At 37.0% G+C, this 72,089-nt stretch overlaps 1 protein-coding gene across 2 annotated transcripts; it reads right to left on the bottom strand.

Moving 5' to 3' along the window:
* Nucleotides 1-44,413: 44,413 nt before the first annotated feature.
* LOC149231561 (L-type lectin-domain containing receptor kinase IX.1-like) lies at nt 44,414-47,812 on the bottom strand. 2 transcript variants are annotated; one of them, XM_089379254.1, is made up of 3 exons: nt 47,679-47,812; nt 47,221-47,390; nt 44,414-46,971 (listed from the first exon to the last, which is right to left on the bottom strand). In XM_089379254.1, exon 3 carries the CDS (start codon nt 46,860-46,862, stop codon nt 44,691-44,693), a length of 2,172 nt encoding a protein of 723 aa, XP_089235380.1. In that variant the 5' UTR covers nt 46,863-46,971; nt 47,221-47,390; nt 47,679-47,812; the 3' UTR covers nt 44,414-44,690. The 2 variants fall into 2 exon arrangements, with proteins under 2 accessions (XP_089235380.1, XP_089235379.1); XM_089379253.1 differs by lacking the exon at nt 47,679-47,812 and having other exon boundaries at nt 44,414-46,979; nt 47,221-47,670.
* Nucleotides 47,813-72,089: the final 24,277 nt, after the last annotated feature.

Raw genomic sequence — 72,089 nt, 5'->3', positions numbered from 1 at the left:
TGAATATTACCAATTATATTATAAAATGCCAGTAAGACAAATAAAAATATATATATAATTAGCCAAATAATAACAACAAAAACATACAACAATAGTATAAATGATGAAATAACACAAGTACATATCACTCTCAATTGTCATCACATATTCCTCACTTGGCATGATAACATTGTTGTTCTCAAAAATATGTTTTGATCTAGGGTCATGTCTTAATACTAACCACCAATCCTTATCCAATGCATCTTGGTAAAAAACACTCAGTTGCAGTGTTTTGATAAACATAAGGCTCCCCATCTTCATGCCACATCTTTCTAGAGTTGATAGATATCAACCCACTATCACAATATTCCTTTACATTATTCCAATCAAAGGTGTCCCACCACTTGCACCTAGAGATAACACATTGGAACGAATAGAAGTCCACTTGAATGATCTCTTATATCTTTCCAATGTAACCAAATGTCCCCTACATCAAGTGGTCGAACTCAACTTCCACTCCACAGTCTTGTGTCATGCATCCACCATTAGTATTCTCCATGCAAAAATAATGTCCATATGCCCACATAGATGGGAACAAGTACACCTATAAAAAAGTAAAAAAATCACAGGGTGATGTGTTTAATAACCCAAACATAATTAAAAATACAATATATATATATTACAATTCAGAGACTCATTATGAAGTTAAAACTCTACAGAAAGAGGATATAATTATCGATTTGTTGCACCCAATCCCTATGTTTAGCGTATCCTCTTCAGCACATGGGTAATGACCAGATGCACTCTGACTTGATCAACAACCCCACTGTTAGAGTCAGTCTTTACACCCCTCCGTCAAAGATCATTTCTCTTACTGCATTCCATTTTTAGGTGTCTCATTCAGCTCGATCATCTGCATTCCATTAGGAGCATCGATCTTCTGACGGAAGGGTCTTATCTCCATACTTCCCTCATGTCATGTACCTAATGGTTCGTTTCTGGTCATCAAAGTTCATCAAAATCAATTTTACAGTCATTATGGTTAGTCTTTGGGTCAGCCAAGAGTCATTTCAGTCATTATATCTAGGGTTTCGCAAATTTTGTCTAAAGTGTCCAATAATGCTAGCAGGCACGTGAGGGAGACTCAAAATAAGTTTTCATTGCAAAATTTCATCGTCATATCGCTTGATCATGAGTTTTCTTCAAAACTCCATTTTGAAGAAAAATCGTCAATTTCGTATTTTGTAATTAATGCCATGTAATTGTCAAAGTTTTTCAGTTGTGAAAATCTCCAGGCGTAGCCCTGGTCACCTTTGCCAAGTTCCGTGCCATTCATCCCTGTAAAGCAGACAAGATAGTTCATCATTCAGCTCAGAAAATCACAAATCAAGCAAAACAGAGCTTCAAATTGAAGTGTCAAAGGTTTCAAAACAACAAGGTCACATCAAAAATCAAGGTCCATGATATATAAGGTGTTTCTGGTGTTTAAATAATCCATTCATAGGCCAAAGACATCAGAGAACCAAAGACAAGTCATGGAGGAGTGAAAGCATTGTTTTAGGCTGAATTGTGTGTTGAAATCAGCGACGAGGCGCATTGGCTAAGTGGCGTGGCGCACATGGCATGCGCAACGCATTGGGAAATTTTTTGCAGTGTAAAAATACACTGGCGTGGTGCACATGGCGTGCACGGCGTGTTGGGCTAGTGCGCGGCACACATGGCGTACACGCGTGTTGGGCTAGTGCATGGCGCACAGGGCTGGAACGTTAAAATTTTTTCTACCTAACACAAACATCAAATGGAACGGTCTCCTCTGCTCCAAGTAAGGTCAAATCATCTTGCAATCGCCTTTGATCAGTGTTTGGTGTGGTTTTATGACTAATTATGAGAATTTGAATATCAAACTTTAAGCCATAATCTCTTATTAAATATTACTATTTGAAGTTTTGTGTTGAAGTTTTAAACATTTTTGGTGCCACTCCCTACCTTGTTTTCACATCTCATGATCCCATTACTAGAGTTTATTTCCTTATATCCCCTTATGTACTTATTCCTAAGTTCCATTTTCCTATCCCTAAGTAAATTTATCCCTTATCATTCCTATTTCCTATTTCATTTGTATAAAAATTCCCAAAATCCCAAGTTACTCCAACATTCAGTGGTTGTTCCCTCCTCCAAAGTTTGTCAAATCCTTAAAGGGAAAACTACCACTTGGCAAGACTTCATTGTTCCCACTGTCCCATTTTTACCACAGTCCCTCATTTCCCTTTGGCACACATTTGGTATTGAAACAAGACACCAAGTTCTCGTTTTTCATTCTCAACAAACCAAACATACACTTGACATACACCTTGCAACACCATGGAGGCAGACATCGATACATTATATGACCAAGACAGTGACTTTACAACTGAAACTGCATGCACCAGGAGGTCACTGAAACGTTGTAAAAGGGAGGATAGACTCCAAATATTGGATGAAGCTTCTTTGGCTGAGCATGACACTTCATGGGGAACCTACATCCCAAATTTCAAGGAATTTGGAGAAAATTTTGTAATTTTTGAATTTTTTGGTCACAAAACAGATTTTCCTACCCAACGCATAGCGCCACTTGGCGCGCGCTTATAATTGGGAGATCCTCTGGAGGAAAACTTTACATTTTTGGATTTTTCATCAAAATATATGCATGCTCATGGATTACCTAAGGATTTCATCAAGTTCTGGGGTGCCTAAAGGGTCAAAAACACCCTAAAAATGACCTCTCTGCCACCTTTTGCACCCACAGGAAGCAATCTTGGGAGATTGAAGTTTTGGAGGGGAAAATGACATCCAAATCCAGAAATTCCACTTGGGTTGGAAAGTAGACAAGCAGGGATTTCTAACAAGCTATCATGAGCTCAATTTGGACTTCGTGAAAGGCCTCAAAATCAGCTCCAAAGTTGTGCTACGCATACAGATTTTGGGCGCGACGCATAGAGAATTTTGGCCTATTTTTCACTCTCCAGCTCAGAATTTTGGCCAATTTTGACTAGTTTTACTTTTTGATGTTACTCTTGATCTAACTTGATGTAATTTCATGACCATGATGTAATTTTGGCACATTTTTACTCATCCATGTAGATTCATTCACTAAAAGGTGAAATGTGAGTGAATGAATCAGTTTCCTAGCATATAGAGGCAAGTTGTTTCATTGCCTTTTTTTCAGTTCCTTGTTTATATCTGGTTGAAACAGCTCCTAGAATGATGATCTCGACCCCTAGAGGCATGGGAAGGAGTAAGGCTTGTCTATATCATGTAATTTCTCAGTCATTTTCAGGGTTGGACACTTAGGATTTCTTGGCACTCCATTGTACATCTGATTTCTACATTTTTGGCAAAGGAAAGACCAAGGTTTTGCAGCACTTGTTGGGATCCTTGTGGCTCTGTGTTTTGATGGTGTTTTTATTCATGTAATTGTAAGTTCATTTATGTTTTATGTATGTCATTTCCCTTCTCTTTGCTTCTGAAATTAAACAAATTGACTGACAAAGGTAGAATTCATTTGGCTTGTTGTGCTCTGCCTTAAAATTTGTTTAGTTTTATATGTTTTCATCTGTTTGGAGAGGATTCTTGCAACCTCTTTTCCTCTTCAACTCCTTAGCGGTCTTTTCCATCCATTCATTTAGTCTAAAGCATCAAAAATACTACCTACCTTGCCCCAACCGTAACTCTACAAAAATTTGGCCTCATCCCTGGACCCAAATTTGCCTTTCCCTTTTTTCCAACAAAACCCTCAAAAACTCAAATTCAATCCTTGCACTTCATATCTAGCCTAAGATTAGTTGTTAAATCAGTCATCTCAAGCCCCATCTGATTATATTTTACTGAGATTGACCCGGAGAGAGCCCTCTCCTGTCCTCGTAGGGCTAGCTATGAGGCTGAACGTTGTTTGATGTGGACCTAGAATCTTACCTTTTCAACCTAAGGTAAATCTAGGCTCTAACATAGTGGCGACCATATTGGGGAAGAAAGTTTATTTTCATTGTTTGGTTTTATAAACTACAGACGGAGTCTAAAGATTAGCCAGATAGCCTTCGAAATGCTTTTGCTTTGCATTAGCACAAGTAGATAAAAGCTACTTCAGTCAATCTCCGGTCTAGTTTATGAACTGAAAATCTAATCTAAATGATCACCCTAGTACATGTATCAAGTTAGATCTGATGGTTTATGGTGGATAATGATCAGACATAAGAAGGCTGAAATCATTCACCTGGTGAATCCACTAGAGGACTAACTTTTTTCTGAGAAAATGGAAGGATCTTACTCAAAGTTCGGGTATCCAAAGTGGAATGGTATTCAGGATCTAGTTTGCTTTCTTGTAAATTACTTCTTTGCTGTTCTTGAAGTTTTCCTAAAAGTTTTTCAGAATTTTTTGTATGATAAAGGTGATCAAAATCTTCACTTGACCTATTCAAATAGTGTAAATATTGAGTTTCCCTTTGATCCTGGCCTCCTTACTTTTCCCACATCTTATGATGACTCTCTTCAGAGTGATGAGCCTAAAGAAAACAAACCTGATCCCGTAGCTCTTGTATATACTCCTACACCTTTTATAGTCCTAGATAGGTATAAACCTCTTGTTTTACCTTCTATTCTCCATGCTTTCGCTACAAATTATTACCTATATTTGCCAAGATTTTACGATGAATGTAAGAATGTCAACTTTGAGCAACATGTGCAGAATATTGAGATTTTTCTAGACCTTTTTGAAGTTGATGAAGAAGATGTCAGTATTAGGCTTTTTGCTCTTTCTTTGCAAGGCAAAGTCAAGAGTTGGTTCAAAACCCTACCTGATGCAAGCATCTCAGATTTCCAGCAGTTTGTCAAAGTTTTCCTCGACAGGTGGGTGATTAGACAAAACCTTTTCCTTATTTTAGAAGAGTATAACCAGCTGAAAGGACAGTCAGGGGAGATAGTACAACAATTTTTTGCCAGATTTAACCAAGTTTATTATTCAATGCCAGTTGATATAAGACCTCCTCCTAGATTTTCTCTCTTGCACTACCTGGGTGCCTTTAATCTGGAAAACAATGCAGTAAATGTAGAGGCTCATTGCTGATCCGAAGGGCAAGGTTGAAAGAAGAAGAGACGAAAAACATAGATCCGGAGAAATTGACATCTCTAGAAGTAAAGCTTGACATTTTGGTAAGTGCAGTAGAAGAGATGATGCAAAGGATCATCAGAAGGAATGAGTATAATGTTCAAGCCCATGGCTTGCTGATTGAAGAAGAACAAGTTGCTGATCCAAAACATCTTCTTTCTTATCCCAGTTTTCATAGATCAGATGATGATTATTTTATAGATCATCTTGGAGAAGAGAGATCTGTTGATATGACATGTATGTTGGGTGATTTCTTTTATACTAATGATTTGCCTCAGTTTAGTCAGCATGATGATGATTATGTTCTCCAAACAGAAGCTACTCTTGCAGACAAATCAGCAGCTAGTTTGTGGGACGAGGAAGTTCATTTTCAGCAGCTCAAGTACAACGATCAAATGATGCATATCAGCTATGACAATGACAAGGAAAGTGCAACAAATTTTGAAGTAAGTGAAGGATCTTTGCCTTTTTGTTTTGCTTCGTTTCAGTTCATCAGAGACAACATTCATGCAATCAAAAATCAACTGTCAACAAGTCTTGATCTGGACCATCTTGAAGGAAATAAAAACCCTGTTCAAGACTTCTCATATTCAGATTTCTAGCCCCCAAATTCCATTTCTTTTCAAGTTGCAGATGAATACATGGAAGCTGGCACATGTGATCAAATGATACAAGATGATTTCATACCATTTTGTTTTGAATCATTTCATTTTTTGAAGGGTAAATTGCATAGTAAATCTTCAAATGAATAGCTTGTAGGAAGTCAACAATTTCTCAGTTTTAATATTGAGGATGAGACAGATGGCGAAATTCTTGAGAAAGTTGTTAATGAGAAATCTTCCCCTGAAATGATTGATGAAATCATTTTGGATACAAAACCCTCCCTAGCACCAGATTTGCAGCCACAAAACGCAATTGAAGGTCAGATTATAGATGAAGGCATGGAATCTGAAATACATGATCTAATGATGCAAGAGGATTTTGTACCCTTTTGTTTCGAAGCATTTCAGTTTATAAGGCATAATCTTTGTAATATCTCTAAAGAAAAAGATGAACATCCAGTAGGATGTCATATAGTTTTAATGGATACACTGCAACAGTCTTCACAAATTTTTGATGATCCTATTGTTCATGTGTTGGATGATGTCTGTTGTAAGAGTTCTTCTCCATTGGCTAACCATGTGTCAGATAAGAATGTTGATAATAATCTTATTCAGAAGTCACCTTCATTATCTTGTTTAACAGATTTTTCATTACAAAGCTCAGATCAAAGTTTGCAGTCATATGAGGAGATTGATAGAGGAGACTTTTGTTCTATTTGGAATTAGCAACAGAGTTTGGTTATTCACGAAATTCAGGACCCTTTTGACAGCCTGTTGCTGTCACCAAAGAAAGATAGCAGAGATGTGAGGAGCATAGATGTGAGGAAAATCTTAATATCGAGCGATGAAGATTACTTGGACCATAGCAGTAATGTGTTAACGGAAATCAATAACAGTGTTTATGAAGATCCTTTTGCAGTATTCTTAAAGTCATCCATTCAAGTCATGCTTTGCAAGTTTATCAGTAGTCAACTTGATTCCAAGTTTCCATGGGAGTTGCCTTTCGATTCTTCCCTTTTCCTACGCATCAGAAAGCAATTGGGAAGAAATCAAATACCAGCCAGGATGCTTACGTGGTTGCATTGGTTGTTCCATTTCACTTGATCAGGTGGTGAAAAGAATAATTAGAGTAGGTTTGATGAATAAGCTCAAATATGAGCATCTTTCCAGTTTGTTAGTTATGATTTAGTCATGTTTGGTTTTATTATGGTTTTCAGCTTTAGTCTTGAGTCAGAGTCAGTCTGCATAATGTTAGTTTTCATGTTTTGACTCCATTTCCCAATGGATAAAGGCATTGTCTGTCTCTCCCAGAGATCTATCGTTCTTGGCACCTCCAAGGAGCTACCATCCCCATTGGAGCCAATGTTAGAGTCGGTCTTTACATCCCTCCATCAGAGATCATTTCTCTTATTGCATTTCATTTTTAGGTATCTCATTTAGCTCGATCATATGCATTTCATTAGGAGCATCGATCTTCTGATGGAAGGGTCTTATTTCCATACTTCCCTCATTTCATGTACCTACTGGTTCGTGTCTGGTCATCAAAGTTCATCAAAATCAATTTTACAGTCATTATGGATAGTCTTTGGGTCAGCCAAGAGTCATTTCAGTCATTAGATCTAGGGTTTCGCAAATTTTGTCTTCAAAATGTCCAATAATGCCAGAAGGCACATGAGGGAGACTCAAAATAAGTTTTCATTGCAAAATTTCATCGTTCTATCCCTTGATCATGAGTTTTCTTCAAAACTCTACTTTGAAGAAAAATCGTCAATTTCGTCTTTTATAATTAATGCCATGTAATTGTCAAAGTTTTTCAGTTGTGAAAATCTCCAGGTGCAGCCCTGGTCACCTTTGCCAAGTTTTGTGCCATTCATCCCTGTAAAGCGGACAAGATAGTTCATCATTCGGCTCAAAAAATCACAAATCAATAAAAATAGAGTTTCAAATTGAAGTGTTAAAGGTTTCAAAACTACAAAAGTGGGTTTTTCACATCAAAAATCAAGGTCCATGATATATAAGGCATTTCTGGTGTTTAAATAATCCATTCACACGTTAAATACATCAGAGAACCAAAGACAAGTTGTGGAGGAGTTAAAGCATTGTTTTAGGCTGAATTGTGTGTTGAAATCAGCTGCGCGGTGCATTGGCTGAGTGGCGCGGCACACATGGCGTGCGCGGTGCATTGGCTGAGTGGTGTGGCACACATGGCGTGCGCGATGCATTGGGAAATTTTCTACAGTGTAAAAAAACACTGGCTTGGCGCACATGGTGTGCGCGGCGCGTTGGGCTGGTGCGTGGCGCACAGGGCTGGAACGCTAAAATTTTTGCTACCTAACTCAAACATCAAACGGAACGGTCTCCTTTGCTCCAAGTAAGGTCAAGTCGTCTTGCAATCGCCTTTGATCAGTGTTTGGTGTGGTTTTATGACTAATTATGAGAATTTGAATATCAAAATTTAAGCCATAATCTCTTATTAAAGATTGCTATTTGAAGTTTTATGTTGAAGTTTTAAACATTTTTGGTGCCACTCCCCGCCTTGTTTTCACATCTCATGATCCCATTACTACAGTTTATTTCCTTATATCCCCTTATACACTTATTCCTAAGTTCCATTTTCCTATCCCTAAGTAACTTTATCCCTTAGCATTCCTATTTCCTATTTCATTTGTATAAAAATTCCCAAAATCCCAAGTTACTCCAACATCCAGTGGTTGTCCCCTCCTCCAAAGTTTGTCAAATCCTTAAAGGGCAAACTACCACTTGGCAAGACTTCATTGTTCTCACTGTCCCATTTTTACCACAATCCCTCATTTCCCTTTGGCACACATTTGGTATTGAAACAAGACACCAAGTTCTCATTTTTCATTCTCAACAAACCAAACATACACTTGACATACACCTTGCAGCACCATGGAGGCGGACACCGATATAGTATATGACCAAGACAGTGACTTTACAATTGAAACTGCATGCACCAAGAGGGCACTGAAATGTTGTAAAAGGAAGGATAGACTCTGAATCTTGGCCGAAGCTTCTTTGGTTGAGCATGCAACTTGATGGGGGACCTACAGCCCAAATTTCAAGGAATTTGGAGAAAATTTTGTCATTTTTGAATTTTTTGGTCACAAAACAGATTTTCTTGTCCAACACGTAGCGCCACTTGGCACGCACTTATAATTGGGAGATCCTCTGGAGGAAAACTTTACATTTTTGGATTTTTCATCAAAATTTATGCATGCTCATGTATTACCTAAGGATTTCATCAAGTTCTGGGGTGCCTAAAGGGTCAAAAACACCCTAAAAATGACCTCTCTGCCACCTTTTGCACCCACAAGAAGCAGCCTTGGGAGATTGAAGTTTTGGAGGGGCAAATGACATCCAAATCTGGAAATTCCACTTGGGTTGGAAATTAGACAGGCAGGGCTTTCTAGCAAGCTATCATGAGTTCAATTTGGACTTCAGGAAGGGCCTCAAAATCAGCTCCAAAGTTGTGCTACACATACCAATTTTGGGCACGGCGCATAGAGAATTTTGGCATATGTTTCACTCTCCAACTCAGAATTTCGGCCAGTTTTGACTAGTTTTTTTTTTGATGTTACTCTTGATCTAACTTGATGTAATTTCATTACCATGATGTAATTTTGGCACATTTTTACTCATCCATGTAGATTCATTCACTAAAAAGTGAAATGTGTGTGAATGAATCAGTTTCCTAGCATATAGAGGCAAGTTGTTTCATTGCCTATTTTTCAGTTCCTTGTTTAGATATGGTTGAAACATCTCCTAGAATGATGAGTTCGACCCCTAGAGGCATGGGAAGGAGTTAGGCTTGTCTATATCATGTAATTTCTCAGTCATTTTCAGGGTTGGACACTTGGGATTTCTTGGCACTCCACTGTACATCTGATTTATGCATTTTTGGCAAAGAAAAGACTAGGGTTTTGCAGCACTTGTTGGGATTCTTGTGGCTCTGTGTTTTGATGGTGTTTTTCTTCTTGTAATTGTAAGTTCATTGATGTTTTATGTATGTCATTTCCCTTCTCTTTGCTTCTTAAATTAAACAAATTGAGTGACAAAGGTAGAATTCATTTGGCTTGTTGTGCTATGCCTTAAAATTTGTTTAGTTTTATATGTTTTCATCTGTTTAGAGAGAATTCTTGTAGCCTCTTGCCCTCTTTAGCTCCTCAGTGGTCTTTTCCATCCATTCATTTAATCTAAAGCATCAAAACTACTGCCTACCTTGCCCCAACCAGAACTCTGCAAAAATTTGGCCTCATCCCCGGACCTAAATTTGTCTTTCCCTTTTTTCCAATAAAACCCTCAAAAGCTCAAATTAAATCCTTGCACTTAATACCTAGCCTAAAATTAGTTGTTAAATCAGTCATCTCAAGCCCCATCTGATTATCTTTTGTTGAGATTGACCCGCAGAGAGCACTCTCCTGTCCTCGTAGGGCTAGCTACGAGGCTGAGCGTGGTTTGATGTGGACCTAGAATCTTACCTTTTCAGCTTGAGGTAAATCTAGGCTCTAACACCCACTATTAGGGCATGTCATTGACATATTTTATTTTAAATTATCAAGATACACGTGGGTAATGACCAGATGCACTCTGACTTGATCAATAACCCAATTGTTAGGGCATGTCATTGACATATTTTCTTTTAAATTATCAGGATAAGGCATGCTTCCACCATTCAACCGTTTGAATTATTTCCTGTCACTGTGCCATTTCCTCCTCTTCAGACAATGTGACCCACGTTTGTGTCACTTCAATATTGTAAAGAATTTAATTATTTATGACTTCAATTTATGAATTCGTTGATGACCAAATCAAATATATATCATGTGAGTGAGTTGAAAAATGACAATTTCACTTTAAAAAAAATCTAATTATAATATATATCATGTGAATGAGTTGAAAAATGAAAATTTCACTTAAAAAAAATCTGATTATAATTCTAAAACTTTATAGATTTTCACACTTCCAAGTCCCCTCTCTACTACTTAACATAAACTTAACATAAACGTGTGGACATAATTCATTTTTATTTGAAAAAAATTCCCACCTCCACATAAACCTCCCCTCCTCTCCTCAATACCATGCCCCCCTCCCATTTTTAATTCCCTTACGGGCTCCTATTTCCTCCGAGCTTCCAAGCCTCCCTTCCTTTTACAACTCCCTCACCTCTCTACCCCGGCTCCTATTCGGAGCCCCACTCTCCACATGCATCCCGCTCACCACTCCTAATAACTCCTCCCCTGTTACAGTATACGCTCATATGAGCTTTGACTTTTCTTTAAATAATTCAAAATGGTTTTTTTTGGGTTTAATTTTAACTAATTCGTTTGGTTTTTTATTTAATTTTATTTAGTTTTTTAATATAATTAATTTATATAAATCAATAAATAAAATAAAATTAATTTATTGATAAATATTAATATCTTTTTTGTATTTTAAATTATTTTATTATTAAAATTTGAATATATAGTTTCAAATTAGAATTTGATTAAGAATTTATATATTAATAAAAATAGCAAAATTTGAGTCTCCAAGTAACTCAATAGGTAATGGAAGTAATGTGAAATCTGTGAAAATGTAACACCTCTGAATATGAGAGTAAAAACTAAAGTTACTGTTGTTTTCTTTTATAATTTTGAAAAAAATAAGTAAGAGATGCTTATAATAATTAGTAATGAATTTCTTTTATGTAATTTAGAAAATGGTTAGAGTCAGAACATAATGATGATATCATGATTTCATGATAAGCTAAAGAAGTTTGGGGAAATAGTTGGAGGCAGTTATTATTCATTTTCCTTCTTTTGATAAAAGGGCTCCAGAGGGACTAAGAGGGGGTTGGATACCAGAAGGGGAACCACCTGAAGAAGAAGAAGGATAGATGAGAACTACAGAATGATTTCTAGAGCTGGTTGGGGGCCAGTGGAAATTATTCCAATTAGATTGATTTCTGAGATTCCAGATTGGACTAGTGTCTTGAGGTTTGGAAAGGTAACCTAGGTTGGTTATATCCAACTGTGCCAAATGATTGCTCTTGGGAGGGGGGGGAATCTAGGCGTAATAGCCAGTTCCGTTGGTAGGGTGGAATGGTCTCATTTTGGGCACACTGACTCAATTAGTTTCAAGAATTACAGATAAGTAGAACTATGTAGTTTGAAGATTTCTTTTACTCCTAACAAATATGTTAAGTTGGAAGTCAAGTTGCTCAAATTTTAAAGATGTAGTCCTAACAGAAATGAATAGTGGGTGTTTAATGAATAAATTACAAGACAAATTGCTTGCTGCTATCTAAGTTATTTATACCCTCGTGATATAATTCTTTATATAAAATTATTGGTTTGATGAATGGATGTGATTGAATATTACCGGAGTACTGGCCAATACCTATGTATGAATGTGTGTAATCAAACCATTTCTATTATTAGCAATGAGAAAATAAAACAAGTATATATATATATACCATAATTTGTAATTACCCAGAACCTAGAGATGGTGAAAAATGAATTAGATTGTGAGTGGCAGGATGCAGTACAGCATTGCCCTTTAGGAATGTCGGGTTGTAGTTTCTTTCCATTACCCAGTACATATATAAATAAAAACAACATTAAATTACCATGAAACCTTTATAAATTGGAAACCCTTGCGAGTAGAAAACCAAACAAGTGCATGTTGGTATTAGTTGGGGCTAAAGACAGGGTTCCCACCCAGATTTACTCCTTCAGCTGGGTCCATGTGGGACAGCTAAGGGAGCGGTTTTGAGTTAAGTACGATATTAGCTGAAGAATAAATTATTAATATTGGTCTGTAATGTTTTTTTTCTAATTTTTCAATATGGTAAATAGGCATTATGGGTTATCACAGAAATATTGATCAAAGTATTTTTACATTGTGAAGGAAATTATTGAAAACAACTAAACCCTAATGGAAAAAAAAACTTAGAATTACGGGTAGCTTTCCTACCTTTAGAGCCATTCCAGTGTTGAACTGTCACCAACAACTGTAGGAACATCTCTTGAGAAGATGCCAAATGAGTTTAGTAGCTCCAACTATTTCACAACACTAATTAGGAGAGTTGAAGAGGTTATATTGCTGACTGAAGACCATTATACTAAAGTCAATAACAAGCTCGAAAGTACAACGAATGCAAGAAATGAATTTATATCTATTCACTGGAAGGAATAAGTAATGTTTGCACATATATATTAATAGGAAAGAAATTAGCAGAACTGAACTATCATTCTAGGTATCAAAGAAAGCCTTATGAAAAATAACCAACTTCATTATGTAATTTAATGAGAAACAAGACGAAAACTTTGTATTTATATGGTTGTTGTCTTTAAAAAAAAATGAAGATTCACGACCCTCAAATAAGGGCCACAAAGAAAAATTTTGCAAACAAAATTACATAACCTTTAATTTAACAAGTATGCATAAATATTCATTTGGGAATGAAATCCTCCATGTCCAAATAGCGTGGCATTAAGCACATCCTGAATTTCTCAGGAATTCGAAACCCTACAGTACTTTATTAATGAAAAAACATAACTAGTTATGTGCTAATACTAATGGCAACTGCCATATAGACGGAATGTCTCTGGAAGGGAAACGGTGGAAATCCGATTTCTACCTGTGAACCTCCTCAGTACCTAGCATGACAAGAATAATCTTGCTCACGGAAAGAGAAGATGGCAGAGAACTCATGCTTCTTAATATAGAGTAAAACTTGGTAAAAAAAAAGAGAGAAATTTTCTACCCGTTAAAAAATGATAGGGTTTGATTCGTGGCCCTCAACGAGTTGCATAGAACCAAATTGGAGGAATCGAAACCTTGGCAAAAATTGGGCTCTTCATTGATAAGTATTACTTGTAATCAAAGAATAAGTGCATTAGTAAATGCTGGGAAAAATCACAGGAAGAGATAACATTTAGGTATCTTAAGTGTTAAAAAAAAAAACTCACCTCTGAAGCATGAGGAAGAAAATCAAACTGGGTAAAATCTAAATGCTACGCCAGAATTCCTTGTGGAAGACACAGTTGTAGCAGATATGCAGAGCCAAGGGTCAAGTTAGAGATAATAGTCAAAGGCGGTAAGGACCCTGCAACAACTCTGTGTTTTCTCATAAGATTTAAGGGAATAGGAATGCGAAATCAAATCCTAACTCTGAGTATAGAGCAATTGCACCAATTGGTAAATGAATTCTCTTGTTGGATGGAGTTACAGAGCCTCTCCATCGGCGCAGTATGAAAAATGATGTAAATGAACCTAGATGCCAAAGGTAGTTACTCCAAAAACCACCTCTCTTCACCTGAGTCATCAAATTTTCAACCCCGAGATCAACGATGAAGGGGCGCACACCTATTCATTGTGCTAGTATGCCTTGGGATGAGTCTCGAAGGTCTGAGGTACAACTTAATTAATCCATGACTCAAACACAGTTAACCCAACCTCCAGAGAATTACATGTGTCTGTTGTGAGTGCAATCAAGCCTAGAAAACTTTAATGCTACGGGTGTTAAACTCATTAGGAAGAGCAGTGAACCGGGAGGGTTAAGGAATTTAGTGCATTATATAAATAACTAACCATAGTACTGCGTAGTTGATGAAATAATTTATGGATTTTATTTTGTCATAGTTAGTTGTTACAAGTGGTATCAGAGCCTTCAGGTTTCCACATTGAGGCCTGAATGGTAAACGTAGTATAACAAAAGTCATTGTGTTGCATAAAGAAAGAATGTTGACACATTATGCGACGAGGAGCAGGACCTTCTGCCTCTGGAGGGACGACCGGGCATAACCCATAGGTGTGGGTATAACTAAGAGAACCACATCAGAACACCAATGTTGCATTACTAGAGACAGTCCAACAATTACGGGATGAGATGATAAATTTACGAGAAGACAATGAAAGATTATGATTGGAGCTGGAGAAGATTATGAAAAGTATGTCTGATAGGCATAATCAAATAAATCATAATCCTAGCCAGGATGAGGAAAACAGAATTGAGTCTTATAGATAGGAGGAGGAACATTCGGAGTTCGAGGGACGACGAATTGGCCACAAAGGAGAGTATGATAATGTATCTGAAAAAAAAAAAAAAAGATTTAAGAGGCACAAAACTGAGCTTCAAGGGGAATTTAAGAAGATAAAACCACCGATAAATAACGGGGAGGCTGAGGAAGTAGAAGAGGCATGGTTAATGAACATGAACAAATACTATAAATTATATGAATATGATGATAATTTGAAGGCAAGATTAGAAATATATCAATTGCAGGGTAAGGCCACCTTGTGGTGGGAAGAAATAAAAACAGCGAGGGAGATTGATGACCAAGAAGTTACATGGGAACACTTCCAGAAGCATTTCAAGGATAAGTATCTAACTGAGCGATTTTATGATGACAAGGAAAAAGAGTTTCATGACCTGAAACTGGGACAACAATCTATGGACGAGTTCATAGATAAGTTTACCTCCCTGTATGTTCTATATATTTTGGAAGAGAAGGTTAAATTCCAATGCTTCATCAGCAGTTTACCAAGCTATATGAAGGAGAAGTTGGAATTTGAAAACCCAAAACGATGGATGACATTGTTAGAAAGGCTCGAATCTTCTATCAGCAAATGAAATATGAAGGCAAGGGTGCTAAAAACTAGAATAGTAAGAAGGGGCAAAGAAATTTCCCAACCATCAAAGGCATGAAAAATGCCAGTACCAAGTACCCAAGTCGGAAAGGACCAGGTGGATCTGTAAACAAAAATTAACAAAGGTATAGACCCCATAGTGAGGTAAAACAAAATAAAGCGTCCAATAAATTGGAAACTAATCAGATTTCTAAACCTCCTCTGTAGTGTTGGGGTTGCAGAGAACCCCATTACTACAAGAACTATCCCCATCGAGGGAGATCAGAACTAGTTACAAATGTTCAAGAAGCTTATACTATTGGTGATTTGGAAGGGAACATATCAAGAATTAATGCAACATTAGAGGATCGGCAGGCAGAATATCAACCATCGATGGTGGAGCTGGAAGGTAAAATATCCAACCACCCTATTTCCATTTTGATAGACCTGGGTGCAAGCCTAAGTTATGTTAGCCCGAGAATCATTAATTTATGTCATTTAACAAGTATAAAGTTCAAAAATACTTGGCTGGCCCAATTAGCGATCGGAGCTAAGAGAAGAGTCAATGCAAAAATAGATGACTATGTAGTTGATTTGGTGGGACAATGAATTAATGCCAGGTTAAATGTGTTTCCCTTAGGATCCTATGATGTGTTGATAGGTATGGACTGGTTAGAACAACATTGGACTTTAGTAGACTGTAAGGGAAAGACCATTAACTTCCTATCTGATAATGGAAACAGAATAGAAATTCAGGGTATTAAAAGAGAAGTTAAATTAAGACCCATTACAACTCATCAGTTAGGGAAAAGTATGCGAAAAGGCTGCCAAATTTACACAGTCCAGGTAGGATACACTAACTCTAAAGGTAAACTATCTATTTTGGATAGCATACCAATTGTTCAAGAATTTAAGGATGTTTTCCCAAAAGACATTCTGGGGCTGCCACCCAAAAGGAACCTAGATTTTACTATTGAATTAATCCCCAAAGCTACTCCCATTTCCAAGGCTCCTTATAGAATGAGTGTTCTAGAGTTAACTGAGTTAAAAATGCAGCTTCAAGAATTATTGGACAAGGGCTACATTAGACCTAGAGTGTCCCCTTGGGGAGCCCCAATTTTATTTGTGAGGAAAAAGGATGGAACTATGTGGTTATGCATAGATTACAGACAAATGACAATTTAACTATCAAGAACAAGTATCCCTTACCTCGGATCAACAATCTATTTGACGAAGTAAAGGGTGCAGTGGTATTTTCAAAAATTGATTTACGGGTTCGCTATCACTAAATCCATATTAAATATGAGTATATATATAAAACATTGTTTCAGACGTGTTATGGTCATTACGAGTTTGTAGTCCTACCCTTCAGACTCACTAATGCTCCAACCACATTTATGAGTATGATGAATGGGATTTTTCACCCCTTTTTAGATAAATTTGTCCTCATTTTCATTGACGATATCTTGGTGTATTCCAGGAGTTTAGAAGAGCATAAATAACATCTATGAATAGTATTGTAGACCTTAAGAGAAAACCAGCTTTACGCCAAGTTTAGCAAATGTGACTTTTTCAAGGATCAGATTCAGTACCTGGGGCATATAATTTCCTCCACTAGTATAGTGGTAGATCCGGAGAAAATCGAGACTATCATGAACTAGCATGTTCCAATGAATGTGGCAGATATACGCTCTTTCATGGGTCTTGCTGGATATTATAGACAATTTATAAAAGGATTCTCCAAGGTAGCATATCCAATCACCTCCTTGTAGAAAAAAGGAACAAATTTTAAATGGACAAAGGACTGCCAAGAGAGTTTTGAAAAGCTGAAACAATTTCTTACCACTACACCTGTGTTAAAAATTGCAGACCCAGAAGAGGATTTTATAGTTTGTATTGATGCTTGTTCTGAAGGTGTGGGCAAAGTTCTAATGCAAAAAGATAAAGTGGTTGCTTACGAATCTCGTAAGTTAAAAGAGCATGGACAAAAGTACTTTGCTTATGACTTAGAACTAACTAATGCCATGCACACCTTAAAGGTGTGGCATAACTACTTGTTGGGAAAGAAATTCTTGCTCAAGATGACTCATAGAAGATTAAAAAATTTCTTTAGTCAACCCACCTTGAATGCACGCCAAGCTATATGGAATGTGTTCTTAAGCGAATTCGACTTTGAAATCAAACACCTGAAGGGAAAGGAGAACCGGGTAACAGATGCATTGAGAAGGAAATTGCACCACGTTTACAAAATTTTATTTAGTCCAGTGGAAATTAACTTTGCTAATCAAATCAAGGAAGCAATTCAAAAGGATCCATTATATGAATACCTCTAGCATCAAGCTAGAGATGTAGAGCATACCAGAAAATCTGGCGAGTACAATGTTAATGTTTAAATCTGTTGATGTTTAGAGGTAGGATATATGTTTCTAGCCAGTTGTTAGTGAAACAACGTATATTGGATGAATTCCATAGGAGTCCATACGCAGCTCACCCTAGTTATCAAAAATTATTTTCTACAATTAAGAATGGCTATTACTAGCCTAGCATGAGGAAGGACATTGTGGAGTACTTGACCAAATGTGTGGAGTGTCAGCAGATTAAAGTGGAGCATTAACATCTTGCTGGACTGTTGAATCCGTTGCTTGTTTCAGAGTGGAAGTGGGACACCATAACTTTGGATTTCATAACCGTTTTACCTTGATCAAAATGACAGAATGATTCAATAATGGTGGTGGTCAATAAATTAAGCAAGGTAGCTCATTTTGTCCCTATCAAATCCACTTACCAAACCACTCAAATAGCCAACATATTCATGAGGGAAATCTTTAGGCTGCATGACATACCGCGAGTCATAATCTCTGACCGTGATGTTAAGTTCACTTCTGCTTTTTGGAAAGCATCGTTCTCTGGTTTAGGCAATCAAATTCACTTCAGTATTGTCTATCATCCTTAGACTGATGGGCAGACTAAACGAGTCAATTAAGTGGTAGAAGACATGTTGTGCATGTACGTCATGAAACAAATTGGGAAGTGGGAGGAATATCTTCACCTAGTAGAGTTTTCCTACAACAATAGATATCACGAATTGTTAAAGATGAGACCCTTTGAAGTACTCTATGGGAGGAGGTGTATCGTTCCTAAAATTGGAATAACCCTGAGAATAAACTAATTCTAGGACCAGATATGTTGGAAGAAATGGAAAGAACCGTGAAGAAGGTTCGGCAAAGCTTGAAGGTTGCACAAGACAGGAAAAAGGTGTTGGAAATAATACTGAGAGGGGGGGTGAATCAGTATTATCAAGCAATTTACCAAATCTTCCTTATTTGATCTTTTGAATTATTCTTGCATATCAGTACCATAAAATAATGAGCATGAATAAAGAAAATAGACAGTCACACCAAAGAACACAAGATGTAAGGTGGAAACCCAATGCGGGAGAAAACCACCTGCTGCAATATGTCTCTATCTTCTTTCAAGAAATTCTTTTTACAATGATTTTGTACTGGTGCAGTCCTTTACCAGCACGCAGGCTGCAACCTGCAGAGAGCTACAACTCTCTCTCGTTTTCCAGTCTCTCCTGGAAGGGAGCTACAACCCCCTACTTCTTTTCATGAAGAATCAAATGATCAACAAGTATACAACAGATACAGTCCACTACAGATATCAGATCAGTAATTACAGAAAATAACCCAGAACACCTTATGAACAGAAATATACAGTCAACAGATCATCTTAAGACAGGGACGCATATTTTCTTTCTGTGACCTGCGACTGGACGCAGTCTACCTTCCACTGTTCTGCGTGCCGACGCACTGTTCCTCTATGCTTTGCTGCGACCGGCGCACCCAGAAACACTATCGCGCCGCGTCTTTTGCTTCAGAGACGCAACCAATAACACAGTCGCGCCGCGTCCTTTGCCTCAGAGACGCACCTGAGCCTTTACTGTACTGCGTCCCGGCGCACTTTCCCTTCACTGAACCTGCGTCCCTTCAGATATAGAAGATATGAGGACTTCAGAACCAACCCAAACACTCAGATCCACAGATCTGATCATGCGCCATAGAGATCACAGTCCATTAGAAGATTCGCCTTCATAGATCTGGACTAGATCTCACCAAAAGATATTCAACCAAGATGATGCATAATCCAAATGAACTCCTTTGCTTTATATAGGCAAGCTTCTCCCCAAAACATGGAACAAAACCACGAGCCGACACCATAGAAACACAAAAACCGTCGGCTAGATACCACACAAGAAACCCCCACGTGCTTTTCTCTGCCTTGAAATGTGTGCACTGGGCGGACGCACCTCCTGAACGGCTGGCCTGCGTCCCTGGACGCGGGTTCTGTATGGTATACCTGCGAGGACGCACTTGCTGAACATATTTCCTGCGTCCTTCTTGATTTATCACCTGAATGGGTTTGCCATCAAGGACAACACCTGAATCATAATGCCAACAATCTCCCCCTTTGGACTTGATGGCAACCACATAATCTTCAGCTTCATTCTCCCCCTTTGACATCAAGGGCAAAGGGTATGCTCCCCCTATGCTCATGCATCTCCAGATCTGTAACCAGAAATCCATCATGAAGGAGATAGAGACATATTGCAGCTATTTCCAAGATCTCCTTCTCCATAATGCCAATAATGCATTATGTGCTCCCCCTGAGCCTATACCACCAATAGGAAGATGATCAACAGTAAGATGATGCATCAACAACCCCCAGCTTTTGCCTGAGGTATTCAAAAGTGTCCCTGGGCAACGGTTTGGTGAAAATATCAGCAACTTGTTCCTTAGAAGGAACATACTCCAACTTGACCTTCTGTTCAAGTACTTGTTCCCGGAGAAAATGGTACTTGATTGGTATGTGCTTGGTTTTTGAATGCATAACCGGATTCTTTGAGATGCTGATTGCACTTGTGTTGTCACATAAGATAGGGATTGGAGGAGTACAAGTGATTTGATAATCCTGCAAATTCTGCATCATCCAAAGGAGTTGGGTGCAACAAGATGCAGCAGCAACATATTCTGCTTCAGCTGTAGACAAGGCAATTGAACTCTGTTTCTTGCTGAACCAAGAGACCAGTCTGGGACCCATAAAGAACACACCACCACTTGTGCTTTTCCTGTCATCCACGCTTCCGGCCCAATCTGCATCTGTATAGGCATGAAGAGTAAGATCTGTATCTCTAGGATACCATAAGCCATAATTTTGAGTCCCTTGAAGATATTTGAAAATTCTCTTCACTGCTTGAAGATGAGTCTCCTTCGGATTTGCCTGAAATCTTCCAACTATTCCAACTGCATGCATGATGTCTGGTCGGGTACCTGTCAAATATAGTAAACTTCCAATCATAGATCTGTAGGTTGGTTGATGTACTGCTGCAGATTCATCATTTGCACTGAGACTACATCCTGTGACCATGGGTGTACATACTGGTTTTGCATCTTCCATGCCATATTTCTTCAAAATCTGCTTGAGATACTTGGTTTGAGATAAAAAGATTCCTCCTTCCTTCTGTTGGATTTGCAAACCAAGGAAATATGTCAGTTCTCCTAGCAAGGACATTTCAAATTCTTTCTGCATGACTGAGGCAAAGCTTTGACTCATAGCTTCTTCATTGCTGCCAAAAATAATGTCATCTACATACACAACAAGTATTAGCAATTTGTCATTTTCAACTTTTATATACAGATTGCTATCTGCTGAACCTTTTAAGAAACCTTGTTGATGAAGATATTTGTCCAACCGGTAGTACCAAGCCCTTGGAGCTTGTTTGAGACCATAGAGAGCCTTTTTCAATCGGCATACAAGATTTGGATCATTTCCAAGAATGAACCCATCTGGCTGTTCAATGTATACTTCTTCTTCCAGGTCTCCATTCAAAAAGGCTGATTTCACATCCATTTGAAATACTTTGAAGTTCTGAAAACTTGAGAGAGCAAGGAACATTCGGATGGCCTCAAGTCTTGCAACAGGAGCAAAAGTTTCTTCAAAGTCTATTCCTTCTTGCTGCGCATACCCTTTACAGACGAGTCTGGCTTTGTTTCTAATTACTTCTCCATTTTCATTCAATTTATTTTTGAAGACCCATTTTGTTCCAATAACATTCTTATCTTTTGGTCTAGGAACCAGCTCCCAAGTGTTGTTCTTTTCGATTTGCTCAAGTTCTTCATCCATTGCTTTCACCCAAAATTCATCTTTGCATGCCTCTTTCACATTTTGTGGTTCGGTGGAGGAAAGTAATGCCAAATAGCTTGAAGCTTCTGCAACTGTTCTTCTAGTTTGTATACCTGCTTCTTTTTGTCCCATGATCTGAGATTCTGGATGGTTCTTCTGAACATATCTGGATGGAGTCTTTTCTTCTATTCTTGTCCGTTCTTCTGCTTCTTCGTGAGGTTCTTCTTGAGATTCTTCTTGAGGTTCTTCTTCTTCATCATTCTGTCTTTGAGGGTAGCTCTCATCTTCTTCGATGTCTTCACGATGTATTTGCCTAGGAATATATCCCTTTTCATCAACCACTACATCAATGCTGTCAACAATTCTGCCAAGTCTTTTATTGTAGCATTTGTATGCTTTGCTATGTGGAGAATAGCCAAGAAGAATGCCTTCATCTGCTCTAGGATCAAGTTTGCCAAGCTGCTCCTCAGTATTCTTGATATAGCATTTGCTCCCAAATATTTTGAAGTGCTTTACGGAAGGAGTTTTACCACTCCAGAGCTCATGAGGGGTTTGAGTGCTGTTCACCCGGACATTTGTCTTGTTGAGAATAATAACCGCAGTATGTGCAGCCTCACCCCAAAAGGTTGCGGGGGTTCCTGATTCATCAAGCATAGCACGAGCCATTTGTTGGATTGTTCTGTTCATTCTTTCAACAACTCCATTTTGCTGAGGCGTTCTAGCTGTAGAGAATTCTCTCCTTATCCCATGTTCATCACAGAAATCGAAAAATTCATTTGAAGTAAATTCCCCACCTCTGTCAGATCTGAGGCACTTAATTTTGTGACCTGATTCATTTTCAGCCAAGGCTTTGAAGGTTTTGAATTTTTCGAATGCTTCATCTTTGTGCTTCATAAGACCTAACCAAACAAACCTGGAGAAATCGTCAATAAATAATATCAAGTATTCCTCTCCTCTAGGTGTTCTTTTTCTGAAAGGTCCACATACATCTGTATGTACTAGCTCAAGAGGCATGCTGGCTGATCCTTCTTTCTCTGGAAAGTTAGTTCTGGTTTGTTTTCCAAACTGACATGATCTGCATATGGTGTTGTCAGGAATTTTGATATCTGGAAGATCGCGAACTGCCTGATATTTGCAAGCTTTCCTTATTTGTGAGAAGCTTAGATGTCCCAACCTTCGATGCCATAACCAGTGCTCTTCATTCTTGCTTAGATAGCATTGTTGTTGTCCTTCATCAAATATGTATAGATTATTTGGAGTTCTCTTTCCTTTGAGAACTGTTTTACCTGTATCAAGATCACGAACAAGGCATCCATTTGATCTGAATATAACCTCGGTTCTTTGATCACACATCTGGCTGACACTTAGAAGATTATGCTTCAATCCATCAACAAACAAAACATTTCCAGCCTTAACATCTTCTTTTAAAGGAGCAATACCTTTTCCTTTTATAGTTGCAGGAGTATCATTTCCAAAAGAGACTTTCTTTCCCTTTTCTAAATTAGAATAAGACTCAAGTTTTTCTTTATCACCTGTCATATGTTTCGAACATCCACTGTCAATGTACCATAGATTTTCTTGTCCTTCTGCATAAAATGCTATCCCACATCTTTCTGTTTGAGGTTCCTTTATTCTCCATGTTTTGGCGCCTGAGGCTTGTTCCTTTTTCTGCTCTTGTACCTTTCTTTCCGGAAACCTGCTTCTGCATTCAAAGTCTTTATGTCCAAAATTATTGCAAATAGAACATTCAACTTCATTTTCAAGAGCTGAAAAATTGTTATAGGTCCTTTTTGTAATCCCTGTCATACTTCTTTGTTTTTGAGCTTCCCTAGTCATGATTGTTTTATACGCAACACATTGAGCTGCTTTGTGACCAAAGTTATGGCAAGAAAAGCATTGTCCATTGAAGAAGCTTCTGCGATTATTGGATCTACCAGCCAACTGATTGTAATTTCTATTTTCATCTATTCTTGAACCAAATTGAGAAGATTTTACCTGTGGCTGGTTGTGGCTTTTGTTCACCCTTAAGCTGGATTGCCCCTGATAGTTTCTGCTTGACATTTGTCCCTGCTTTACCTGATGATCTTCCTTATGCTCTTGCTCATTTCTTCTTGCTGCATCAAGATAACTTTTTGAAGTGGATGCTTGAGAAGTTTCTCCATTATAGCCCAAACCTGTCTTATTTAGTGGAGACCGCTGCACACTGATAATCTCATCCAAAGTTTCAGATCCTTTGACAAACTTGAGATTAATAGTTTTTGTTTTCTCAATTTCTTTTCTAAGACCAACAATTTCACCTTCTAATTTTTCAAGATGTTTTTCCTTTTCATCAATTTGGAATTGTAGAGTATCAATAATCATGTTCTTTTCTTCTATCCATCTCTTGAGTCTAGTAATTTCATCATAAAGGTTATCCACATCTACAACATCCTCATAATCATCATCTTCAAATGCCATTAACAACCTATATTTATTACCTTGTTCATCTTCATCACTGTTTGATAAGCCATCACTATCTTCATGGGTGTAGTAGCTTTTCTTGCTTTGTTTCTTGTTCCATCTAACTGGTTCCTTTCCTTTATCCTTATAAGAACATTTTGCAGCATAATGACCTACTCTTCCACAAGCAAAGCATTTGAAAGGTAGCTTACCTCTGAACCTTCCAGAACCTCTTTGAAGATTTCTGACAAAATTTGATTCTTCTTCCTCTTCTTCTGGATCATGGCTTGCTTCATAGTAATCTTCTTTGCCTGATGCTTTAAAAGCAGCCTCCCTTCTGTCTGATGGTCCTCCCTTTCTCATTTCATAAGCAGTTAGAATTCCATGTAGCTGAGACATAGTAAGAACACGGAGATTTTCTTTTTCTTCTATTGCAGATACTTTGGATTCAAACTTGGGGGATAATGATCTTAGAATCTTTTGAACTACTAGAGACTCCTTTACTTCTTCACCCAAATTTTTCATACAATTTACAATCTCATCTACCCGAAGAAAATAATTAGCCACACTTTCATCATTATACATCTTGAGAGTCTCATATTGAATTCTGAGAGTTTGAAGTTTGGCTTGTTTTACCTGTTCATCTCCTTCATAGCTTGTGATCATTTTGTCCCATATTTCTTTTGCTGATTTGAAGTGCATTACCTTCATGAATTCTGTTTGGGATATACTTCCTAATAGAGTACTGACTGCTTTTGCATTTGTTTCATACTTCTTTTTCTCAGCTCGATCTGTAGGAGTAGCTGAAGGAAAAGCATAGCCTGTTTCTACAATGTCCCAAACTTCAGTACCAAGAGATTGAAGATATGCAGTAACTCTTACCTTCCAATAATTGAAGTTTGTCCCATCAAAAACTGGTGGCCTGATTGATGCTTCTCTCTCGTAGTTGCTCATGATGAACGATCTACCTTCAAGCGATCAAGCTTTTCTGAAGGACCTGCTCTGATACCAATTGTTGGAAATAATACTGAGAGGGGGGGTGAATCAGTATTATCAAGCAATTTACCAAATCTTCCTTATTTGATCTTTTGAATTATTCTTGCATATCAGTACCATAAAATAATGAGCATGAATAAAGAAAATAGACAGTCACACCAAAGAACACAAGATGTAAGGTGGAAACCCAATGCGGGAGAAAACCACCTGCTGCAATATGTCTCTATCTTCTTTCAAGAAATTCTTTTTACAATGATTTTGTACTGGTGCAGTCCTTTACCAGCACGCAGGCTGCAACCTGCAGAGAGCTACAACTCTCTCTCGTTTTCCAGTCTCTCCTGGAAGGGAGCTACAACCCCCTACTTCTTTTCATGAAGAATCAAATGATCAACAAGTATACAACAGATACAGTCCACTACAGATATCAGATCAGTAATTACAAAAAATAACCCAGAACACCTTATGAACAGAAATATACAGTCAACAGATCATCTTAAGACAGGGACGCATATTTTCTTTCTGTGACCTGCGACTGGACGCAGTCTACCTTCCACTGTTCTGCGTGCCGACGCACTGTTCCTCTATGCTTTGCTGCGACCGGCGCACCCAGAAACACTATCGCGCCGCGTCTTTTGCTTCAGAGACGCAACCAATAACACAGTCGCGCCGCGTCCTTTGCCTCAGAGACGCACCTGAGCCTTTACTGTACTGCGTCCCGGCGCACTTTCCCTTCACTGAACCTGCGTCCCTTCAGATATAGAAGATATGAGGACTTCAGAACCAACCCAAACACTCAGATCCACAGATCTGATCATGCGCCATAGAGATCACAGTCCATTAGAAGATTCGCCTTCATAGATCTGGACTAGATCTCACCAAAAGATATTCAACCAAGATGATGCATAATCCAAATGAACTCCTTTGCTTTATATAGGCAAGCTTCTCCCCAAAACATGGAACAAAACCACGAGCCGACACCATAGAAAAACAAAAACCGTCGGCTAGATACCACACAAGAAACCCCCACGTGCTTTTCTCTGCCTTGAAATGTGTGCACTGGGCGGACGCACCTCCTGAACGGCTGGCCTGCGTCCCTAGACGCGGGTTCTGTATGGTATACCTGCGGGGACGCACTTGCTGAACATATTTCCTGCGTCCTTCTTGATTTATCACCTGAATGGGTTTGCCATCAAGGACAACACCTGAATCATAATGCCAACAAAAGGCTCATGCCGATATGAAAAGGACCTACCAGGAATTTCAAGTAGGAGACCATGTCTATGTGAGAATCAAACCCAAGAGGAGTACTCTAAGATGGGGAAAGTGTGCCAAATTGGCCCCTCGGTTCTGTGGTCCCTTCCAAATCTTAGATACGATAGGACCGGTTGTGTATCAACTCGCGTTACCTAGTCATATTCAGGTGCATAATGTATTTCATGTTTCGCTTTTAAATAAATATGTATATGATCCTCGACACATCATAGATTGGCAATATATTCAAGTAAAAGAATATTAAGATATGTATATATGTAAAGTAATTCTTCTATCTTCAGTATATATATTCAGATGTGCCAAATCTGTGACAATTGGTTGATGGCAAGTCGAACCGGAAGGAGAAAAAAATGTAAACTTTGTAACAGGAACTATAAACTCAAAATGGGAACTCTAGCCAAAAAACCCAAAAAATATGAAAAACAGTGTCAAAAATGAAAAGTGTTGATGCTGGAATAACACTTTTTTCTAGGGTAAATTTTCAACATATTTTAAAAATGATCATGAAAACCATATTTTTGTGCAAAAATTGTGCAAAAAACACCTTCAAAACCAAAAGTGTTGACGCTAGAATAACACTTTTTTTAAGGGTAAATTTTGTGAAAAAAACACCCTCAAAACGAAAAGTGTTGATGCTGGAATAACACTTTTTTTTAATGGCAAATTTTCAACATTCGAAATAATGGCGTGAAAGATTTTATCATGACTCCGAAAAACATGAAAATTTCAAAACAATAATGAAAACGTAAATAAATAAATAAATTTTAAACAATGAAAGAACACAAAACAAAAAAAAAAAGGTTAAAAAAAAATAACAAAACGTAAATAAAAATATATATTAAAAAAAAAAAAAAAAATCAATCAAACATATAAAAAGACAAAAAAATCAAACATAATAAAAAAATAACAAAAAAAAATCAATCATAAAAATGTTTAAAAAAAGAAAAATTAACATAAGAATTAAAAAAACTAAAACAAAATTAAAAATATATAAACAAATAAATAATAAGAAAAACATATTTTAAAAAATAAAGTTATATATATATATATATATCTTGTAAACAATAAAAAAAAAAATTGGAAAAAAAAAAAAACAAAACAAAACAAAAATATGGAAAAAAACAATAAATTTTTTTTTTTAAAAACACTCTAAAATTAAGTAAAAATAGAAAAACATTAAAAAAAAAACTAAAAAAATATGAAAATTAAAAACAAACTAGATTTAAAATATATATATATATATATATATATAATTAACCAAAAAATAAATAAATAAATAAAAACTACTAAAATTATGATTAAAAACATTTAAAAAAAATTAAAAAAACAAAAATATAATCAAATTAAAAAACAAAAAATACCCAAAAAACAATTAAAATTCAAAAAAAAATATATATATATATATATATATAATAAAAAAAAAAAAAAACATTTAAATTTAACAAAAAAAAAAAAGGTATTTTTATTAAAAATAAAAAACATTTAGAATTTTTATAAAACCATAAATTTTTTATTTAAAAAAAAAATATTTAAAATTATATATATATATATATATATATATATAAACTTTTCGAAACAATTAAAAAATATTATTTAAAACAATAAAAAACACAAATTATAACCTTTTTTTAAATAAACTTATAATATATTTTTTAAATATGAATTATATATATATATATAATGCGCCCACGCCCTTCGTCCCCTGACCGCTCGTGGGGACGCGGCCTTGGGCGGAGGAGCTGCCTCGCGCCTGACCACCTGCGGTGGCGTGACCTTAGGCAGAGGAGCTACATGGAATCGCCCCGCCACTGCCCGACTATTCATGGTGGCGCGGCCTTGGGCGGTTGAGCAGCAGAGAGCACGGGTGCACTATATATCTATATATATATATATATATGATATTTAAAAAATAAAAGTAAATGATTATTTAAAAAGAAAAAAATTGTTTAAAAAAAAATGTTTTAAAAGTTTGTTTTAAATAAAAAATTTGTTTAAAAATGCAATGTTTAAAATAAAATATATATATATATATATATATATATATATATATATAAATAATGCAATGTTTATATATATATATATATATATATATATATTAACAAAAATTTAAATGTTTATTTTTTTTAAATGAAGCATATATATTTTAATTTTAATTTTTTTGGTTTTTAAATAAAAAATATAGGGTTTAAGAAATTTAAATGTTTTTTTTTAAATCAAAAATAGATATTTGTTTTTAGATTTTAGATTTTTTATTTTTCATTTTTTAAATTATGAAGATTTTTGGAAAAAATCATATTTCCAATATTTGGTCAACGCATTTCGAACCAGCCAATGTGATTCATCTTCAGGACAAGATGAAAAGATAGATCTCCGAATAATATTAAATGGGAAGCTAGGTTAAATATTTATTCGCTATTAATATTTATTTAAAGAAAAAAAAAACTAAACAAAAATTGAAAATTGAATATACATATATATTTCAAATCAGTTATCAAAGAAATATTATTTATATAAGATTAATAAGTACTTAAATAAGGAAATGAATGAATAAATTATTTAAATAAATAAATTTTAATTATTTAAATGAATTAAATAATTCCCTCCCCAGATCAAATATAATTAAATAATTCCCTCCCTGGATCAAATATAATCATTTGGTTAAATAATAATAATATATAAATAAATCAATAAATAATATAATTTTCCCTCCCTCGTCAAATCTAATCGTTTTCCTCTAGCCATTAGGGTGACCTAGCTCCCTATTTAACTTTATTTGAATATATGTCTCTTCATCTTGTCCTGAAGATGAACCACACTGGCGAGTTCGAAACGCGTCGACCAAATATTGGAAATGTGATATTTTTCCAGAAGTCTTTATAAATTAATATGTTATGGATCACAGAAGCTTGAATTCGAGTATATTTTAGTTTTTTTTAGTTTTTTTAAATGTTTTTAATCTTAATTTTAGTAGTTTTTATTTTTATTTTTTGTTAATTTTCTAATTTTTTTTAATCTTGGTTGTTTGTTTTTATTTTGTTAATGTTTTTCTAAATTTTCCTATTTTTACTTACTTAATTTTATAGTTTTTTTAATTTTTTCTTTTCCAATTTCTTTTATGGTTTATGTGATAATTTGTGTTTTTTTTTAATGTTTTTTTTGTCTTTTTTTATATATATTTTTATATTTTTTTAAAGTAATCAACATTTTAAAAAAGAAAAATAAAAAAACTTGAAAATTGGTTAAGTAATCATGATTTCAAAAAAAATTAGACATAATAAATTTTAAAGTGTGAAAAATAAGCCCTCTAAAAAAAGGTTGATGCTACAATCAACACGTTTCAAAATGAGCATGAAATCACTAACATTTAAAAAAAATATTTATATTTGATACATAAGAAAATTTAAAGTGTCAAAAATATGCTCCGAAAAAGAAGAAGTGTATTTCGCATCACCACTTTTCAAAATCGAGTCACTTTTTTGCTACCTCTACGAAATGGGTAATCGTATCAGTTATTTGAAGTGTCAAAAATATGTTCCAAGAAAAAAAGTGTATTCTACATCACCACTTTTCAAAATCGGGCCACTTTTTTGCTACTTCTATGAAACGGGTAATCATATCAGTTCCCGTTTCAAAGTTTACATTGTTAGAATCCCTGGTAGAGCCCTATTGACAGTCTTGGACCTGCCAACATATCAAGGGAATCTCCCCGGTAAGAAGGCCCAATTAGACCTTAGAAGGTTTGGTGCAGGAGTCCCAGCAGTGGGTCATAAGGTAATGCCTTGACCGTGATGTCACACAAAGAAAAGTAAGATAACTCTGTCAGTAGAAAGGGTGTGACTGATGCAGTGAGTCAAGGAAGGTGTATGAGAGGTTCTAGCACTTTGAAAGGAGATAAAAGTGAAGGTGAGTTCCAAGTTGAAATGGATCAGTCCCAACTCGGCTAGGAACACGCAAAATGAAAGGACATGCAAAACTTCCGTCGGAGTAGTCCACTCGGATGCGGTAGTCACATTATACAAGGTAAGATAACACGTACAACACTCACAGATCAGTTCAAGACGAGTGTGATAGTTATTACAGCAAGGTTCATGTGAAAGGTTTGTTTGATGTCCGGCAGAGCAGTTGACACAGACGGTGACAACGTTAAAAACATACACAACACATTAACAACAAGATTCATATAATTTCATACAAATCAGATCATACAGAAGTACGTAAGTTAAACAACATATATCATTAAAGAAACCGGAGCAGTCCAACTACAACAACAACATATGCATGAAAATGTGTTGGATCTTATTATATAAAGAAGTGTAAGTCACAATCATACAATACATCCATGTAAACCTGCTAGCCCCGACAGTGGAACATTACAGCCACATCTATCTGCTCTTCCAAATATATGAACTAGCTCCATGCAGTGGAGAAGCCAAGGTGCATTATAGTATTGTCCAAGCTCTTTCCAAGATAGTATTATTAGAAACTTGGCTCACCAAAAGCCTTTACAATGAGTTATGAGGGACTATTTATAGCAAAGGGTGGGGTGACCCTTGACCTTCCCCTCTGTGTTATTTCAACTACCCTCATGACTCTTCACTTACTCTATGACTATTATATCCAACTATTGACACTTGACTTACACTTGACATGACTCAACATTACAATGCACATGTACTCATGTGAGACAACATAGCTTGAGCAAGTCTTGCAAGACATCACTAACACTCAGTCTGCTATGATGAGACCAACTCTTTGACATGCTTGTGATGGTGAAGGTGGTGAGGTGATGCCAAGCTTGGTCTTCCGTGATGGTGCACATGCACCTCATGGTGACATCTTGTGAAGCAAACTCTTGTCTCCATTGCAACCGGTGTATTGATTAGTCTCCTTCATCAAACTCTTCTGGTAATATGTGCATGGTATTATCGGGTGCAGTTGAAATGGCAACACACTGATGTATAGTGTCTGTGTTGATATTCAAGTGTGTGTTGGTGGTCATGCACATCAACTTGTCGAAGTACATGTTTAGCCCCAGTTGGACTTGCTTCTTGTCTTCGCCTTGGTGAATGTGTTTAATGGGTTGGGTTGCATGTGTGGACTTAACGAAATGCATGTTGTTGAATCCCTTGCATTCGATCAACAACACTGCTCGCCATGTCTGCTTCATGTTAGCTGGTGGGATGGATATTTAACTTATACGAGCGCAGTTTCATCCGTGAGTGCATGTTGCACCCATTATTGTTCCTGATCTTGCTGCAACTCATTTGTTTGTCTATGCAGCGTCATGTTCTTCCTTGAGTTGCTACTTTGGCACATGCAGCTCCTCCTTTCTTCCATTCTATGTATTCGTATGACCTTCATGTTGCGTCGTCACCTAATAGCTTGAGTCTCCAAATTTTCTTTCATTATCAGTGGATCTTCTTGATCTTGCAACTTTGTTCTGCCTCTATGTTGTCAACAACCTTCTTCTTGCATTCACTACATTCAGTATATTGCCTTCAGCTGTTGTTCATGATGTTTCTTGTTATGATGCCGCTGCTTGATGTCCTTGTCTATGAACAACTTGATGTCTTTGTGAGTAGGCAAGATCATAGACACTTGATCGATTGCATCCCCGAGCATTCTCTGAACGGTGTCTTCGTCTGCTCTCCTGGAGACCATTATACCTGTATTTCTGAGAGGCAGATGAACACCTACTATACCTGGAGACATGGAAACAATCATAGCAAGTAGTATGTCAATCGAAAACCAAAAGTAACATGAGAACTGACTTGCAACATACCTCGGTGAATGATCATGAAGGTTGTGCAATTTTAGCTAGGTGGTCGGGAGACCGACTGCCAAGACTGATCAAGGCACATTCTGGGCTGTTGGGAGGTTGGCTAATTGTTGGAACTACGTAATGCACAATCCAGTTTTGCTGCTAACTGTTGGGATTTCACAATGTGCAACTCCAGCTGGGAAGAACTGCTGGCCTAGGGACAAATTTGTGCAATTTCTTGGGCCAAGTTTCCATTTTCCTCTAGAAATGTGAAAAATAGTCTTGGATGCCAGTGTTGGGAAGGAATGCAGAAATTTGGAGAGGAAGGTGAGCCCTTCCTCCCCAAATTTCACAATGCATCCTTGGTGAAGGCAAAGTCCGAGCCAAGGTTGGCCCAACTCACTGATGGGCAACTGAAAGCAACTAAGACAGTAAATGCATGGCGACACTAAGTGATAGCAGAAGTGATTGACAGTGCATGCAAAACATGAATGAAAGATTCGACAAACAGATCAGCATGCATGTGGGTGAGGTAGTTCACTAGTTGGGCAAATGTCTTTGTAAAACAGTTTCATGCATGCGACAATAGTGAGATAGCAATGAAAACTGAAACAAAGCTAAGAAAAGCAAATAGTACTCCCACAAGTGAAAACATGAAAAGCGACAGAAATGCAACACAAGGCATGGGAAGCGGGCTTACCCCAAAAAAACTGCGCTGAATGTGCTAACTGCTCCTAGATGTCTTCTAGGATGTCGGAGCTGCAAGGTTGTTGTGAGGAATGAGCTTTGCAACGTCCAGTTGATGAATTTTGATAACATCGAGGTTGTTACTCACATGCCACAAATCTAGGGGAAGCGACACTTGGTGGGAGGTTTTGGAATTGCTCCTTGCATGTAACCTCCAACTGCTAAACATAGATCCCTAAAATAAGGGATGCCTTTACATGCTGCCTTGGTAGAAGTAGTCCATGAATGAAATTTTGTTTTGCTCAGTCCCAAAGGGAACCGATCAACTCACTTGCACATGCAAGAGACTGCTCACCTTCTAGAGAAAAATGTGCATCTCTAGCTGGGAGCTAGGCTGGCTTCCTAAGAAATTTGTGCAATTTCTGGGCAGTGCAGTTGACTGCTGTCTAGATTTTTGCAAATTATGGGTTGAGCAGCCTTGCTGGGGAAATTTGCACAAATCCTACTAGGAGTGTTGGCAGGCAGGATTGTGCAATCATGGAGCCCAACAGGCTGCCTGAGAGGATTACACAATTTCTGGAGGGAAGGTTGGTTTCCCTCCATAAATGCGCAATATTCAAGGGGAAGTTGTTCAGCGTGCAGTTGGACTAAGTCCGAGTGAATAGCCTGTGAGGGGAATGGATCAAGTTGTTATCAACAAGCTTCCTTTGAGCAAGAAAGACATTAAAGCTTGTGAACTTGACAAAGCAAGGCAAGTTGCTATGAAGGTTGGAAGGGAGGCTCCAAAATGAGGCTAAGGCAAAATTTTGGAGGGTGGTTGTAGCGCTACAACAAGCCCCTGCGCATACTCGATCAAAGAGAAGTAATGTCGCGGGGGCAAGTTATCATCTAGGTTAAAGTGCAATGGAAATACTTTAGCCCAAAGGAAGCCACTTGGGAGGATAAAGATTTTATGCATACCCCGGACTATTCTAGGAGCGGTTGGAAGACCAAACATCGTGGACAGTGTTCCACTTGAGGGGGAAGATGTAACACCCCCGTATATGAGAGTAAAAGCTAAAGTTACTATTGTTAATGTTTTACTTTTGTTTTCCTTTATAATTTTGAAAATAATCAGACAAAGACAATTATAATAATTAGTAATGAATTTATTTTATGTAATTCGGAAAATGGTTAGAGTCAAAACATAATAATGATATCATGATAAAGTAAAGAAGTTTGGGGAAGCAGTTGGAGGTAGTTATTATTAACTTTCCTTCTTCTAATCTCTTGGAGATAAAAGGGCTTCGGAGGGACTAAGAGGGGGTTGGCTACTAGAAGGGAAACCACCTGAAGAAGAAGGATAGATGAAAATTGTAGAATGATTTCCAGAGATGGTTGGGGGCCGGTGGAAATTATTCCAATCAGATTGATTTATGAGATTCCAGACTGGACTAGTGTCTTGAGGCTTGGAAGAGTAACCTAGGCTGGTTATATCCAACTATGCCAAATGATTGCTCAGGGGGGGATCTAGACGTAATAGCCAGTTCCGTTGGTAGGGTGGAATGGTCTCATTTTGAACACACTGACTCAATCAGTTTCAAGAATTACAAATAAGTACAACTATGCATTTTGAAGTTTTTCTTTACTCCTAACAATTCTGTTAAGTTGGATTTCAAGTTGCTAGAATTTTAAATATGTAGTCCTACCAAAAGTCAATAATGGAAACTTAATGAATAAATTACAGGACGAAGTGCTTGTTTTCGTCTAAGTTATTTATACCCGCTTGATATTATTCTTTATCTGAAATAATTTTTTTGATGAATGGATGTGACTGAATATTACCAGAATATTGGCCCATATCTATGTATGCAAGTGTGTAATCAAACCATTTCTATTATTAGCAATGAGAAATTAAAACAAGTATATATATATATATATATATATATATATATATATATATCATAATTTGTAATTACCCAGAACTTAGAGATGGTGGCAAATGAATTAGATTGTGAGTGGCAGGATGCAGTAGCGCATTTCCCTCTAGGAATGCCGAGTTGTAGTTTCTTTCCATTACCTAGTACAGATATAAAGAAAAACAAAGTTAAGCTGTCGTGAAACCTTTATAAATTGGAAACCCTTGCCAGCAGGAAACCAGACAACTGCATGTTGGTGTCAATTGGGGTTAAAGACGGGGTTCCCACCTAGATTTACTCCTTCAGCTGGGTCCATGTGGGACAGCTAAGGGAGTGGTTCTGAGTTAAGTACGGTATTAGCTAGAGAATAAATTATTAATATTGGCCTGTAATGGTTTTTTTTCTAGTTTGTCAATATGGTAAATAGGCATGATGGGTTATCACAAAAATTGATCATAGTATTTTTACATTGTGAAGGAAATGACATATTAGACTATCTGAAAACAACTAAACCCTAACAGTAGAAAAACTTAGAATTCTAAGTAGCATTCCTACTTTTAGAGCCATTCCAGTGTTGAACTGTCACTAGCAGCCATAGGAACAAATCTTCGTGAGGATGCTAAATGAGTTTAGTAGCTCCAACTGTTTCACAACACTGATTAGAAGAGCTGCAGAGGTTATACTGCTGACTGAAGACCATTATACTCAAGTCAATAACAAGCTTGAAAGTACGGTGAATGAAAGAAATGAATTTATATCTATTCATTAGAAGGAATAAACAATGTTTGCACATATATATTAACAAGAAATAAATTAACAGAATTGAACTATCATTCTGGGTATCAAAGAAATCCTTGTGCAAAAAAACCAATTGGATTATGTAATTTAATGAGAAATAGGACAAAAACCTTGTATTATACGGTTGTTGTATTTAAGAAAACAGGAAGATTCACAACCCTCGAATACGGGCCACAAAGAAAAATTGTGCAAATAAAATTACATAACCTTTAACTTAACAAGTATGCATACATCTTTAGTTGGGAATGAAACCCTCCATGTCCAAACAACGTGGCATTAAGCACATCCTGAAGTTCTCAGGAATTCGAAACCCTACAGTGATTTATTAATGATAAAACATAACTGGTTACGTGCTAGTACTAATGGCAACTGCCACAGAGATGGAAGGTCTCTGGAAGGGAAACGGTGGAAATCCACTTTCTGCCTGGAAACCTCCTCAGTACCTAGCATGACAAGCATAATCTTGCTCACGAAAAGAGAAGACGGTGGAGAACTCATGCTTCTTAATACAGAGTACAACTCGATAAAAAAAAAGAGAGAGAAATTGTCTTACTCGTTAAAAAACGATAGGGTTTGAGTCGTGGCCCTCAACGAGATGCATAAAACCACATTGGAGGAACCAGAACCCTAGCAAAACCTGGGTTCTCCGTTGACAAGTATTACCTGGAATCAAAGAATAAGTGTATTAGTAAATGCTGGGAAAAATCAGAGGAAGAGCTAATATTTAGGTAACTTAAGTGTAAAACGCCAACACTGCATCAAAATTCCTTGTGGCAGACATAGATGTAGCATATCTACAGAGCCGAGGGTCAAGTTAGAGATAGCAGTCATAGGCAGTAAGGACCCCACAACAACTTTGTGGTTTCTTGCAAAATTTAAGGGAATATGAATGTGAAATCAAATCCTAACTCTAAGTAAAGAGCAATTGCAACAACTGGTAGATGAATTCTCTTGCTGGACGGAGTTGCAGAGCCTCTCCATCGCAGCAGGAAAAGTGACAGAAATGAGCCTGGATGCCAAAGGCAGTTACCTCAAAAACCACCTCTCTTCACCCAAGTCATCGGATTTTCAACCCCGAGATCAACGGTGAAGGGGCACACACCTGTTCACTGTGCTGGTACACCTTGGGATGAGTCTTGGAGGTCTGAGGTACAACTTAATTAATCCATGACTCAAACACAGTTAACCCAACCTTCAAAGAATTACATGCATCCATCGTGACTGCAATCAAGCTTGGCAAACTTTAATGCTATGGGTGTTAAGCTCATTAGGAAGAGCAGTGAACTGGGAGGGTTAAGGAATTTAGTGCATTATATAAATAAATAACCATAGTACTTCGTAGTTAATGAAATAATTTATGGATTTTTTTTTATTGTCATAGTTAGCTGTTACATAAAACTTAGAGAGCCAAGGTTCAAATCCCCCTCTTTGCGACTGGGAGAGGAGGACAGGTTGTAGACCCCCAAAGGTTTGATAGTAGTTACATGTCAAGCAAGCTGTTGGGTTCCTCTGTGATACCTAAAAAAATATAGCAAAATTTTTCCCAGACATACATTTTTCTAACATATTCGCAGTTTTGATACCCTAACTTTAGAAAGTCCTATCTAAAATCACGAAAAACAATATATAAACATAAGATCATAATTTATATAATTTCTTTTTAATTTTTTTAATCAAGTAAGAGTAGGACCTTCTATTAAGCTAGTCAATAATACATAATTTACATGAATCTGCACCTGTTGTGAGAGAGTTCAACAGTTAGCAGGGCACGCAGTAACCAACCCACGCACCCAAAACCATGAGAAGCCAAAATAAACCTTGAACTCCTTGAAAGACGATTCCACCGAACCGAGGCCCACAAAAAGATACTAATACCTGCCGAGGGTCCACAAGAGAACCCACAACAAACCACACATTAAACTATCTTACGGACTTGACGAAAACTATAGGCTTAGCACTCTAAACTTTTTCGGGTCCGAAACATCCAATCAACTTGCACAAACAAATCACCACTGTTCACTACTTGACTTGGATCCAACAACCTTCTTGGATATTGATTGGTCAAGAAGCGCAAGGGTTAACCACCCGATGAGTGCGGTTTTCTCTCACCTCTCGCCGTAACGTGTCGCACGAAGAGTGGAATCAGGGGCCAACTTCAAAAAACCAGAAACCATTCGAACCCCGCCTAATATACCACTTGTGGTTTTGAATCAGTTGTTTCGTGGAAAAGCAAACATCCTCTGTCGTCAAGTGATGACCATTAGTCCAGTCCCACGGGTAGTTCTTGAGCCTTCCTCCAAGATTCTCTGTCAAACACCATCTAAGCAAAATGAAAATGAACGACCAAACCTGTGGTACTACCCGAGTCAGTTCTTTCACCATCCAACCGAAAGTAATCATAGCTTTGGAAAGCAGCCAAAACCAAAAAGGGTCAGACGGTTTAGGGTTCCCCATCCTCTTGCCTGTCTCCTAAATCCCTTCAATCCATCCTGTTAATCCATAGTTCCATATCTTTGGTCGCCTGACAAAGACAATCCTCCCGCAGTTCGCCTATAGGTAACGAATCCCAAGCATACCGAGAATCCTTGTCCCTATTGGTGACTCCTTCGTTCGCCAACCGATCCGCTAACATGTTAGCTTTCCTTTTCACATGGACAAATCTGACAGTTTTAAGGGTTTGCAGGTGGGAGTAGATACAGTGAAAGACCTGCAAAAGCTTCCAATGCTTCGACACTTTATCTGGAGAGGTTTCATTACATATTTTCTTGGCCACTCTAATAATCAATTCCAAATCTGCTTCAATTATAACATTATGTGAATTTGAATCCACTAGGATTTCCAAGCATTGCTCTAATGCCATGAGCTCAGCCATGTTATTAGTGGCCTTCCCCAAGTGGCCATGGAAGATTTTCTTTATTTTCCCCTGATCATCTCTTATGGCACCTCCAAATCCAATTAATCATGGGTTGCCCTTAGAAGCTCCATCAATGTTAACCTTTAAGAAACTATAAGGAGGGGGCTTCCAAATGTTAACACCTGTATTTACTAGGCTCACTCCCTTTATTATTCCTTGAGGACATATGGACTGGAGACCCAAATGAAGAATAATACTCTCCTCTTGAGGCAGAGGACGATCCTTAGGAAGTGTCCTCAACAAGCTTCTTACTATGTCTTTAAGTTGCCTTAGAATTTGATCAATTATGTGTTGGGGCTCGCTTGTTTTGTTTTTGAATATCCGACTATTGCGCTCTTTCCAAACATTATAAATGACAAAGCGTGGAACCAGAATCCAGGCTTTATTAATAATCTCATTTCCTGAGAAGTTCTTCCTCTAGTTCTTCAAAGTGTTGGATATGCTGAGACTATCCCTATCAGTTTGTTTGAAGATTGAGGCCACCCAGTCCCACACCTTGGATGTGAAAGGATAGAGGTTGAGAAGGTGTTCAATTGTCTCCTCTTGTGAGCCACAGAGGTAACATTTTGAAGGACCAATGAAGCCTATCTTTAGGAGATTCTCCCAAGTTAAGATATTTGTTTGATGCACTAGCCAGATGAATAACTTTATTTTCATCCAGTGGGGGCCTTGCCATAGTTTCTTCCAAAATTGATCAATATTCACAAAGTTAAATCCTGTAACTTTTTGTTTAGCCTCTTTGAGGTTAAAGTTACCTTCGGTATTCTTTCCCCATCTTAATTGGTCAGGTGAGGAGGAAACCAAAATCCTTCTATGCTCTAGATCCCGGGTGAGAGCATCTGCCTTGGCCTCTAGAGGACTCTCATCACTGTATCTTAAAGCCTTCCAATTCTTCCATTTTCCATCATTCCTTCCCTGGTCCCATAAATCTTTTCCCAAGAACAAACCTTTGCTATCTGTGTCACTCTTGAGAGCTGCTAATTCATCCCTATAAAGGTTGGGTTCCTGTTGCCAGCTTTCCTCCCAAAATCGAGCAAGGTCCGCTGCTTAGATTTCCCAGAAACAGTGTTGCTAAACAATACTTTTATTTTCCCAAGCAAGGTTCCAAATATAAGAGCCCCTGATTTGCCCTAATATTCTAATGTCATACTTCTCCTACTAATACTTGGCATACTTTTGTTTCCAAAGCTTAGCCCAGGGGGAATTCGACTCCTTGATCCATCTCCACCAAAGCTTAGCTCTTGAAACTCTGTTGAGGGTCTCAAGATCATGAAGCCCCAAGCCGCCATGGCTTTTGGGCTTGCAGAGCTTGTCCTAGGCTACTAAAGCCCACTTCTTTTTCTCTTCCCCTCTGCCCCATAGAAATTCCCTTTGTATGCTCCTTATCTGTTTCTTAATGCCTTGAGGAGCAGGAAAAGCTGAAAACATGAAAACATGAAAATGGGAATGGCCTACAAGACCGCCTGTGTGAGCACAAGGTGCCCTGCCAAATTTAGTGACATGCATGTCCATTTTCTGACCTGGTCCTGAAGTTTATTTAATATTGGCCCCCACACTTTCTTACTTAGAGGTTTGTCAGTAAAAGGAATCCCAAAGATATTTGGAAGGTAACTGTTGCCTTTGAAATCCAAGAATTCTGGTAATGTTTCTCTGAATAGCAATATTAGTGTTAAAGAAAAATACTTTGGACTTGTTGAGGCTTACCTCTGTGCCTGCTTCCATATAAAAGTCATTTAAGATGTTTTTAATTGCTCTGGCTTCCCTGACTATGGATATGCCCTGCAACATTTTATCATCCACAAATTGTTGATGAGTGTTTGCCGCTCCATCCGAGGTGAGTTTGATACCCTCGATTCGTCCTTCAGTGTTTTCCATTTTGATGGCCCTACCTAGCCCTTCCATCATGAGGACGAAGAGGAAAGGTGAGAGCGGATCTCCTTGTCTAAGTCCTCTGGAGGGTGTGAAGGTTCTTGATGGAGCTCCATTAAGCAGAATGGAAAAACTGGTCGTGGTGACTAGTGCCATAACCCATCTTATCCATTTTTTGTCAAATCCATGGGCTTTTAGAATTTCTCTTGTGTAAGACCAACTTAGTTTGTCATAGGCTTTCGCTATGTCCAACTGAATGATCATACCAGCTTGTTTGTTGCTTTTGAGAGAGTGTACCACCTCATGAGCTTGGATGATATTGTTGAGGATTTGTCTTCCTTCCACATAGCCTGTTTGCTCTTTCGAGATGAGACAAGGTAGAAGGGGCTTGAGTCTATTGGTGATCAATTTGGAAATGATTTTATACACCACATTGCATAAGGCTACGGGTCGAAAACCATCCGGAGTCATGGCATTTTCTTGCTTTGGGATCAGAGCTATGAAGGAAGCATTAAGAGCCTTCAGAACCTTTTTGGATTTTCTCGAGTCTTCCACAACCTCGAGGATATCCTGTTTGACTGTTTCCCAGCACTATTTGAAGAAGTCTACATTGAATCCATCCGGGCCTGGTGCTTTTCCATTTTTCATTTCATTAATCACTTCACTGACCTCCTCTTTCGATACTGCCCTATTAAGATTTTGGTTGTCATCTCCATTAACCAGCTGAGGGGTATACTAAGTGAAATGGTCAATGAACCTGGATCTATCCTCCATTGGCTCCTTTGCAATATTGAAGAAGTGTTGTACAGGGACCGATTCCATATCATTGTTAGAGACAAGCTCAATGCCTTGAGAATCTTTGATCTTTGTGATTTTTTTGTGTGCCCTGTGAGCCATAGTGGATTTATGAAAGAAATTTGTATTTCTTTCTCCCTCTCTAATCCATTGTATCCTTGATTTCTGACTCCAGAAAATTTCCTCTTGTAAGCATCAATCCTCCCATTCTTCTTGCAAAGAGTGAGTTAGTTTTTTTCGCTCTTCGGTGAAGCCATCGGTGATGTTGATCTGATTGATTAACTGGAGCTTTTGTTCAGTTTCTCTTTTGGCCTTGAAGATATCGCCAAATTCCTTTTTGTTCCAAGCTTTAAATCTGGATTTGATATGTTTAAGTTTCTTCTGGAGCATGAACATTTTAGTGCCCTAAATGTTCAACTCCTCTCTCCACCATTTATCAATGTTACTAGTGAATTTAGGGTGTGAGAGCCAGGCATTTTCGAACCCGAAAGGTATGTTTCTCGGTGTGCCCATAAAGGTGGCTTCTAGCTGTATAGACCAGTGATCCAAACCTCCAAAGGGAGAAATGGAAGCTATCATGGCGGGTCCTATGAGAAGGAGGTCCTCTGAAATAATAAATATATCAAGTTTGGAAGCAACTTAAGAAGCCCCTCCCCTTTTGTTGTTCCATGTGAAGGTTCCATTTATTGTTTCAATGTCCACTAGTCCCATGTTCATAATGAAGTTCTGGAAGGCCATGGAGTCTCTGCCTAGCTGTCTAGTGCCTCTTTTGTTCTCCAAAAGAGATCTTATCATATTGAAATCTCTTGCAACAATCCAGAGCATATTGGGATGTCTTGCTCTTAGATCCTCCAGGGAAGTGAGAAGCTTGAGTTTATCTGCTTGCTTTTGAGGTCCATAAACATTTGTAATCATGTATATCTCCTTATCACCTACAGGTTGACATACCAAGGAAAGATAGTTTCGGGATGCTTCAGCATCTACGATTCCAAATTTCTGTGGATCCCACAACATGAGAATCCCCCCCGCCGAGTTATTTGCCCTAACCTCTAGATACTCATACTTGATTAACCACTTATTATGAATTTCTCTTATCTTATCCATCGAACATTTTGTCCCCTGAATAAAAACCATATCTGGTTTTTCTTCTTTCATTCTATTACTTAGATTCCTTTGTTTCCTTCTATTCCCTATACCTCTAATATTCCAGGTTGTGAGCTTCATTAAGAAAGGTTAGTAAAGGAATAACTGGTGAGATCTTTCATCTTACTTGAGTTGATCAATAGTTTTCCACATTCGTTCAGCAGCTCATTCTATCTTTTTCTTCCTCTTTTCCTACCCGAGTTCTTTGGAGATTGTGCCTGTGAATTCTCCATCATTTTGACCCCACTTGGCTCCTGGCTTTCATGATTTATTTTGACTCCAGCTCCCTTCGATTGTGACCTCCATAGAAAGAGTTGTTGTACTCTATCACAATCCTCTTTTGGCACGGAGTCCACTCCTATGTTCTTTCCTTGTTCCAAAAATTTCTCTAGATTTAGATTTTCCCTATCTAGAATCTCCTGTAGTTCATGTCACTCTGTTCCCACTTCAATTGGAGCCATCTCATGGTCCCTACTGATCTCCATACAACTTGGTGGATCATCCTTTTGCTAGTTGTTCACTGTGATATCCTCCATTTCAGCCTCCTTATCCTGCTCCTTGGTTACGTTTTCCATGTCCTGGACTATTTCCTTGTTCCCCTCTGCTTCCTCTAGGATCTTGAAACTATTGTGTCTTGTGTGTCTATCCTCATTTATCTTCTTGTGTGGATGTTTACCCCCTTTCCCTTTGCCCCCAACCTTGGTGAAACCCTCGTGATCTCTATCCACAATAGTTTTCCCATTACCTTCCATATTGATTGTTGGGCAGTCTCTGAATAGATGCCCATGTTCATGACATTTGTGGCACCTAAATGGTATGTGTTCATAGTCCATAGTCTACACCCATTCTTCATCATATAATTCTAAAATTATCACTTCCAGAAGGGCTCCGAATAGGTCCATTTCCACACATATTCGAGCGAAGGAGGTATATTTTCCTTTCAGAGTTACCTCTGAGATCTTTAGAAAATTCCCTTGCTTGTTGCCTATGGGTTATCAAAGATTCTGGTAGCCAATAATCCAAAGGAAGGGAGTATAGTCTTATCCAAACCGGTATTGATGTGAATGTTTCACGTTCCGAGACAAAGTTCATTATCCATGGTCGCATGTAAAGTCCTGTCACAGCATAGAAATAAGGCCCCTTCAAACACTCTGTCTTTGTCCTCTAGGCTTGTGAACACCACTGTGAAGAAGCCCTTAGAACCCAGATGTAAACGTATTTCTCCCTTTCGCTTCCAATGGCTCCTTATCCAGACGTTAACGCCCTCTCCGTCAACCATAACCCCATGAACTTGCATATGATCGCATGTTCTATCATATGATCCCTATGTGCGTGTATCGCTAGATCACTCAATATGACCCGGGGAATAATGCTCAACTTGGGTTTACAGACCCCCGTTGTCCTTATGGAAGTCGGTTTTTCACCACTGCCTCCATTCTCTTTTACTTTACTTGTTTCCTGTTGATCCCCTTCCTGATCCTAAAGTCCGTTTCTTCCAAATGTTCCCTTGCTTCTTGCTTCTGAAACCTTCTCTAGAGGTTTTTTGAAATCCTTCTTTCGCGCGTCCTTACTTCCCTATGTGGCTACGTGACTGTAGAAGGGAGCAGCACTCCCCCTTACACGTCCTACCATGATACCCTAAGTCAAAACCCTAGCGCCAACTCCAACCCTAGCTCAAGTTGCAGCCCTTGTCGAGCCTCCCATCAAACAATAGAAAAGGAAGAATTTCCTATATAATTTTATTTTATATTATAAAATATAATATGTATTTTATTTGAAATTATTATTATTATATTTTTTAAAATTAAATATACATAAATTTTGATTAAATTTATTTAATATATTAAACAAAATACAACTTTTATTGTTAGTTTTTAAAATTTAATTTCCATAAATTTATGATTTTATACCATATAAATTAAAGATGAAATTAAAAATGAATTTAACTGTCTGTAAAAAAACCAAATAGTCCTCAATCAATATTAAATTTATTTAACAGTATTGTAATTTCAATATGATAAATTCAACAAACCAAATAGTTGTCGAGCAATATTCAATTTATTTAAACCTATTATAATTTCAATATGACAAATTCAACAAACATAAAATAAGGAAAATAATTATATAAAACAACGCATGATACAACGCCAAAACTACCCATCTCTTCAATTAGTTATCAAGCATGGCCACACTGTAATAAAGAAAAGACACGAGTCTCATGTCCCTGAAAGAACCATTTCAATGTGCAAAATATCGATAAATTGCTTATATGTTACATCCAGAAACATGCAGAAGATAAAGTCGAACAGTTTCAACATATCATTTCTACTGGACTAAAGAGATTTTATCATCAAACATCAAAACTTTAAGTACATTTTATTGGATCACTTTGAACATGGAATCGAAAATAATTTTCTGATATGTTCAGGTCAAGATGATCCAGGCTTATATTAAAAAAAAATCCAATCATTAACAGTTAACTTGCCTGCTCACACACAGTTCTAAACATTGAATGTGATTCCCAAAGTATGTACATAACTCAAGTAAATTTTATGCCGTAGTTCTCTTATGCGCTTCACTTCTATCTGCCATAATGTAAGGTGGAGGCTGTAATGGACGCCCCTCCACTGAAGGCAGAGCTAGTAGAAGCTGACCCGGCATTACCAACGTTTGAATAGGAAGTAGAGCGAGAATCAAGTCCGGCTGCTGGAGGCAAAACTACATAGATAGCCATAGGCCTAGTAGAAGGAAGCGGCATCATCTGTTCATTGGGGTTAATAAGAACCTGCAGCGCTTGTCTGATTGAAGGACGCAGCTGGGGATCTGGATGTGAGCAGGCCAGTCCCAAAATCAATACTCGTTTCATCTGCTCTTCGTCAAAATCGCCATCCAATCTAGGATCCGCAGCCTCCATGATCCTTTCCTGCCCGTAAAGACCCCAAATCCAGTCCACTAAATTTCCCTCTGATAATGGCGGCCCTCGCTCTACAATCCGCCTCCCGCTCGCTACCTCCAACACAACGACCCCGAAACTGAAAACATCGGACTCTGCAGTAGCCTTGCCGGTGTACCCGCACTCTGGTGCCACATAGCCGGGCGTCCCCGCCAGCATCGTGGTGACCGCCGGATTCGTTTCGTCATGCTCAATCAGCCTGGCGAGGCCGAAATCCCCCAGACGGGCATTGAATTCCCCGTCGAGCATAACATTGCTGGGCTTAATGTCCCGGTGGACGACTCTCTGCTCCCATTCTTCGTGAAGGTACAGCAACGCCGAAGCCAAGCCGCATAAAATTTTGTGTCGCCGAGGCCAATTGAGAAGGGGCAGATTTTGATTCTGATCTCCTTGTTTCCTGAAGATGACCTTGTCGAGGCTCCCGTTGGGCATATATTCGTAGACCAGCAGCAGCTCGTCGCGCTCGTGGCACCAGCCCTGGAACTGTACCAGGTTCCTATGTCGAAGCCGGCCTATGCTGCTAATTTCCGAGATGAATTCTCGTTCTCCCTGCCTCGAGCTGGCGGAGATTCTCTTCACCGCAACTAGTGTCATCGCCCCACCAGGACCTTCTAGGGTTCCCCTGTAGACGCTCCCAAAGCCGCCGGATCCGAGAAGTTCCGTCTCGCTGAAGTTCTTTGTCGCGGTCGAAAGACGCTTGTAAGAAAATCGGTGAGGAGCATACGATGAAGCCGCCGATCGGCCCTCCATCAGCGCTAGCTCCCCACTGAACCGTCCGCGTGGTATCCGTACGGAACGTCTTCGGCGTTTCCTAACTCTAGCGACGAACCATGCCAACAATCCCAATACCACGGCCGCGACGACGATGGAGCCGACAATGACCCCCACGTTTACTCCCTTGCTTGTCGAACCTGCGCCGGACCCCGTTTCGCCCACGGACACAGACGACTCCGGCAAGATCTCTGAGCTGAAATTCCAGTTCAAAATACGATGAATCTCGAAAGAATTCCCAGTTGCAGCCGAGAATCCCAGGTACGATGATCGCAGAACGGTCTTTGACAGCTCTATTTTTTGAGTCAAGACAATCGCGTACTGAATTGGTTGGTCTGCATAGGCAGCAGATATTTGCAGGGTTTTGTTCCAGCCATCGTAATGAACTCGAACCCTTATCGGCCGCCCTGATTTGATCTGGATGCCGTTTTGGTCGAGAGTGGCGGTCGTGTTGGATTTTATGCCATTGATGTCTATGCCCACATGGTTGTCGTTGGGATCCCATTCGTTCTTGAAGGTGTCGAATTCGATGACCAGCTGATTCGTTGTGTTTCCGTTTGTGGATGAATCGAACATGCCCAGAAATGATCCATAGCTGTCTGGGATAAAGGGTTTGTCATTGGGCACTATGATGAAGGCCAGACCGTCTGCATTAAAATTCCTCCCCCCGATGGGGACTGTGATATTTTGGACGAACAAGGTGAAGGTTGCCGTAAATGTCGCCGGCCAGACTGTGATGGGTTCATGGTAAATAACCCTTCCGATGCAATTATACAACTGAGAATATGGATCGGTTGTTTGATTCGAAGAAGCAGCGGATGTAGAGTTCAGTGATGGAGTGAGATCGATGTAACCAGTTGAAGAATTGTAGGAAGCATTTCCCATGTATTTCAACTGATTGTTGTTGTTGTCGCCGAATGAAGGGAAAGAAAAATTTGTAAAATTTCCACTGGACTGTGCAAGGGCCACTACAGCCATGACTGGAAACAGGAAGGCCAAAGCACACCGCTCCTCTTTGGTACCCACCATGATAGTTGGACCAAAAATTGAAGCAACAATAGAGGAAATCGATAGCTGGGTACTTTTCACAGATCACGACTGGTGTCCACCATCAATTGAATCACAGAAAATGGAAGCCCTGTAAATCTATCCACAAACAATCAGCAAACTCAAGGGAGTTGTGTAGTTATGTATCCAATGTCAAAGCATGAGGGATATAATTCACATATTTCTTCCCCAGCTCTGAAAACTTGAAAAGCGGACAGAATTTTTGACTAAAGTTTGCAAAGAAAACAGCAGAAATCTGCCTAGGAGAAATTAGTCAGTTATATCTATAAAGCAAAATCTGACATCTAATAAACTAGGACAAATCTGAAATGGCAATCACCTGCCCACCAACCGTAACACCTGGATATCATCGAATCACATCACAGCGAACAGGAATCTGCCACTTGGTAAACAAAGAACAGTGAATGAGACGGAGGGAGCATGCCTGGAGTTAACCCTAATCCCAATCTCTTCAAATCTGCTTTGCTTGAATTTTCATGCGCAGCTATGCTGTAGAAATCAAATATGGCCAAATTTTTCAAATTTCAGTTTTTTCCCAAAACAACTCCTTGCCACGGCACATGGTTATTCAAAATCATGTGCAATTAATAAATAAACATCCATGCTACATGTGTATAATGTGATTTGAAGCCAGTGCACAATAGAAGAATCTGCTTGAGACAAACACCAGACATCAGTCCTCAGCAAGATGATATGTCAGGCATCATTTTTAAACATTCTCACTGTCTTATTGCAGAAACAAACCTAGTTTATAAGCATCTTATTGCAGAAACAAACCTAATTTATAAGCATTTCAAGTATATGCTCTGCCCCTTGAAAATTAACATTCGGGACGAAGTTTTCTGCTCTTCATATGTTGGCAAACGACATTCTTGCTATCAGGTTGCCATCAGGGAAACTTTAATGGAGAGGTCAAATCAACCTATTACCAGCAAAACATCATTTAAATAAATAAAATCCGTCCATAAATAAAATCCGTCTTCTATCAAGAAAACTAATGCCAACTACCCTTCAATAAACAAATCAAATCAACTCTTCTGACCTGGACATACCATATCATTAGGAATTGTTTACTGAGAGCTAAACTTTATTACTATTATGGTAAATTCCAAAATAATCGGCTACTCGGCTTCCTGGGTTGGATATCGATAATTTAATGCTTCCCATGTGTTTTGTTTCATATTTTTATGCATCTTGTGTTTTTTATTTTATTTTTGGTTATACAATTGTTTACTAACATTAACAACATTAGCAGGTTTTAGTCTAACGACAATCATGATTCCCAATTCGAGTTTTTGTTGCAATCGTGATTCCCAATTCTGATATCAAAAAATAAATCACAAATTCAATACACACCGAACTCAAGACGAGCAATCTTGATTCCCAACACTTTAAATCCTGGACGTAGCTACTGATGAGTACCATACCATTTGGCTACCATACTAGAATCCCAATTCACCTAATAATTCGGGATGTGTAGAAATTTGTGGGCTTACCAAGGACTTTCATGGTGCGATACAAAAAACATTGCAGTATTTTTTTACAAAGTCAGCCTAGGCTACAACGTATGAACCATCCGGGCAAGCACAGCAGCTACGTCTGAGCAGGAAGAGACAAAAATAATGAAGGCAGGAGCATCATTGTCAACTAACCACGTACATGCAAGATTCTGAGATCATCAGAAAATCTAGGCTTGCCAAATTGAAGGCTCAGGTCGTCTCACGAGTCTGTCCTGTCAATGAACTGATAATATTTTAGAAAATAATGAAGATCCAAGTCTCTGAGATCAGACTCCCATAATATTTTAGAAAATGATGAAGGTAGCAGCATGTGAGATAACCCAACTCTCAATACACCGATCGTTTGCATTCATGCGAGGGGATGAACCAGCGTGGGTGTCCCATCCTATCACTATGTAATGTTATTATTTAATTTATTTATTTTGGTCGGTAACCGATCGTTTGCATTCATGCGAGTGGATGAACCAGCGTGGGTGTCCCATCCTATCACTATGTAATGTTCTTATTTAATTTATTTATTTTGGTCGGCAGTGATTTGGTTACTAAGTCAAAAAAAAAATTAAAATTAAATATTATTTTATTTCAAAATAAAAATCATATATAAATATCTCTATAATAATATTAATAAATTATATTATTACATTTCAAATCTCAAAAATATGAAGTAATCCATGAAGTATTGTCAATAGTGGACTTCGTTTAAGGTTGATTTAGTAAATTAAATATATAATTAATATAAAATTAAAATTAGTTTTTAAAAAATATAATCTCACTGTCTTCACCAAAATAACCATTACTATTACGGACCACCAGCAGGGTTATGCCAGGTGGCGTGGTTTTCCTATTTAACAGTGATGAGTCAACCCAGCATTCGCGGATAGCAGCCAGAGATGGCTGTCCTCACTGTTGGTTTGACACCTGAGTTGATAGGTTTTACCACCTTCGAAAAAAAAAAAAAAAAAAAAAATAACCATTACTATCTACACCCAAAAAGAAATGTCATTTCACGGTCTACGCCAGGTACAAATAATTAGTTTTTAATAAAATACTGAAATTACAAATTTAACAAATATGAGATAAATTAGATAGATACTTTTGTTTTATGTCCCTTAAATGAGCATAATTTACACTACACAGGAATTCCACTTCACTGCCAACGCTTAAGGTGGGGACCACCCAAGCTTTTATTTTATTAATTAATTTTGTATGGGGTCCTTGAATCAGGACGTGAGAATAGAGACAGGTCCGGCGAGAGGCATAATAAAGAATGTGATAGGTGAACTAACATCATTATATTCTAAGTTCAGAGCTTTAACTGCAAATGAATGTGCACAAATTTCACCAGAAATAATGTGCACACATTTCCACAAAAATATTGCAAGGGCCCTAACTTTTCGCACAGTACGAAAATATCACAAAATAAGATGAGATAAAAATATGTCATTTTTTAACACACACCATAATCTCCCATTATCATAGCTTTGGGTTGCAAGAGATGCACGGAGTTGTTTTTGTGATTTTTTTGAAATTTTTGCAGTTGATTTTTAGTCAAATTTTTTTAAAATTTGGTAAGAATTTATTGAAATCATAAATTTGATGAGTAAATCGGTGCAATCGAAATACTTTAGAAGTTTTCCAAAATGCTAAATCTAAATATACAATCAAAAAACTAATTTAAATAACACGAATCAAAATTTCACTTCAAATTTTTCCACAATTCAAAAAATCACACTAAAAATAACTTTATTCGAATACGCACATTTCTTCATATATATACCTACCTGAAGCAAGGACATACAGCGCTCACTCCCTCCATCCACTAAGTAGAGTGAGGTAAATAGAACAAGAGAGTAGTTGGTAACAGTTCAGTAAAGGCAAAGTAAACAGCTAAGTGAAGGGATTTATTGTAAAGGTTCTAAGTGACCCACAAGTCCAAATATTAAAATATTTTAACTTTTAGCAAACTACAAAAATAACACAAAATATGATTACGTACAGCTTATAACCACTAATTTCTGGTATTATCGCAGAAACTCCAACCTCTTATTTCCAATAACGTGTATGGATAGAAATTAATCTTTCATTTTAGTCATTGATGATGGATGTCAATGAGTAATTAAAATAATGATAATTATTATTTATAATTTTTTAATAAAATATAAATATTAAAGTAACAATAAATAAATATTTATTGTTATATTAAAAAGGGTTATATTATTATTTACAAAAGCAGAAATTAAAACCATGTTTATATTATGTGAAAAATTATATTATTTTATATAGTTTTTTTTAATTTTATGGATGTGGTTTAATGGTTATGTAGAGAGAATTGGTTGAAGAAATTTTATGATCCAATCTTAAGCAAGACTATATATATTTGAAATTTTTTCCGAACATGATTTTGAAAAAACATACAACTTTCTTTATAATTTAAAAATTAAAATCATGAATAACTTTTGTTTTAAAAAATAAACCATCAAATTTATATTTATAATTTAATATAAAAATTTTAAATTTTTATTATATTATTAAAAAATAAGATTACATTATTGTTAAAATTATATTTAAATAATTATTAATATATATCTATAAATATTTATTTTAAAAACATTCCATAACTAATTTAAACGAAAATATATATATATATGAATGATATGTAATTAGAGTAATCTTCAATGTATGCAAAATATTAGTTACTAACAAACTTTACGTTAATAATCCTCCTAGATGTACAATGTAGAGTTTTATTTCCTTTCTATAAATTTAAAATTTTTTCCTAATTGATTTGATTGAATTAATTTGATTGATTATAAATGATGAGTAGTTTTCTGGTATTGATATAATTTTTAAAATAAATTAAATAAGAAATAAATATAGATATAAAAAATTTAAATAGATAAGTGAAAGATAAAAAATTAGAATTTAAAAAGTTGTAAATAATTAAAACATTAAATTTTTTTTATAGGTTTAGAATATAAAGTGATAGATATTATATTAAGGTATTTTTTTGGTGTAAAAGTTAATAGTTGGAAAAAAAACTAGATATACTAAAGATAGTTGTAATTTAAATTGGTTAACTTAGATACCTCTAAATCTTAAACGCCCTTAAATCTTTACATACCAATTATTTCAAAACTCACATAACCTAAAAAAAAATATTAACTTTGAAAAAATTTGATTACTAATACTGTAGTTTATTTTCATTATAATACAAATACATACCTAACATAATTGCACTACCCTCTCCAAGTAAGTAAGCTATGGGTGAAACAAGTATTATTTTCATTATAATACAAATACATACCTAACATAATTGCACTACCCTCTCCAAATAAGTAAGCTATGGGTGGAACAAGAAAAATTGTACATCAACCAATAAAAAATTATGTAATGAGAATCTGTGACCTTTTAAAATATACACATCTTAACATTGCATTTCAAAAGACTTACATATTAAAAATTTCTCTATAAAATTATGGAGTGAGAATGTGTGACTTTTTAAAGTATACGCAATTTCTCTATAAAACTATGTAATGAGAATGTGTGACTTTTTAAAGTATACGCATGTTAAGAATGTTGCATTTCAAAAGACGTACCTATTAAAAATTTGTCTCTATCATGAACAAATTAAGAATGTGTGCTCAAATTAAGAATCTACGTTTGATTCTAGAATGTGTATATGCTAAAAGTGTATACACATTCTATCACATTAATAAAAATAAGTTTTTGGGTTTGTCCTTTTCCCAACTCGGTACATTTTTTTCTCCAACTTCTCACGTGTTATCGTTGATTAAACTCACTTTAGGTGAGGAAAAAACGGAGGTCCATCGATATTGTCAACACTTTGGCATTTTCTGTAGATTATCTTTTATCCCAAGTTAAATAGGTTAAGGCAATTGATATGGTTGGCTATTGGCATTTTATATAGAGGAACTTTTATTTTTATTTAGTTTTTATTTGAAATTTTAATTAACTTTTTGTTGAATTTGTTTCATCTGTAATATTTAGGGGATTTTCGAAAAATATAAAGTTTTAATTCGATCTCATATTATTTGCTGTAAAAGTTTCATTTGGTATAAAGATGTGGTTGTTAAATATTTAAAGATTTGACTTGGCTCTAGTTGTCAACACAAAAGAGTGATGCAATGGTATCTTCGAGAAGCAAGGTGAGTGTACATCGCAACTGCGTCTAGGTTCTCTTATTACGAAAGGGGGAAAAGGTGAGCCTCTAAGTGATAGGTAATAGTACCACCCAGGAAGAGACACACATGAACCAGAAGGACTTGTCCAACATCTAGCGTAATAGTCCACAATGGATGCAACAATTGTTACAACCAATGAATAAGGGAAGATCCATCTAAAATCCAACCGAATAGTCCAAAACAGATGTGACGGTCATTTTAACCAGTAAGCAAAGAAAGGTATGTCTAGTATCCCATAGAATAGTCCACAAGGATGAGACAACAATAACAACCATTATAGCACATTCCCAACAAGATAAGCACCAAAGAACCAAAATAGTTCAACTATCTTAGTACATATGAAAGAAAACATGAAATACAAATGATCACGAAATAGTCTTACAAACACTCATAAGTCATGCATGAAGAACATGCTAGCCTTAAAAGGCTTATGTTATTAAGAAAAAGTTCCAAGACAGATATTTACATTGTACATCACTAGCCCCAGTAGTGGGATGTTGGAGCCATTCCTTATTCCTCAAAGAACTAGCTAGTCTCTCTAGTGCCTTGTGGGAGGAGCCAAGGTGAAAACTCCTTTTCTCATACAATGAGGGGGTATATATAACCAAGTGGCGATGTTTATCCCCTTGTTACTCTTTGACTACCCTCATGACTACTCAACTTCCTATGACTTTTCAACTTACATGACTCTTCATATTCATGTGTGTCCATTGCACTTCCACTTTATAATATATTTGATTTACAATATACATGGCCCACAATAGTGATGTGGCATATGACAACTCATGACACGACTTGACATGACGCCGCTGACATGGGTTGGCTTGATGATGTGGCAGTGTCAAGCCACTATTGCTATTGAGTGATAGAGGTGTTTTTGGATATGCTTTCTCTTCTCCTCAGCAGAGCCAGAAGTTGCAGTGTCTTCAACGATCTTCAGCCTTGGAAGGTGGTTCCACACTTGTTTTCATTTTGCTTTCTCTTATTAGGTCCACTCATTCGTTCAACTACAAGTGAGTCTTTAGGCATGCTTCCATCCTTCTTCTCTTCCTTATTCATCTTGCCATGACTTGATAGAATACATGTTCTTACAATTCGCTCATGAGGGGATGACATAAATTCGAAAACTCCCTATCCTAAGATGATGCATTATTATCTATGAAATGAGCTCGGGATAGGTGACAGGTTGGGAGAGAGGGCCCAGTAACTGTGCATTGCATAGTTCCAGGTGAGAGGGAGAGAGCTTGATCATTAAGGTTGCGCAAAACGCAGCTCAGGCTTAACTGAGGAACATTTCAGCACAGTCCCCGCTGGGGGAAAAAATTGCGTAGTGACCATTACGAGTCAAGATTACACAATTCCAGTTAGCAATGGGTGATGCAGGATGAGGTCCTGAGGGTTCAGTTCTGCGCAATTCTTAGAGGTAAGGGGGACTAGGCAAAAGAGAGACCTGGAGGAAAAATATGCGCAGTTCTTCGGGTTAGTGAGCTTCGACTGGGGGAGAGCACTAGAAGACAACTTTCCGCATTTCTGGAGGCCAAGGGAGGTTGGTTTCTTGTGGATTGAGAGGTTCCAGTAGGCAAGGGGAAAATCTTGAGGACTGATAGTGTGAAGTGTTCAAGTCAGACTTGGGAGGAACAATTGCGCAATTCTTGGGGTCAAGGAAGGCTATTGAGCTCTGTAATTGCAAAATGTAATTGCCCTGGAGGATAGTGACTGCACACTGCGTAGTTCTAGGAAGCAAGGTCACAAAACTGATGGATGAAACTCCATAGTGTATAGTTCAATCAGGGTCTGGTGAAGTTGAGTTGCCTGATCGAGGAGATTTTCAGAAAAATGGCTAAGTGTGGGAGGAAGAAAAACTTGTGATGAACTTGAACTCATGATCACACACTTAGCATACTTCGAGGACACGAAAACATAGACCAATGGATCAACAAACAAAGAATTTCCTCTATGTGACTAGTAGATGACAAGAAGCAAGAAGTGTGACACTTGAGATAGATTCGAGGATGACCGTGACAACACTTATACGACAGTGCTCAATACTTTGTGTGTGAGTGTGATGAATGTTTACATGGCTAGGAAAACATGTATACACAAAGACCAACTTTCAAAACTACCAGAAAAGGTCCGCAAGCATGGCAAAATAGTCAAACATGTCAAAAGACGACAGCTGATTCAACAAGCGAAAGGGGTCATTAGACTTGGGGAAAGCTCGTGCAATGAGCTTAAGTGTTTGCAACAATCAAGGGAAAGACCAAGGAAGGCTCCAAAATTTGAGTGCAAGCCAAAATTTTGGAGGGTGTTGCAGCCGCTACAACACTTGGCGACACACTGGTTGAATTCCAGCTTCTCTGTCTTGGTTAGTTTCTTCTGTGCAAGGCCTTGGTTCTTCAGGGAGTATTGATTCATCATGCAGATTAATTTGGCTTCCCCACTTACCCCATGGGAAAACATGGTCCCTTCTATACCCTCTCAGCTGAACACAACATAAGATTCAGCATAATCACAACGTTTCGACTTGGCAAGGGTAGTTTAGCTCACGAGCTTAAGATTTTTAGAGTATAGTTTTTCATCTCTAGTGTTGCTACATGAACCTTTGGGTAATAAATTCCAAAATGACAAAGCAACTATAACAAGGAAGGATAGGAAAACTTTTGGATCTCTTAGAGTATTTGTGGGGTAAATAGGATGAATATGATTTGAGTTCAATTATAGAGCATACTGGGATGGATTCTATATTTAACATCGGAAACAAAACATGGATATTGCTGCTAACAAGCCAGAGTAGAGTACACTTAAGAAAATTTGGCCCTTAATCTTCTTGAAATAATAAAGAAGGAAAGGACATATGAGAACTGAGAAAAGAAACATTTTAACATAAGAAAGCACATCACCAATTGTTTGACACGGGAATCCTGAAAAAAAACTCTGTGTTTTTGTAAATTGATCACTTTCAGTCCAATACATAGCTTACATCAATGTAGAGCCCTTTTCATCATACAAGTTCCAACGTTTTCTAAGTCTTATTACAAAGTATTTATAGACTTGCTACTGAACTAACTTCAGATTCCAAAAGGAATTGATTACAAAATAATATTTAACAAAATTACATATATTTCTAAAACAGAAACTAGAAAATAGAAATTCTGGACAAATTTGGCTATTTGTTGAAAATTTGAAGGAAATTTGTTGCTGAAAATGGCTATTTTCCAGCTCATTATTTCTAACTTGTGCCAAAATTGCAGGTCTTCTATTCGTCCTTTTTCGACCAACTCTAGTAATTGGTCCCAACATTCTTCACCTGGGATAGAAAAATTCACCATGTTTCTAAACCTTTCATCTACCTCAGTGTAAGTTTGAAAAGTTGGTTTATTAAAAAATAAATGATGAATTTCATGTTGTATGTTTAAATCAAACTACAGGCCATCTAGAAAGGCTTCTCCACTAATAACTTCCTTTTCCTTTGCAAACTTAGATGCATTTGCAGCTATGTTGCATAACTATTCCTAGTAATTTTCTAATGGAATCAATTTTCCATTAGAATTTCTGAGAGTTGGAATTCCTTTCTCTTGCAACACAACAAACTTCTTGTTAAATATTTTGACCTGTAGCTCTAGTTCTTTACACTTATTTTCCAATTGCACCATAAAATTATTTTTAGTCCAAAATTATTTTGACTTCCATTACTAACTCTGTTCTGTTTTGAGCTCTTCAAGTTCTTCTTTGGTTTTAGAGTTCAGAATCCTTATGAACTTCAGTGCTTCTTTTGGCCTATGTTCAATATCAGTTTTAGTTTTCTCCACTACTTCTTTAACTCTCTAGACCAATTCTTCTTCATCGAAAATGATTTGGATAGAAGGCCACAAGTCTGTAATATTGGCATTAATATTGTGCCAAATGCTACATTTGGCCTCTGACAACATTTGAATAATGATGGACTGGTCTTCATACTTTTGAATCTGCTGAATTAACTTGAAGTTCTTTTGTACTTCTTCCAAGTATACATTGTCTAGCTTTATCTTGTTTTCTTCCATTTTGGTGAACGTTGTTGACAATTTCTCTACCTCTTTACTTGTCAATGATAATTCCCCCAAAGCTTGAGTTAGCTTTTCTAAGGAATCTGTAACTGATACTTGTGTTTTTAGCTGGGTTACAGTTCCTATTGTTGATGCTCCTATTATTGATGTTCCTATTGTTTCCCATTTCTCTTTTTCTTTTGGTATTTCTTCCATGTCTTGTTCCATTTTTTGGATTTGAGCATTTTGTTGTACTACTATTGTAAACAAATTATCTTTCTACATCTCCAAACTAGTGACTTCCTTAGCTTGTGGGTGTTCTGTAGTTGGAAATTTTAGCCGTTTCCTAAGAGCTTGAATGTCTGCATTCTTGCTTTTGATTAACTCTTTTTTTTACTTGACATCTCTATGATCATATCCTAGTTTAATAACTAAATATTCTAATGTCTTGATTCTGGTGTCTTTAGCCATAGAGGACATCCTCTCAATCTTCAGTTGTGAGTGCACATTGTTCAATGAAACCTGCAATTTAGAAGCAGCCATGGCTAATCTAGTTAGAGTTGAGTAGATAATCTCACCCGCCTTCTTATCCAAATCGATCTGATCGATTACATGAACTTGTTTAGTATCAATTGAAAATATGGAGGCCTTATAATCTTCAACACCTTTGGGGGTTGATACTTTGGGTTCAAAAGGGTGATTTGAAATTTCCCCTTCTCTGAATCAAAGAAAACAAGAACCTGTGTTGAGTGGTTGAAGTTTGTTTCCAGAATCCTGAGTATGTTGAAGCTTTGACAGCTTCATTCTTCAATTTTATCTCCCCGTACCTTGTAAAAATACTTGGATTTGGTGCAACCTAAGAAGTAGAAGAGATATGAGACTTGGTTGTCTCTTCTACATATGGGAAAGAGGTGGTAGGAGTACCTGTCAAAACCAAAGTAGTATGCTCTTGTACATCCCTTTCTTTCGAAGATTATTCTTGAACGGTGATTACTTGAGGATTAGTCCTACTATCAGTCTTTATGGTGTTCTTTGGATCCTTATTCCTTCTCTTGAATAAAATAAAATCTACAGCTTGTGTTTCTGAGTCGGTGGGAGACATGCTTTCCCTTGGCCTCTTTCTTTATTTTTGTTTAGGAATTGGAGTTTGTAATGAAGAATGACTAACCAACTGTTCTTCGGCCTCCTACAATGTGTCTTCTTCCCATTCCTATTGATTAGCATATTGCTCTATCTCTAGCCTTGGTGTATGTTAATATGGGGTACTTTTATGTTTAATCCTCATCTTAGAAATTACCCCCAAAAGATCATAGGACCATGTGAAGCCAGGTTTGAATTTCATATATTCTAACACTACTTCGACCTACTTTGATGTTGCTCTGGTGTTTGTAATGTAAGGGCCTACTTGTACATTTAGCTTGAATCGTGCTTTATTCTTATTGGACACAAAATGTAGTTCATCCATATTGAGCATCTGTATGGCATACTCCAAACCAAAAATCATTATTAGCACAAAGACTAGAAATCTATGAGGAGGGAACTCACATCCATAAATTCTGATCTCTATATAGTTGTTCTATAAATACCAGTATCCAACCTTTGACTCTTCTTAGAGGTGCAAAACTTTCTTGATTTCTAGAGATATCCTCGGTATAATATCACTGCATAATAAACACAAAGATGTGTGAAGGAACTAGTCTACAAAATGTGTATAAGTGTATTGATTTGAATTTATTCTGACCAGTGAAGTACAATGGATAATTGACAATGGGTTACCCTATTCGTCGATATTCTACAATTGAAACCTTAATCTGTCTGCCTCGTAAAATAACATGAGATACACTAACATCTCTTATAAAATCTAAAACCCACTACTGGAAAGGCACCTCCACTGATATAGCCTTCAAAGGTGAAGGTAAGATTTTTCTCTTCCTTCAACAAATTTGACACTAATGACAAGTTGAAACCTTTTTGAATGTTAGCAAACAAAGTAGGCCAGTAAAAACCAGCTCTCATGATTTTTTTTGATGTGGTTTTCTAGTAAGGATGTCCTTCATAATCACCTTGATGAAATTCCTCCATAATATTATCTTCTTGATCCTTTAATAAAAATTCTAATAAAATACCTCAAGCATCCTTCCAATACAAAGCTTGATCTAAAATGTAGAGCTTTATAACTTTCAGTTTGAGAAATCTTTCCTTGATTTTTGTCAAACCAGGTGGAGCTTGTAAATTTTGCAAAACATACACAATATCTGCATACCAGGGAGAAGTAAGAAAATTTTATGATACCTGTGGAGTCACAAAATCCTCTTGTTCATCAACAGCAGGTACAAAATTGATGTCTAGTGCATGAAAGTTTGACTCAACCATTAATTTAGCTAATCCTTGACCTTTGATAAGATTTTTAGGCTTTATTTCCATGTCATACTCCAATATTACTGCTATCCATTTACCTCTTTTTCCATATGGATTAGTTTATGTGAGGATATCGTTTACTACTGCACTTGCAACATAACTGATTATGTGAGAATGTAATAATACGCTTTGAAATATTTCAAGGCCTTTACTAAAGCAAAATCTTTGTTTTCCATGATATTATACTTCAATGAATCATCTCTTAAAGCTCTACTAAAAAACGCTATCGATTGTTCATGTCCCTCTTTGTTTTTCTGTAATAATACTACTGCAATAGTATGTTCTGAAGCAAAGGAAAATATAATGAAGTCTTTAGTGTAATCTGGGCTAATCAGAACAGGAGCACAGGTCAAGGTTGTCTTCACATCACTGAAGGATATTTTGGCTTCAACATTCCATTCCATTTCATCTCGCTTTCCTTCTTCAACATGTTTTTAATAGCTCTTAAGATCTCACCTTTATTTTGAATAAACCGCCTTAGAAAATTTATTCTGCCAATAAAGGGCTGCACTCCTTTCTTGTTTTTAGGTGGATCAATTTTCATAATAGATTCAATTCTACTTGGATTAATTCGGATACCATATTTTGAAATTATGTGACCAAGTAGTTTACCTTCTTCTAAACCAAACATAGACTTCTTAGTGTTCAAGGAAATACCATATTTTCTGCATTTCTCAAAAAATATTCTTAAATGAAATAGATGATCCTCATCCGTTTTGGAGAATGCAATGATGTCATCTAGATATATTACAATAAATCTATCTTTCTCATTTGCGAAAGCAATATCTATTACTCTCTGGAAAGAGGCTCCTGTATTCATAAGGTCAAAGGCATATACATATACATGAAGGTTCGCCATGGTGTTATGAAAGCTATTTTGCGTTGATCATCTGGATGCACAAGGATTTGGTTTTAACTTGAAAAACTATTAAGGAAAGAAATTCTACTAGAACCAACTGCCTTCTGTAAAATATGATCCATTTTTGGTACATGGTAGTTATCTTTGAGAGAATCATTTTTTAGGTTTTTGAAATCCACACATAATCTTATTTCCCCTGTCTTTTTCCTTGTTGGCACCAGATTTGATAGCCATTTCGAAAACCTCAAAGGTATAATGATTTTGGCATCAAAAAGTTTTCTAACCTCTTTTTCTATTAAGGGTAACAGAACTGGATTCACCCTCCTTAATTTATGTTTGAAAGGTTTTTGGTCCTCTTTGATGGGAATGGTATGTTGAATAATGTTGGTATCATATGCCTTTAGATCTTCATATCCCCATGCAAACACATCATAATATTCTTTCAATAAATAAATGTACCTCTATTTTTCTTTAGGAGGTAAATACTTGGACAACTTTACAATCTTTGTATTATCATTAGTACCTATATTACAGTCTTCAACTTCAACTCCTATAGGTTCTATTTTGGGATTTTTAACCACATCATTCAAATAAAAAATTTCTTCTAGTGGGACTAAACCCATTGGTATCACATTACCTTTCAAGTGTAGAGTCTCAAGTTCTTCTAGATCCTTGCTGGTTAAACATTGTCTCATTTGTATCCCTATCTACATTGTTATCTGTATCAATATGTACATTCTCAAATTCTTCCTTTAATCGCAAAAAAAATTCTACCTATTTATCATTGCCAAACACTTGCCAATATCTAATATTATCAGGGATAGTCGGTCTATGCTTCAATTTAAACTTAGATTTTTTATTTGGATGGAATGGAATCTTACAAGTATTGGCTAAGGTAGCCAATGCATCAGCTAATACATTTTGACTCCTAGGAATTAGAGATAACTGATACTCTGGAAAACACTGCAGAAAATCTAAGACAACATTTCTGTAGGCCCTTAACCTAGGATGTTTAGCTAAGTACTCACCTTTAATATGATTAATGATGAGTTCTGAATCACCATGTACAAAAATCCTTTTAGCTCTTGACCTCTTCAAAAGCTGCAATCCTAAAATAAGTGCTTCATACTCAGCTATATTGTTGGTGCATTGAAAATTAAGCTTGTAATAATATCCCTTTGTTATGCATGTTTTTGAGTTTAAGACCCAAACGCCTACCCCTGCTCCTTCCTTACTGACTGCCCCATCGAAATCCATATTCCACAGGGCTTCATCCTCTTCATTTTCTATTCCAGTATTTGATTTCACATCCTCTATTTTTCTTAATTTACTTTCCATGTTTTACACTTCTTCTTCCACACATATATCATTGTATAGAATGAAGGAATCCATGTCTGAATGAATAGAATAAAGAGGGTATCTATTAGGTTTGTCTTGGCTGCTTACCATATATTTCATTAACGCTTCCCTATAAAACCTCATTTGTTGACCAAAGACAAGAATAGTTTCATATGTCATGTCCATCTGCAAGGTACCTTGTAACTTTTCTCCCCAAGGTCTTGATAATAACATTCCATATTTTGGAGGTATGTCGACCACTACCATATCCATAACCACACTCTTTGCTGGAATTTGGGCCATAGTCACATATTAAATCCTCGACGAGATGTAAGCATCCTACTTTGCTAGAATCAAAATATTAAAGGTATTTATATGGTCTTTTTATATCTAATCCTAGATTTTCCATAATGACTCGAGGCATGAGATTGTGTGAAGCACTAGAATCAAGCATAGAATTATGAAAGATGTAGTCATGAATGTTTAGCTTGACATAGAAGGGTGGCAAATTAACATCCTGAGACTTCGCTTCAACTTCAGGTCCAAATAATAATTTAGGTTGGCCATCCATTAAGTTAATTGTGTATGTTCCCTCCCCTATTTCTAGTGCCTTCATGACTTGAGTTCTATATGCATTCTTGTTAATCAATAATGTCAAAGGAATATAAATTTTGACCTTGTATAATTCATTTTCAATACTAAAAGAAGTTTGAGTTTTATCTACTTCTTTAATACTTACATCTTGTTTTTGAGAAACCTCTTTTAGAGAGTCATCCTTTGTCAAGCTAGTGGAAGGTGTATCAATATGAATTTTCTTGGGAGGGTTTGTTGCAACCTTCTTGCTTCTAAAATTATACTATTTTTGTACTTCCATAATAGAATTTTGGTACCCCTTTTTATAATCATATGATTCTGCAGGGATGACTTTTGGCTGTGATAACAATAACGGGTCTTGTTCCTCCTTGGTTAAGAAAATAGTGTATATTTCTCCTTCTCCAAATAGATTAATTTGATTCTCTTCGGGGTCATCTGCTATCTCAATTTAGTCATCTACATAATTCTCCTCGAACAGAGGTATGATTTGTTGTTGATCTGTTGGTTCTCTTTGTTCTCTCTGTTTAATTTGGGGTGGATTCCTCCTAAAATTAGGATTTCTGATCTAAGAACCCCCTTGAGTTTCTCTTGGTGGAGCCCTGTTAGTCAAACTCATCATTTCCATCATTTTAACTAAGGTGTCTAGCTTTGCATGAGATGAAGAAGAAGAAGGTTCTTCTTTGATAGTCACTCTTCTTTTAGCCTTTAACTTTTCTCTTTTGGCTAACAAATTTTCTTCTACACTAACAACATTTCTTTGCATTTCTTCTAGGGTAGCAAGATTTCTCTCTCTCAATTGATAATCCATATTAGCATCAAATCCATCTGGAAATTGGATTAAAGCTAGCCTTGGTGGAGGTTGTATTGCTGCTAGAATAGAATTGTAAAAATTGTTAAATCTAGTGCAATAATCCTGAACTATTTCTCCAGGAGCTCTTCTTAGACTCTCATATTCTACCAGGATCTGAAGAGGGTTCTTTTTTACTTCCCATATTGCAAGAAAAATTTGGTGAAATTTTTCTAGATCTACAATATTATGTTCTAGAAATCCCATGAACCATTTTCTAAATTCCCTTACCAAACTTTGTGCAAAGAGCCTCATTTTCACATCATCATCATCAACTTCTTCCAAATATGAGAAGTCATTCATCTTGTATATGTGTTGTTGTGTTGTGATAGGCCCAATGCTATCAAATTGGGGTATACATTGGCCATAAGTCTGGGGCATGGCATTCAGTTGTGCTGGTAAAGCCAAAGGGGCATAACGTGCTGCCATGACTGGAATATGAGAAGAGGATGAAACTATAGTTGTGCTAGATGTTAGAGATGGTAAAGAAGGTGAAATTATGACTTGCTAAGTTGGTATAGAAGGAGTCTGGATGGTATATGAAATGGGAACAATGGTAAAAAGAGAAACCACAGGAGGGGTTGATGATGAGGTAGAAGAAGAAAAAGTAGTTGATTGATCTATTAATGGTTTTTGAGCATCCTAATTCAATTTAGTCACCAAATATTCAATTTTTTCAACCTGTTTTATAAAGGATTTATCATAATATAAAATGATAGGTTGATGTGTTGATATATAAGGTTTCAAAATATTTTCATCAAAGACTATCTCAAGGACAAATCTTTCCGATTTGTTTCTGAAAATACTATGCTCAAAGGATAATTCAAATTCAATAGCCTCAACAGTTATTTCTTGGTAACTCTTGGAAAAGGATTATTTCTTGCTTGGCTCTCTGTAAAAGTCTTCTTCCTAATCAGCTTCTCAGGATTATTTACAATTTCGGGTGGGTTAGGATCTGGTGTATATTTTCCTGGGAACCATATCTTCAAATGGATTATTTAAAACTAGGAATATATACAACGTTTGGGTGAAAAAGAAGCCTAAATAGATTCTATTTCTCTGTCAGTCATAGGAAATAGCTTTGGAGCTCTAAAATCAATATTTACAAGGTAAATATTTTATTTTTATGTTAGTCCCCAGTATGGTCGCCATAATGTTATCACTCCATAATTTTCCTAGGCTGAGGAAGAAAACTACAAAGGTAACCATAAAACAACTTTTAAAGCTGGGATCTAGCCCTTCCATCTTCAGAGAAGGGTCTCTCTATACGATTTCAATTTCTACTTCAAGTTTTTGGCTAGCTATTTGAGTTCCAGATGGGTTTTTCAAAGGTTTGGTTGAAAGATGCAGGAAAATTCCATTGGGCATGGAGACATGAACCTTTGGGTAATCAATACCAAAATGACATAACTTTTGTAACAAGGAAGGATAGGAAAACTTTTGGATCTTCTAGAGTATTTGTGGTGTGATTAGGATGAATATGATTTGAGTTCAATTAAATATAGACCATAATGGGATGAATTCTGTATTTAGCATATGAAAGAAAACATGGATATTGCTAACAAACCAGAGAAAATTACACTTAAGAAAATCCAGCCCTTAATCTTATTGCAACAATAAAGAAGGAAAAAACATATGGAAATTGAGAAAAGAAACAATTTAACATAAGAAAGCACATCACCAATTGTTTGGCACGGGAATCCTGTAACAAAACTCTCTATATTTCTGTAAATTGATCACTTTGAGTCCAATACATGGTTTACATCAATGCATAGCCCTTTTCTTCATACAAGTTCCAACCTTTTCTAAGTATTATTAGAAAGTATTTATAGACTTGTTGCTGAACTAGCTTCAGATTCCGAAAGGAATTGATCACAAAAATGCATATATTTTTGAAACATAAACTAGAAAATAAAAATTCTAGACAAATTTTGTTGTTTGTTGAAAATTTGGAGGAAATTTGTTGTTGATTGTGGCTATTTTCCAGCTCCTTCTTTCTTCCTAGTGCCAAAATTGCAGGTCTTATTTTCATCCTTATTCGACCAACTCTAGTAATTGGTCCCAACATTCTTCACATCAGATAGAGAAATTCACCATGTTTCTAAACCTTTAATCTACCTCAATATAAGTTTGAAAAGTTGGTTTATTCAAAAATAAATGATCAATTTCATGTTGTATGTTTAAATCAAACTATAGACCCTACAGAAAGGCTTCTCCACTGCTAGCTCCCTTTGCATTTACAAACTTAGATGCATCTGTAGCTATGTTGCATAACTATTCCCGGTAATTTTCTAATGGAATCAATTTTTCATTAAAATTTCTGAGAGTTGGAATTCCTTTCTCTTGCAACACAATAAACTTCTTGTTAAATCTTTTTACCTTTAGCTCTAGCTCTTCACACTTATTCTCCAACTACACCATCAAATTTTTTTTAGTCAAAAAACTTTTGACTTCTATTATTGTCCTGAATGTTGAGCTCTTCAAGTTCTTCTCTGCTTTTAGAGTTCAGTATCCTTATGTTCTTCTGTGCTTCTTCTAGCCTATGTTCAATATCAACTTTAGTTTACTCCACTACTACTTTAATTCTCTGGACCAATTCTTCCTGTTCAAAAATGATTTGGATAGAAGGCCACAAGTGTATAATATTGGAATAAATATTGTGCCAAATTCTATGTTTGGCCTCTAACAACATTTGAATAATGATGGACTGGTCTTCATACTTCTGATTCTGCCGAATTAACTTGAAGTTCTTTTGTACTTCTCCCAAGTATGCATTGTCTGCCTTTAACTTGTTTTCTTCCATTTTGGTGAGCGTAGTTGACAATTTCTGTACCTATTTATTTTTCAATGATAATTCCCTCAAAGCTTGAGTTATATTTTTCAAGGAATCTGTAACTAATACTTGCGTTGTCAGGTGGGTTATATTTCTTATTGTTGATGTTCTTCTTATTGATGTTCCTATTGTATCCCACTGCTATTTTTCTTTTATTATTTCTTCCATGTCTTGTTCCATTTTCTGGATTTGAGCATTTTGCTCTACTACTATTGTAAACAGCTTCTCTTTCTCCATCTCTAAACTAGTGACTTCCTTAGCCTATGGGTGTTTTTTACTTGGAAGTTTGAGTTGTTTCCTGAGATCTTGAATGTCTACATTCTTGCTTTTGATTAACTCCTTTGCTACCTTGACATCACTAGGATCATATCCTAGTTTAATAACTAAATATTCTAATGTCTTGATTCTGGGTCTTTGGCCATAGAGGACATCCTCTCAACCTTCAACTGTAAATAGCACATTTTTTGGTGAAAAATGTTATTTAGAAGCAGCCATGGCTGAGCTAGTTAAAGTTGAGTAGATCATCTCACCTTCTTTCTTATGCAAATCAATTTGATCAATTTCATGAACTTGTTTAGTATCAACTGAAAATATGGATGCCTTATAATCTTCAACACCTTTGGTGGTTGACACTTTGGGTTCTAAAAAGGCCATTTGAAACTGCCACTTCTCTGAATCAAAAGAAAAAAAACAACCTGTGTTGAGTGGTGGTAGTTTGTTTCAAGAATTTTGAGTATGTTGAAGCTTTGAGAGCTTCATTCTTCAATTTGATCTCCCTGCACCTTGTAAAAATACTTGGATTTGGTGGAACACGAGAAGTAGAAGAGATCAGATACTCAATTGTCTCTTCTATATATGGGAAAGCGGTGGTAGGAGTACCTATCAAAACCAAAGTAGTCTTCTAATGTACATCCCTTTATTCTAAATATTCTTCTTGAATGGTGATTACTTGAGGATCAATGCTACTATCAGTATTTTTGGTGTTATGTGGATCCTTCTTCCTTCTCTTGAACAGAAGAAAATATGCATCCCGTGTTTCTGAGTTGGTGGGAGACATGATTTCCCTTGGCCTATTTCTTTCTTTTTCTTTAGGAATGGAAGTTTGTAATGGAGTTTGACTAACCAACTGCTCTTCGCCCTCCTGCAACGTGTCTTCTGCCCATTCCTCTTGATTAACATATTGTTCTATCTCTGGCCTTGGTGTATGTGGATATGGAGTACCTTTATGTTCAATCCTCAGCTTAAAAATTACCCCAAAAGGATCATAGGACCATGTGAATATGGGTTTGAATATCATCTATTTTAACACTGCTTCCAGCTCCTTTGCTACTGCTCTAGTTTTTACAATATAAGGGCCTACTTGTGCCTTTAGCTTGAATTTGTCTTTCTTCTTATTGGAAACAAAATGTAGTTCATCCATATTTAGCATATGTCTGGCATACTCCAAGGAAAACATCCTTATTGGCACAAATACTAGTAATCTATAAGGAGGGAGCTCAAATCCATAAATTTTTATCTCTGTATAGTTCTGGTATAAATACCGGTCTCCAACCTTTGACTATTCTGAGAGGTGCAAAAATTTCTTGATTTCTGGAGATATCCTCGGTATAATATCACTTCATAATAAACACAAATATGTGTGAAGGAACTGGTCTACAAAATCTGTATAAGTGTACTCCTCTGAATTTCTTCTGACCAGTGAAGTCCAATGGATAACTAACAATGGGTTACCCTACTCATCCATTTTCTAAAATTGAAACTTGAATCTGTCTTCCTGGTAAAATAACATGAGATACACTAACACTAACTGATATTTGAATACACCTTCAGCTTTAAATTTCATAAATTGATCATGCATGGCATCATACAAAAATTGGTTGTAATTAAATAGAACTGAAGGTTTTTTCCCAATTGTGAACACTGATAAGAATCCTAAAACTACCTCATCAACCCCCACTGGTAAATATAATATCCTAGTAAGAGATTCACCATGGAAATTACTTGCATTGACATTTCTGGGAAAATGGAAATAGGGTATGGGGATTTGTTCTGGGCAATTCAACATTTTTAGGGAGAAAACATTCAAAAATATGGGATCTCTGGGGGAAATTAAGATTTTTATACAATTACATAATCTATAAGTGGAAATGGATGCAGAGAGGCTTGGGGATTTATTTGCAAAGCTTGGAAAATACTCTCAAGAGAAATAGAAAAGATAGCTTCATCATTTTTGGCAATCACTGCCTTTTTGCTAGGAAGGTATCAGAGATGACACCAAGTGGAAAACTTAGGGAAGAAATGGGTTTGAGGGAAGATAAATTTAGGGAGAAAGGACTCCCAGATGCTCAAGTCATCACTATGATCAAGGTATTTCTGTTTTTCCCAATTATGGAGTTCGTATAGGTCGAACTGACAATTGGTCACGACAATTTTGTATTAGGTGTCAATCAGGGGAGCTCTATTAAGGTCCCGGACAAGGGGAATCATGGGATATTCCTCGATCATCTTTCCATTTCCCTTTTGCACTGAAATTTTCAATTACAGAGAAATAGGAAAGAACAAGATTACAAGATTTCTTATTTGGTTGAATTTAGCAGAGGATCTGACAGACAACACTTGAGAACTTTAGACTGGTTCAAGCTTGGCCTGCACATACTGAAAGAGCATGGAAAGGAAGTAATTGCAGGCCTCTGTGGGTTTTTATAATATAATTGTTGGAGATCATAGTAGAATCATTAATGTTTCAGAAGTGGAAGCAATTAATTCAAAAATAAGTTGATTGGTGGGAGAGGAATTAATGTGCGATGTTCTTTTGTAGGTTGGCATGTGATTTGAACGTTCAACAGTCAAATGATGTGGAGGAATGACATAGATGGCAGAAAGGAAAATAATTGGTGTGATTGAATGGGTAAAGGTGATGGGTGGAAAGAGTAAGGAGGTAGTGGTTTTCGGGGGGGGGGTTAGGTGCGGTAAACGCTTTTGGGAAGGGATCCCCCAAAAGCCTTGAGGAGTTGACATGTCACAAAAGAGGTGTTTGCACAAATAGATTTTTAGGACCCCCCACCCATTAAGCGTCGATAATGCGGGGGGGGGGGGGGGGTGTCTGAAATCCTTCTCTCGCTGGTTGATCCAGGTGGGAGTCATCGACACACTTGATTGGTGTGCGATGGTTATTCACAACGCGACAAATTGTCATTTCACGGGTTAATAAGACATATAAACCAAAGTTATGAAAAATAACATTTACATCAAACTTCTTTTCCAAATCAAGGCAGCATTTTGACTGGCACGCCATATGGGTTTTTTATTTCTTTTATTTCTTTTATTTCACATATACATATTTTTATCTCCCTTTATTTTTCTTCTTTCTTTTAGAACTCTTTTTTTTTTCTTTTCCTTTTATGAGCGGAAAAAATTTTAAAAAGAAAAATAACTTTTTTATAATTTCCTAGTGGGAAGAATAACTTATTTAATTAAACATTAATCCTATATTTATAGAACCCTAACAGCTAGCAGGTCTGAATAGTACCCCGACAGAGTCACACACACATTTCTCTGCTGCCAGCGAGCCTAGATAATACCCCGACAGAGTTGCTTGCTTCACCTCTCTGCGAAGGAAGCCTTTCTCTTATTTCGCTTTTATTTATTTATTTAAAGAAAATTGTGCATTGATACTTATTTATTTTGGGGCGGAAGAGGGATCGTAACGTATTGAGAGAAGAGAGGTTGTTCCTTCAGAGAATCATATAAAGACCTCTGATTTAGGTTTTCTCATTTAGATTCCCCCCCTCTCCATTTCTGCTAGTTGGATAGGCTTGAAAACACCGAAGGAGAAAACTGAGTATAGGCGTGAAGTTTCCAAACTAGACACAAGTTCGTGGTTAGACCAAAACTTTCCTTACTAACGAATCACATTTTTCCGTCAGAACTTCATCAACCAAAAGATGCATCCAACATAAGGAAGATGGATAAAAGACTATCCAAGCACTGCAATGTCACAAGAATCTTTGAACTTCAGCCACACACACACTTGGAAGCCACAACGCAATAAGGAACAACACTTATTTACACAACGCATAACTGAAGCAAAGGAATAAAAAAAAAACAACAAAAGATTGTACATAGAGTGGGGCGTAGCCCCAGATCTTCATTGAAAATATTGTTTTAATTCTTTACCATTGACAGAGAGAGAGTCAATATTCCCTTCAAGTGATTGAAGATGATACATGTGTTGGCCAAGATTTTTGTGGACTGTGTACGAACCAATCCGGGATTAAAACTTAGTGTGTTTTCCTTTGTCCTCGTGGGCTTTGTCCCACTTCAAGACTAAGTCATCTACACTAAATTTATTCTTCCCTATAGAATTTCTATCAAACCATCTCTTGATAAGACTCAGGTGAAGTGAAATTTTTTCTTTTGCTTTTAACTTTTCTTCCTGTAGCTTGTGTAAAGTTTCCATCCTACGCTGAGCTAAAAGGCATGTCTTGCCTTGGGATTCTTGGGACAATTGGAGATTAGACAAGTATATGTTTGGTGGGAGGATGTAATCTTTTCCATATACCAGGAAGTAAGGGGAGGTTGTCAGAGAAATTCTAGGCGTGACTCAGTAAGACCATAAGGAATTCACCAAAGTAGAGTGCTAGTTCCGTTGTTTAGAGAATATGGTATTTTTTATGATATGAATAAGGTTCTTATTCGTGGATTTAGAAAGACCATTTCCCTATGGATAATAATTAGCATAACGTTTCAAAATAATACCATTTTCCAATGAAAAATCATAAATCTTTAATGAGGAAAAGTATGTTGCATTTTCAAAAACAAGTGATGTAGGAACATTGAACCTAGAGATGATATTCTACTGCAAAAAGCTAATGACTTCTTGATCGTTCACCTGTTTTAGTAGAACTTCCTTTTTTCACCACGTGAGATAATCTGTAGCAATTGGGATATGACAATGTTACTTCAATGAGTGTGGTATAATGTCCCAAATGATATCCAAGCCCCACGGTTGCAACAGATCTTCCACTGCAACATGTTGTAGTGGGGCTTCTAACTTCTGATTTCTATCGCAACACCTTTGACAAACCGAACGATTTCGAGCATAAGCATGAGCATCTTTAGATAATGTAGGCCAATAAAATTTGGCCTGCATAACGTTATGTGTTGCTGTGTTCCTTTTGAATTGTCCCCCCGTTAGTCCATCATGGAGGTCACTTAACACCTTTTCTTAATCATGTGCCTCCAAACACCTGAGAAATATTCCATTATTGTTCTTCCTGAACAACACCCCATGCACCAACTGATATGACAGTGCTTTGATTCAGAGTGCCCTATTTTGTCGCATAGATAAGTGAGAGGGCATGGTTCCATGCTCAAGGTATTTGTACACATCTGCGTACCAAGAGTTTATGTTTGAAGTGGGGGAGGCTCGCTCGATGTTGTGAATCTCAATCTCTTGCTCCCATCCTGCGAGCTCTCCTTCTTCCTATTTTGCATAGAATTCTTCTACTGATAATTTGAAAAGACTGTGGCCCTTAATGGTGTGAACTTGATTGATGTAAAGATTATATTCTTGTAATATGGTCATCCATTTCGCCCTTCTTTCACCCAGTTCTTACTCAACAAGCAGTGACCTGATTGTTGGGCATGGAACAAAGATAATACAATGGTGTTTTAATAGATAGGGTCTGAATTGTTTTACCACCTTGCACACTACATAAGCTTGTTTGTCCATGACAGAGATTGATCTCTAGTCCTAGCAGGCTTTCACTCATGAACGAGATAGGTCGTTCTTTGTTCAACTCATCCTTCCGAGTGAGCACAACAACAAGAGAGGTGTCGGAAGAGAAAGTGTAGAGCAAGAAGTCTTTACTGAAGTCTAGGTTGTACAATGTGGGTGATTTTGCTATAGCTTGTTTAATATGGGTGAATGCGTCCTTATCCCTTTTATCCCATTTATATACTACATCTTTCTTGATCATCTTCTATATTGGTTTAACAATTTGAGCATAGTCATAGATGAAATTTCAGAGGAAGATGACCTGCCCCAAGAAATATTGCATGCTTTCTTGTTGACTGGGTGGGGAATCTACGTAATGGTCTTGGCCCTATCTGGGTCCACCTTGATCCCACTCTTAGTAATGATGTGTCCCAAGAGATTACTTTTGGACACTGCAAAGACACTCTTCTTTGGGTTAAAGGATATCCCGTATTTATGGCATCGCTAAAAAATCTTCTTCAGATGGCACAGGTGGTCTGACCGTTGTTTTGAAAACATTGTCACGTTATCAAGGTAGACCACTACGCTCTATCCAATAAGCCAACGAAAGGTGATGTCTATTTCACATTAGAATGTTGCACTAACATTGACTAGCCCAAACGACATTTGTCGGAAAGCGAATGTGCCCCACATTGTTCAGAAGGTAGTTTTTAATCTATCAAAATCTAATATCAGAAGCTAGTTGTAATTGCAAAATACATCAAGCAAAGAAAACATTTTGGCCCCAGATACTATTTACAGTATTTTCTCCATAGACAACACTACGTAATTGTCAT

This window comes from Pinus tabuliformis, chromosome J (genome assembly GCF_031772625.1).
Source record: "Pinus tabuliformis cultivar Carrire ecotype Pingquan chromosome J, CPIR1, whole genome shotgun sequence".
NCBI lineage: Eukaryota > Viridiplantae > Streptophyta > Pinopsida > Pinales > Pinaceae > Pinus > Pinus tabuliformis.
The sequence above is the reverse complement of the archived record's forward strand: the minus strand, read 5'-3'. Positions and strand labels throughout refer to the sequence as shown.

Excerpts from the sequence above, each read along its gene's own strand:
- LOC149231561 (XM_089379254.1), bottom strand. The coding sequence starts at position 46,862 with ATGGTGGGTACCAAAGAGGAGCGGTGTGCTTTGGCCTTCCTGTTTCCA.